Source organism: Glycine max, chromosome 12 (genome assembly GCF_000004515.6).
Source record: "Glycine max cultivar Williams 82 chromosome 12, Glycine_max_v4.0, whole genome shotgun sequence".
In the NCBI taxonomy this organism is placed as follows: Eukaryota; Viridiplantae; Streptophyta; class Magnoliopsida; order Fabales; family Fabaceae; genus Glycine; species Glycine max.
The window spans coordinates 300746-365231 of NC_038248.2; the positions used below are offsets into that span (position 1 = coordinate 300746).

Consider the following 64486-nt stretch of genomic DNA (forward strand, 5'->3'; position numbering starts at 1 on the left):
TACTACTTCTACTTTCTAATTCATATTATAATCCCAATTCTTAGAGATTAAAAGTACTTTTCTTTCTTCTTTGAAATTTGAAAATGTGTTGGAATTTGTAAAAGTATTCCATTTAAACATAGTTTTATTTTCCAGAAAAAGGTGATACTGTACTGTTCAAGAATATCATGAACAATAGTAAAAGCTTTTTCTTTTTTCCTTTTTTTATACCGAATTTAATTCAATTTTATACTTAGATTTAAACATGAAATTATTAGTTAAAATTAAAATAATTTTAACCTACTGGTTCGCGTATATAATTGTGTTAAATTTAACTGATATATCAGTCTTTTTCTTACACAAACATGTTTTTTTATTACAAAATATATATTCGCCCATGAAAAAGACTCATTTAACATGATTGTATAATGTGGTGTAAAAAAAGATGATTTGTGCAATGAAACATGTAAATAGTGGTGAATTTTGTTGATTGAGTCGTGTAGGTTAGTTATTCTAAATTTATTGAGATAAGGATCTGACTGTTCTTTTCACAATTTTTTTGTTTACTCTTTCCTTTGAATAAATAAAAAATGTGCACCACTTAGATAAATATATAATATTAATAAATGTCCTTGGGACATTATTTTTCTGTTGTGGAGAGCTCATGTGTATTTTTTTTATAGGAGATTTGTTCAAATTAAATAAAATTATTAGAAACAATAAAAATATGACTAGTATTTAACATAATTATCTTGAATTCAAAATTACTAGTTAGACTGAAGTGACTTATGTTATTTAATTTACATATTTAGTAATATCTTTAGGATATTAATTAAAAAATTATTAATATTATTTTGTAAGAAATACCTAAAAACACAATAAACATGATGACACAAATTTATTATTATTTTATATATTTTTAATTCATTAACTAATAATTTTAATACATTGAGTAATAGCTTTCTCCAAACTCAATTATAAAAAAACAAAAACGATCAAGGAGATCTATTTCAACTCGTTGAGCAGTGTGTAGTGTTTGTGAGTTATTATAAACTCTAATATTATCTTTAATTTCTATCGATAAAAAAACGACAAAAATCAAGTTTAATGAATTAAATATAAACAAATTTTAACTACAATCATCTTATTTAATGATATCATTCAAAAATATTCTTCAATTAATTGGGATTATATTTTTAGTGACTTTTTTATATCAAATTTCAACAAATGACATTTTAGAAAAAATATTTATTTTTAGATGTAATTAGTGGAATTAAATGATATTAATTAATTTTTAAAAAATAAAAAAATAATTTTTCTTATATATGAGTAAAAAAGATTTGTCTAAAATATTTTAAGTAATGAGTTATATAGCCTTAATGCGACACCAATGCTGTCTTGTCTTCGAGGAAATTATCATTAAAATCACTTTTGGAATCTTTAAAAATAAAACGAGTGTCGTGGAGGACTTACATTGGAATCATCAATCATGCTTTGCTACTTTAATTAAGCATCATTGCTTAATCCTTTGGTGGAAAAAAAAAGGCATCAATTATTGAAATTGGTGTATTATTTGACTGTATGCTAATTCATTTCCGTTTAAATTGGTCATTAATTGCAGATACAGATTAACAACTTTTTTCGTCAAGTTAAATGCAGTATAGATATTTGTTCAAATAAATGATTTAATTAAGCATTTATTTAATAAGTTTAAGTTATAAACTTAATAATAAAATTTATTAAAAAAATAAATTACAATTTTTTTAAACGTTCACATAATATCATTTCTAACTTCAAAGAATTATGGCAATGGCAATCCTCGTGGAAAAATATGTAGGCAGTTTGATTTTTTTTCTACCTATCCTTAAATCAAGCAAATAATTCCATTAATCGGTCCCACGCATGAGAACTTCCAAATTCAGCCATTGATTAAATTATATTCAAGCTGAAATGCTGATTCTCGCCATGCCGCCCCAAAAAAAAAAAGATAAGTTGAAATGTATTATTATTCCATAGAGAAGCTAGAATTCTCGAAAAATCATAATCTAATGACATCTAAAATACAAGCCAATAACTTATCCTACAGTGCTATTACCTATTAGAACTTATGTCATAAATATTCCTGCTTATCCTTAAATTGAGGAAAGATTCCACACATTGAAATACATTTGAAACTAAAAATTTAATTGTCGACACATTAAGCATGTTATGGAAGCTATATAAGCTTATCACTCGAGTTGTTCTTTATGAAAGGATAAATCTGATTTGATATTTTCAGTACTCATCTGAATATTGGCTCCCGTATATAAGCTTGATAAAGATCATCGAATCAGACATGTAATGCTCAATAATGTGAATAATTTAAATGTTCATGTAGTTTTTTTTTCTTCCTTTATTTCAGTATTGATACAACAAATGCAATGTAATAATTCTATACAGTAGACACCTACCATCCTCAGAGGAAAATTAACTGTAGCAGACACGTGAATTTGTACTTAATAAAATAGTATGTGTATATACCTGTCGATTTTGATTTTCCTTTGTCTATACTCTATACGCAAGCAACATATAGATTACCAAGTCATTTTTTCTTAATTTCTTATAATACGCACTAGTGATAAGTTTTTATAAGCATTTTTTAAGTTGTAAATTTATATTCATTTAGTAGATGCTTTCTTACTATACCATCAAACGCGTGAATTAAACAATTATAACTAATAGGATTATTTTAAGTGAAGATTACATGTGATGTAAAACAAACAAAAAATGCTTTCCGCCTTTATTGTGTATAAATTCCTATAGAGCATACGCTGTTCATGGTAAATATTTAAATCCTAAGAGGAGTTAATAGAAATATAGTGCTAAAGTGCTACTCAAATATAAACGGTGATATGTGGCTCCACAGATGTTTATGAAAGAGTAAGGATGCGTGTAATGTGAATATTTAATAATTTTAAATATTTTATTGATATTTATTATTTATCTTTTTTATTGTATCATTTATATTTCTATTTTTAAAGTCATATAGAATTTGACATTGAGTATTCAGTGGTCAATTTCCTTCCGTAAGGGTCTATTCGATTTTGAGCATCGATCATACTACCATACATACATTGACATAGATGTGCCTGAGAAACCACAAAAACCAACAAATGATGAGGTGTGGGCAGGACCCTAAGGACCTACCCTCTGCCCCTTTCTCAAATTTTTTAAGATAGCTTTATGGGGATTTGTGAGATGAGGCTTATGATGACTCCTTTTTCTTTTTTGAAAAATCACTCTTGAAAATGCTTTTGGGGATCTTTTTTTCTTAAAAGTGGGGCACGTTTTGTTCTGTACTAGACACAAAAAAGCACCCGGTTGCTCCTTAGAAACCCAACCAAAAAATGAAAAGAGAACCGGCTGCTCCTCGTTTTTACATCAGAAAATTTACATTTCCATTTGCATTTTGCAACACAGAGATGCAATTGTTGAGCTTTTTCCTTTTACCTAGCTACGAGATATTTTGTTGTTGTAGATTCTACTCGACACACAACACTAGTTTGCCATACCTGCATGTCCACTGTGTTTTACTTCATTCAGTTTTACCTAGAACCCAGTAAATTGGACTTTCTGGTGACATGGCTCCTTTGCCTGTTTTTGCATTCAAGTTAACGATGAAAAATTATTGGTTCAAGTTTACACACACCTTAATTATGATGGAATGACTTGCCTTTATAATTCACAAGCTTTTTTTTATAACAATAGAAATTACCAACAAAGAAAAGGACATGCAAAAAAGAAAAATACATTTCTCTGTACATCGTTTTTTTTTATATTCTGAAAATGAAAACTTAGAAGGCCTAGACATTTATCAACTATTTTATTTTATTTTTTCTAATTTCTTTGTCAAATTAAACGTAGAGTTAGTTTTACGTGTTTCATTATGAACTTAAAAAAAAAATTAGAATATGTTTGTTTAAATTTGAAAAAATAAATTATGTATTGAAGTATCAAACAATTTTCTATTCTTATTTTATCATAAGTCATTACATATGATTGAGTAGTAACTTTTATAATTTTTATATTATTTATCTTAAAGGTTAAGTTAAGATTGGTCTACTATGATAATTTATGTATGGTATACATAAATTTATGAAAGTGTAAAATGTTATCATGATCATTTTTTTGTCATAACATTTCTTCCACGGATTCTTCTTTCCTACATCTTTCACAATACAACAACATCTCCAACGACTGACATAGTTTTGCCGCTATCACAAATCCATCTTCATCACGACTCGTTGTTGTCATAGACTCCATGATGCTCTGACAAATGGCTGCGTTACCCTTGGATAGAACAAAAACTAAGGGGGATCATGAGTTCCAAACTCTCGATTGCGGCCTAGAATCCCAATGGTTTGGGCGACGTTTTCTTGACCTTTTTTTTGCCTTCTTTGATAAGCTTTAGCAAAGGTCCGACCCTGCCTTTTACGATGAGTGACGCGAGTGAGGTTGTGGCGACAGAGTGGTCATTGGGCAAAAGCACCAATTTAGGTTTCTTTTCCAAACTATTTACCAAAAGGGGACTGTTTTTAAACTATTTACCAATGAAGTCTGTTTTTATTTGCATTGCGCTAAAGGCAGGGACGCAATTCAATGGGGAGCTGACATGTGACATTGAGCTGTTGTGCTAAAAGCTTTGCGCAATGGGTTGCTACAGCTGCAATGGCACAACCACTTTTGGTCAGCATAGGCATAGGGTAGGCACAGGGTGTAGGGCCCAAGTGCTACACAAGCACAGTGGCGCAATTACGCACGTGAGGGTGTTGTGCCAACCCTCCTGGCACAATACTCCTTACTCTTTCCCCCGCTTATAAATTGAAAATACATGTTATTCCCTCACTTCCCTTACTTGCAGCAAACACCCCCTCTTCCAGCAGCTTCCTTCTTCCCTGTAAGTATTTTGTTGCTCCCTTCCATCCCAACTTGCTCTCTCTCTTGTAGTTTGTTCTCTCTCATAATAATTTTATTTCATATTTTTTGTTATTACTAATGACACTTATATGTATTAAAATATGTGATATTATATTTATATTTAAAATATTTTATGAGTACATTTAATGACATTAAATAACACTTACATGTTTTTAAATAATTATGATTTTGGTTTAAAATTTATTTGGAATATTAGCTTTTTACAATTTTTTGTAATATATGATATTGTGATTTTTTTAAGTTGTTATGTAACTTAATTATTATATGTGAAATTGTAAATGAAAATTTTAAATTGTTTGTGATATTTTTTGTTATTAATAAAGTTTTAAATAAATTTAATTATGTTTGTAATATGTAGTGTATTTGATATGACAAGTTCATCATCCTCCTCATCTAGTGGGAAGAAATAAAACCTACAGAAGAAATAATTTTCATTAACAATAATAATATAAAAAAATTAATAAATATATTACTGATTTTCACCCCACAGGAGAAATATCAAGAAAGCTGTAATATAGAGAGAAAAAAAATTTGGAGAGATGCGGAAATGTACCAGAAAGTGTGTCTGGATGAAAGGGGAACAAAGGTTTATATAGATATGTATTGCGCCGGTAGTAATGACGCAATATGTTGTACTTAGGTCATTTGAGCAAAAGGTTACTCCAACTGACATGTCATAATACCTTTTCAGCTGGTCACACGCTACTGAAAGCAGTCAACACTACACACGCTAACATAGCCTGTCGAAAAGTGGTTGTGTCACTACAGCTGTAGCAACCCATTGCGCAAAGTTTTTTGGCACAACAACTCAATGTCACATGTCAACTCCCCGTTGAATTGCACCCTGTCTTTGACACAATATAAATAAAAATAGATCCCCTCGATAAATAGTTTGAAAACAGTACCCTTTTGGTAAATAGTTTGAAAAAAAACCCTAAATTGGTATTTTTGTCGTGGTCAGTGAGCAACTCCATGTGAAGGATCGCACTTGCTCCCATTCGATCATTTTTTACACTTTTAGTATAATTATCTTTCTCAAATAATATAGTTGCTCTGAACTCATGGAATGGAAGAAAAAATAAATAATTTCACAAATTAAAAAAATTAATTCAAATAATTTAATTTTATTAATCTGAAATAAAAAATAAGGTTATTTATAAAATATTTTTTATGGGAACTTAATATAAATAAAAAATTTCATTGAAAATATAATTAAAATGAAATGAAGGATGATTTAAGAATGATAATATTAAATATGATAAAATTAATTAAATTTATTTATATTTAAGATCATTTTTTATTTATATATGAGTCCTTGGGAAGTACTATTAAAATAAAGAATTTGACCTTTATGTAAAGGTAATGTAAAATAGTTTTATATTATTATTCAATTTAAATTATTTTAAAAATTAGTAAAATTTTCATATGTAATAAATTATTATTAAATTATTTTACTTTATAATTTTTCTCTCTCTAAAATAAAACAAAAAATGGAAATGGAAAGAAACCTATTAGGTTATTTTTGAGTTGATCGAGGGACTGCATTAAATATGGAGGTTGACCGAAAAGTGTGAAAATTAGGAGACCATTGGTCATCAATTAACGCAATTTCCGGATTTCACTTTGGCTGGCATTTGACCCCAAACTGAAACCACATAGTCACGGAGAACGATACTATAGAGTAGGTGTAAGAAGACTCTGTGTTGTGACATGCCAGAAAGGAAAACAAACAAAAAACCGTGAAGTCCCTCCCTCAATCCACATACCTTTCTAGCAACTCAATGCCACCACATACTCATACTTAAAAAACCCAGATATATAAACACCATACCTCCATATCCAACACATTCAACAATGCCCAATTCCACAGCATCATCCGCCTCGCCACTTAACATTTCTAATACTCCAAAAATATAGTATTATTTCATTTCAACAAGGTAATGGTAAATGAGAAGGTAACCATGTCCAAATCAAAATAGCTTTGTGGAAAATCAAACACACATTTATAAAGAAGATACAGAATTAATTCGTCTTTTTTAATCACTGGTATCAACCTACGTTAGAGTGCTTCGTGTTTAACCAAGATGATGAGGCAAAGTAAAATTTATTTTTTAAACATTAGAGTCGTATAGAAAAAGAATTATGGGTTTGTCGAGGATGTTTATAAGTAAAATACTTACAAGTTTGATGCTATCTTAACTTTTATTGGACGAGAGACTTTAGTATCACAATCATAACGATTAATTATGTATGTTACACTAATTATGTATCTCTTTTACATTTAAGATTGCCCACTTTCTATTTTCTTCACTTAAATCTTAATGTTGTTGAAGGCAGCGATGAAAAGGTGGTGTTAGCGGCGCCTGATTTTTGTGTCTTTGACCTTTAAGTTTTTCATACATATTAATACGCAACTGGCTACATAGTCCATACTTTCTACCCTGTGACTTTGTTGTTATTATTACAACTATTCATTATTACACGCCTAGGCAATGAGCTTTATTCAACCTTGTCTGCTTTTTCTGTCAAAAAAGAAAAGGATGTATATAAAAATAAGAGTACATTGTATCATTTTAATATATATATTTTTTATAATTTTAATTAAAAATTTATTGCTTTTCTTATATTATATAATATTTTTATTTAACATTAAAATATCGAAATAAAATAAACACAATACTTTCTTTCTCCTTCGATTTTTTTTTGGAGAAAGTTTTCTTAAGTGAGTCTTATCTTTTTTTTCTCTTCTCAAACGGTAAAAGAATAAGAAAACATAATAAGGAGTTGCATTATCCTAGTCCTTGTGAGCTTATTTATCTCAAGTGAGTCTTATCCTAGTCATTGTGAGTTTATTCATCTTTATTGATTTTAAATGCTGTGTATTAAATATTTGCATTACTATTTGAGCAGGATATTTTATAAAGGGCACACCACATTTTCTTTTAGTATTTTTGTCTTTTTAGTAGATAGAAATTTTTGTTCTTGTATTTTTATTTGTTTACTTTACTACAAAGTTGGCTTGTCATCTCTACTTTTATTAGAGTCACGTTATTTGTGGTTCATGAATTATTATTATTATTATTATTATTATTATTATTATTATTATTCACTTTTACAGTAATTCAGATTTACACCATCAAACTTAATTCATGACACCTTGAAATGTTAAGGTTTTCTTATCAGGCAATTACTTGTGACAATTGAAATTTTAAATATTTTGATAGATAAAACAAATTAGATGCATGAAATTGCTTTTACTTCAAACAAATCATTTATATCAGTCATTAATCTTCATCTAAATAAATTTATCATATTCTTTATTGGTTATCATTAAAATCAAGTACTAGATTCTCTTAAATCTAACACAAAGTAACAAGCCATTAGCTAATTAAACACCTCATACAAATTCCTCAAAGTTGCTAAGCCATGGACTAGTAACGCAACCAATTGACAGTTCCAAATAATTATTGGAATGATAAAATGGGTTGAACGTGTTTATCAATCTCCTTAACCTGTCATTCTTAACACGTGAAAACCTATTAACTCACTACCATTGAATTGTTTGTTTTTATTTTTTATTTTCTAATTTTAGGATTTCAAAGACTTTAATTAACCTAGATTAAAAGCTCATTATTTCTTAATTTGTACTCTCATTTCTGTTTCCATCTTTTTAAAGAAGTATTATATTTATTTTCTATTTATTTATTTATTCCAAAACTTTAAGTTAATTATGAACTTGCTTCCCTACCGTAAAATGGATTGGTTTTCTCAATCCACTTTTAAAAATGAATCAATTCCTTCCAGCATTTTTTTTGTCGGATGGGAGTTGGGGGTTAAAACTAATTGACCACTTTACAATCCATATAACATTTTATCGTAATATCTTATATTTTTAAAAAATTTGTTTGATGTTTTTGTACTTCGAGAGGCCAAAAACACCATAACATAACACAGAAGAAAAATTATTCTACAAAGAGTAAATTGTAAGATGTGTGAAGTATTATATATATAACATTTGATTTATATATAGCAGTAGTAATTTATGTTAAGTTTGTATATAAGAGTATAACCATGTTGTTAGTTAATTGAATTGAATAAGTTATGTCACATTTGTTTCAAATGTTGTTAGTGAACACTTGACGGTGAAGATTAAAAGGATAGAGATTAAGAAGAGATGTTTTAAAATGAAAATTTGTTGTGATTAACGTAATTAAATAGTATTTTTGAAAAGACAGGGACAGACATGCCTTTGTTTTTTGCTCCCGAGTTTGCTTCCCTGATCCTTAGCCAAGAATTTGGTTTTTCAAGGTCCTTGAATTCGGGGCTACATAAAAGTATTTAAATTCCGTGTTGTCCCAGCCACGAAGCTGCTTAACATTATGGGCCACATTTAATTTCATTGATGGGGACAACAGCCCACTAGCTAGTAGTTATTACAGCATAAATACACTGACCATATGTTGGAAATCCAACAAAGTAGTATGTTTTTCCCCCCTTTAATTTTACTAGTGTAGGAGTATTAATACTCCACCAAAAATGGATCAAAATCTAATTCAAATAAATGATATTGATAGGTTCTGGGGAAAGAAAGGTAGACTCTGGAACCAATTTTATGAACAAAAATACAGGACTAAGAAATTTCGAATGATTTATAAAAGAACCTTGGAGAAGCATATAAATAAATAATGTATGTGAATTAGTCAATCCTAATATTGAATCACATAGTACCGGTAAAGGGGAGCTTTTCACATATTGATTTCATTCGGTAGTATTCATTATGAAATGGTACATATTACCGGTGGGGTTAAAAGAATGTGGGACCTGTCAAAACTGTGTTTGTAATTAGTATCACCCACCTAAAGTTAGAGACATGAAGAGAGAGTTACTGCGAATATTTTGGCGTGAGTTGAGGAGGAGAAGGAAGAGGAGCAATAATTAGTGTAGTATATGGGATGCATGGGAGGAACTGGTTCATCTGAAACTTCACAGGACTTTGATGGATGAATATACACGCAAAATTTAATGAATTATGGCATTTCAGTCATCTAAGCTACTTGTTTTTAAAACCAGCTTAAGATTGAGTGGTCCTCACATCAACGACCCAACCATTCCAATGCATTGCATTTCTTTTTCTTTAATAAATACTTTAGATATTTTTCTATACTATTTTCTAAAGCACAACAATAATTATCATTAACATATGATTAAATATATTACTAGTATCATGCATGTTATATAAATTATTACCAATTCAATTAAATTGTTTTATTATTAATAAATAGTTCTTATAAAAATACAATTTTAAAAAGAATGTGAAACACTTGAACTGATTATTAGGTCATATATAATGCCATAAAGCATAACTTAAGTGATTAGGAATTTGATTTACAAATCTAAGTATATAGAAGTAATCTGTTAGAAAATGTCATCTCATTAAATAGATATAAGTAAGATTGATTCTTGGCATTTTACCAGGATATTGAGTTCACAAAAAAATAATTATTATTTTTTTCTTTTTTGAGGAAGTTTTGTTTTACTTTTAAATTACTAAAACAAGCATAATTAAAAAAATTAATAAGTTAATATTTATAAAATTTTATTATTTTAAAGTGCAGAGTATACTTTAATGATAATTGTTAATTTAAAAATTAATAGTTAAATTAATTATAATAAATTACGAAATTATGAAAATTGAAGCAGCTAATTTTTAAACTAACACTTATAATTTTGCATTTAAAACTCTACATAAACTAAATTCGTTATTAACTATTATAAAACGAGAATGTTAATTTCTTAGGAAAATCCTGTCCTTTTGATATTAATGGAAAAATAGTTTATTCTAAATTAGAAGTAATATTCATCTTGCTGTACGAATGATTAATTAATTAATTTAATAATATCATAATATCATGTGTTATTTTTTAAAATGAAATCATGCACTAATTTCATGGTGCGACATAATATTCTCAATATTTTTTTTTCGATAAGGAATCTCAACAATTCTTCTAATTAAATTATCATCATGATAATAAATTAAAAAAAAGGAAAAGTTTATGATAACTCTGACAAGAAAGAGAAGAATAAATGATTAGAATATAAGTGTGAGATGAAGTCTCACATTTAATAAAAATTAAAAAGTTGAACATTGTATAAGTAAAGAAAAGATACATAATTAGAGTGTTTAAATTTTTGAATTAAGATATGGTATCGAATTCACTTATGTATTCTTCATGACATATTGGTATAAATCTACTTGTGTTTATCACTTAGATTTTCCAACAAATGATAACAAAATAAGAAAATGACAAAGTGAATCCTAAGAAATAAAACTCATGCATTTATAATTCACTTTTTACAGTTTAATAAGCTCGATTGATTCGAGAAAACTAAATGATATTCTTTCAACTAGTAACCATTTTCTAAACAAATGAATTATCCCTCCGTTCCTTTTTCCCCCCTACTATTTAAGAATTATCTACAGAGTAGTATTTATGATAACATGTGGATATCGAAAACATAAAGACGATGCAATTAGAATACAAACAACATCATCCATATCCTAAACGAGGGATACGTATATGATGAGGACCACAGGAATCTTCCTTTGCCTATCGGCCGCACGAAAGGGTTTGCATGGGATGTGAGTGTAATGTTCTGGCAATATGTCGTTTATCAATTATCCTTCCTATGGCTATACTTTGTTGCACATGTACCTACGGATACTTAAAACTCAGAGTAAATACTCACTTTGATCTTTGAAATCAGCCAACGCTATCATATACCGTAGTACTATTATGCATTGTACATCTTTAATGCAACTAATTTTACCAAAAACAAGGAGAGCGAGCAATTGAGAGCAACAACGAGTGAGAAGAATTTGAGGCCTAAGCCATTTGTCACTGCCCTGGCATGTTGGCAACATAGATTCATAAGAATCATAACAAAGGAAGCAGTATCAATGACGGTAAAGACAACTAATTCATCATATTAAGAAGGAAAATGCTGAAAGTTATGAAAATATTTTCGTAAAAAGTACACGAACCGTTGATTCTATGAGATCCCATTTTTTATTTTCTGAATTACTGCATTAGTATTTGTTTTAAACAAAATCCGTCCGTTCAATGTTACTTTGCTGCTATTCGTGCAAGTGGCTTTTCGTGCTGAATAGCATCACTCTATTAAGAAACCAGAAGTTAAAAGATCATTAAAGTAATACATGCATGCACAAAGTCAAAAGTAGGAACTGGAATTCTTGATCGCAAGACAAAATAATGTGCAAGAAATTATTAGTGCATAAAGGATAAGATGAGGCTCAGTACTTAATCATAATTTTATCTTGTGTTTGTGTATAATGGAAAAAGGAAGCCTCCAAGTTCACAAGCATACCAGCAACCCTCTGCCTTTCTCTTTTATTTTAGCATAACCAGTCTGACAAAAGGCCCATTTTTTTAGGGCCAAGCCAAAAGGTCCAGTTGAACTGGATAGAGAAGTTCAAGGTCCAGTATCTATAATAACTATAAATACCAAGGTCCAAAATAAACAACTTTTTAAAGACAAATTCCAATAACCAGGGGGAAAATTGATTTAAAGCACGATGTAGTACCTGAGAAATGTTAAAATCCAAATATCACCAAGGTAGAAAGTAAGTTTCATAGCTAAAAAAACATTTAATTACAAGGAATCAAGCCATTTAAAAAATCTCTATTACTTGGCCATATAATGCAATGTCGTGTTGTTACTAGGAATCCAATAGAAATGGTTCTTAAAAGGGTTTTCCAGAGTTCACATAGCCTTTTTGTCATCTTTCATTCCGACAGCAAGGGGGAACAGAATGAAACTGAAGCCAGAGTACAGAGTATGATTGCGGTCACTGTCACTTGTAAGTAGGGCGTCATCAGGTGTTTTATACTAGTGACATTATTTCTGCTCTGTGATTTTTTCATTCTGCAAATATTTAAACACTCCATATGCAACTGCTCCGCCAACAAACAAGAAAACTGTAGGGGTAAACGATGGATAAAGAAACTTGACAAAAAACTGGTCCCATTGTTCTGGTAGGAAGCCTGCAAGTTAGTAATTAAAAAGTCAGTCACAATATTCTAGATGTTATGAGACACAAATTTCCAACTACAAAAAATGACAGCTCCCTATATTCTTTTGTATTACATATAAATGTCGCAGAAAGAGGCTTGTGATATTGCATTTTAAATTACATATCGCGGTTCACACTTTATCAATTGACAAAAGCCTTGGGCATCTTGGTCCTGGGAATTTCACAATTTTGGGTTGCATGATCTGAGTGTTTTAGAATGAATATAGAGAGAGTGGTCAATCATGTAAAACGAGTAGTAAATAAATAAGACCGGGATTTGTAAACTTGTGGAGTGTGTGTGGATTTGATGTAGTGGGAATCTCTGGTACGTGCATTTAAGCATTGAACAGATTGAAATCTATTGGCCTTCATAATGAGACGATGCCCAGTGTACAGGTTGCATGCTTTGAAGAATTTTGGGGTGCTCTAATATGAATAATTGTGATTAATTGTGATCTTAGGGGCTGGCAAGGCCTGAGATATTGGATCAGAATTCTTGAACCTCTCTAGAAGTAGACAAGGCTTTCTTCTCATGAGCGTATCAGATTTCCCCTTATCCAATCTCAATAGATAACATGTTGCTTGAAAATGCTTAGTGGCGCTACAAATTAGCATTGAATCCATTTTCACAGCTTGAAGCAAGTACTAGTACTCACTGTTGTTTGTTTTTAAAACAAGTCTCTGGCTAAGGTTAGTAAGAAAGACTGAAAAGTAGAAAGTTTTAAATGAAAATCGTATTAAACATGCACAAGAGATAATGAGAGTGAATTAAAGGAAAAAGGAAGAGAACGAGAATGACCCAAACCCCACCTGAAGCCTTTTAGAGGGAGCAGAATCATCTGAAGCCTTTTCGGATTTGATACTGATTCTGAAGAAGCTGGGTTTCGTTTGGGTGGGAGAGCAAAAGAGGAACATTGTAACAAAGCTAGTTGTTTTCTGGAAAACGGGCATCATTGCCGGGATTACGAATAATTAATGTGCCATCGGTGTGAATTTTGAAGGGGGAAGGGTAGGTTAGGAAAAAGAGAAAAAGAAAAGGGGAATGTGAAAATAGCAATTTCCTTTGGGCTTTGGGCTCTCAGTTATCACTCGTATTTGTTAATTTCTCGTGCCTTTTTCTTTTCCCCTTACTCAACCTAAACGACGACCACTGCGTTTTCAGTTTCAGCACCCAAAAAAACCATGGTAATCTTTTCTCTTAATTCTATTTCCTTACTTTTTCTGCGTTCTTTTATTCGCTTACTCCGATTTTCTTCTCTGCGTTTTTTAAATTTAGTTTAGATCGTTGCAGGGAATAATCCACCCTTTAATCATTCACACTAGTAATTCCAAAATTCACCATCTAGTTACGTAAATTTCCTTGCGACAATCGTAATGTCATTTCGCTAGTTTAATTTTTATTAGTTTGGACTAGGATTCAGCTTTGTTATCGTGATCTATAATTTGTGAGTATCATTATGATTTTGTTAGTTAATGTACCAAGTCAGTGGTGTTTTCCGATTTGAGTAGAGGAATGGATGTTTTTGAATGACTCTGAGACAAGCTACTTGCTGTTTTCCGGTTTGACTAGGTTCTTCTGCAGCTAGATCCGTTTCTCAATGAGCTTACCAGCATGTTTGAGCGCAGCACCAAGCTTGGCTCTGTTTGGGTTACTCTTAAACGATGTGGGATAATGTTGTCTACTTTGTTAGGTTTTTTGCTTAATATGTCTCGAAACTGATTCTTGCTCGTGTGCCTCTTTTTAGCATCTTTGAAATCTAAGGTGCAGAGGAATAAATTGGCCACTGCTGGTGAAGCAATTGAGTATAGATGCCTTATACGTGCCACTGATGGGAAAAAGACAATTTCTACTTCGGTATGTATCTAATCTAAGTACATATATTTTGAGCTTGCTATTTTCAAGTTTGCTTTTAATTGATGATGCTTTGTCTTTTACTAGTATACATATATCAGAGATTATCTTCTGATTAGTTGGGAATTAAGCTCCTAGTCTGTTTCGGACATGCAATTTTTCTATTCTATTTGTGATGGTTATGAGCTCTTGATTAGAATTGGCTAATTTCAGCAAAGGGGAATAAGTGAAAAAGAGAGAATTAAAGACATGCTACTTGGGTTTAGTCATTTGAATTTTTTCTTCCCCATATTTTTTGGGTGACCTTATTACCGTTATAAGTTTGGACAAAGCTTATATGTAGTATAGTACTGTAGGTGTTATATGTGCTATTCTCTAATAAAAAAATCGAGTTACATCTTGGTAACCTGTGCAATAAAAGGTTGATGATAAAGATCAGCATTGGTTATCGAGGTGAAACTCCAATTTTTATCAAAGCATGACACTAAAGGAACCTAAGAAGTTTGTTAGCATCACAGCAGACCAACACAGGCCCAAGAGAGAACGCAAGAAACCAGCATACCTGCAGGACTTCGTATAGACACCTGCAGCACTTGCAGCTTCACGAATTCAGTTACTGACTCACGATAGCCTTGAGGAACTTTCTAGAATTCCCGAATCTGTATTAGCACCTAGTTAGTTACGATTCCGTTAGGATTCTGTTAGCTTGAAAGACTATAAATGTAATAAGAAAAGGGAAATAAAGGATATCAGAAAAAGGACTTATCTTCCAGCTTTATCTCTGCTCTTCTTCTTCTTAGCTTAGGATCGTATCAACTGGTCCGACCTGCCTCGTTCCTCTCCGCCATGCCGGAGCACCACACTCGTCAAGTCACCACCGACAAGCTGGAAGAGGCAGTCAAATCCCTCTCCCAAGACAATTCCACCTTGAACACCAAAATCGATACCATCCATGCTTCTCTTACCGCCAAAATCGAAGCTCTATTTGACCGATTTGCTTCCTTTACCATCAACTCTCCGCCACCTCCCCCGCCAACACCACTCCATGCGTCCTTTGCTCCCCACCGCCACCATATGAAATTGGAGGTACCACGCTTCGACGGCCACGATCCCCTCGGGTGGATCTTCAAAATATCGCAATTTTTTGATTATCAGGGCATACCTGATCATGAAAGGCTCACGGTCGCCTCCTTCTATATGGAAGGACCCGCGTTGTCGTGGTACCAATGGATGTGCCGAAACAGATTCTTCCCGTCATGGCCGGCTATGTTACAAGCCTTAGAATCCCGCTTCGCCCCGTGCTTTTACGACGACCCGCAGGGAGCCTTGTTCAAGCTTCAGCAAACCGGTAGCGTCAGCGAGTACCTCACGGACTTCGAGCGTTTGGCAAATCGCACATTGGGCCTTCCTCCGTCATGCCTGTTGAGCTGTTTTGTCTCAGGCTTGATCCCGGAGCTTCGCCGGGAGGTCCAAGCACTCCGACCAATGTCCCTTCGCCGGGTCGTCGTATCAAAGTTGCACTTATGTTTTCTCTTATAAGCCAAGAGCTTGGTTGGGTAGGTGAGTGGAATTTGATATCTTTGCTAAATAATGCTAACATCGGAGGGGAAAGTGAATGGAGTTTTATGATTTCAATCATTATGCAGAATATAATGCTGATACAGTATTTCATCACTTGATTTCTGGTCTGTTGGGTGGGTATGATTGCTGACATGTGACTTGGAAAAAATGGAATGTGTAGCTGTTGTATGCTAAGTGCTAACTTGGTGGGACTGGAGAGAGCAAACAAGGAATGACTCATCAATGTTTTAGGAAGTGAACTAGCAGTTTACATGACACTGATTATCAGTAAATAGTATGATGGAGGTTGGGATGTCACTAAATCCAGATTATTGTTTCAACACTGGTGCTGGCTTCGAGAATCTGGCATGGGGAATTGCTATTGGTGGAGAGAAGGTGATGTTTGGATATGGGGAGCTTTTTTTGAGTGGTCTGGGATCAAAGGCCTATTTACTGTTGGTAACGCAGTTTGATGCTGAAGTATTATGCAGAAAGGATAGGACATACTGTTGCAGGGAGTGATAGTTTATTTTACTTGTTATTAACATTTTGCAAGTTGGGTTCTGATATGGGAATTTCAGTTAGTTTTGTGATTTAGTTCTTCATTTTGATGGTAGAGTATAATTAGTTAGGATTAAGGTCTGTTGAACCATCGTGCAATGTAATTCAATATGTATGTTGATGGGAGGTACCTGTTGTACCGAGAGAAATGAAATTTATACATTGTTGGCTGATTAAAAAACACAACAAAACTATGGGTCTGTTTTCCAAACTTTATAAACAGGATATGTAGGTAAAATTGGGGTGTTTTTAAAATCCTTTACGTTTGGTAAGTAATCTTTGTATAGAAACATAAGTTCCTTATTTATGTCCTCTATTCCTTTTTTATATTATTTCTAAAATTTCATAACAGATTCACCAAGATTGACTAAACATAAACAATATTGTTAAATTGGTTCAAAAACGTGTTGTAGACATGATTTCATTAAAACCAATTCTAATTTATATGATTTTATGAAACTGGTATTAACTTAAATATTGTTTTAGATATGTCAAGCCCCTCCTATCAATCTTTCCTGTATCAGTTCTAAATTCTAATGAAGGTTGCTTGATATCTTTTATTATTGGATTGAACAGAACAGTTGGAGGTATTTTTTTATTTGGGGGTTGGGGATTTTCTCAGTTGTGAAATTAGTTTAATTGATGTGTGGAAAACTTTGCAGTTTGCTCAGGTTGTGAAATGTGTTGCCCTAATTTCTGCCAGATTTCTTACTGTTAAATCTTTATGTTGTTTGTGCTACACTTTAGTGATCAATTATTCCCGGTACTTGAATGAATCACCCTGTCTGCCCTGGCTGATTTTCCTCATGGTTTAGGTCAACATAAATAATTATTTGGCATGTGATTAAGGGAGTTCATTAATGCAAGTTTTCAGATATATCAATTAAGGACAAGTTGCATTGTAAAACAGCAGTGACTGAGTAATTGAGTATCATTTTTCATACCCTATCAGGAATACTAATTTATAGTAATTCATTATAGATCAAGGCATGAAATGAAAGGCAATAAGAGTATAACCTGGCAACTCTAGTTCATATTGCATTTAGCTGTGTCAATTTCTTCTGCATTATGATATTATATATATGCTTAGATGTGGATTAATAATTTAAGATGGGAATTATGTCTAAATGATGAATTTTTGTAGAATTTTTTGTAGTGAATGCCATCTGAGTTCTCGGAGACTTTTTTGGCTGTCTTTGCTTTCTTTTCATGTTCATATAAGTTATTAATGTGGATTAATATAATTTGGACAATTTTCATAACTTATTACTACTTCTAATGTTTTATATTACTGGGTTTTCATTGGAAAGGTTGGACCAAAGGATCATCAGCGCTTTCAAGCTTCTTATGCAACTATATTAAAGGCGCATATGACTGCTCTAAAGAAGAGAGAAAGGAAAGACAAGAAGAAGCCTGCAGAGGCAGATAAAAGAGAAGGGAGTTCAAAGAGACCAAAAAAGTCTTAAAATAATCTGCCTTTTGCGCCTGATGTTCTGCTCAAACTTCGTTTCCTACTGATTCTGTTTATGTTTCCCCCAATTTTTTTTTTCATTAGTAAAATGTGATAAATGAAGGTGAAGGGGAAAAGAAGTGAAGGGAAAATTGAAATATTCTTGGATTTTAATCTTTAGAAAAATATTCATTGAAGTGGCAATTTGAGAAAATTTTCTCAGTTCCCCAGTTGGTTATAAAATGAATCTTCAGGATATATTTCTTTTCCCCAATTTATTTATTGCATGGTTAAGCACATTCTGAGTTCATATTCTGGCAGCAAAATTCTTGCTGAACCATTGGGTTTCTTGCTTCAGGTGTATAGCTACTGCTAAAATAGAATGGCTACTCTGATTGACATAATTTTTTTTTTATATAATAGAGTTACTTTGTTTGACTGCAAGAATAGAGTTACTTGTGCAATCTATTTTCACATGTTCCCGAATAAATGTTACAGTAGCATCAGGGCTCTTGCTCTTCTTTCTTCTATCGTCTATCACCCAAGGAAGTAGTTACATTACGGCAGTGGATGACCCAACTTGACCAATTCAGTTTGGGTTAGCCCAGAAATTAAAAGAGGGGAAGAGTTTCTATGTTTTTTCAAAGGTCATGATGTCCGAGTGGTAAAGTTAAAACTCTTAACGGGGGATGCTTTCAATTGTGGGGAACAAATGAAATGTAAGTTTATACATGCAAAAAGTTGAACTTCAGAGATGTCACTTTAATGTTGGCCGGGAAGCAAATTGCTAATTCATATGATGAGAGAAAAGAAGAGAGGCTATATGTATTTTTCCGTGGCTTCTAACGTAGAGGAAGAAAATATAAACACATTAGAATAATAATTGATATATTTGTGTCAAACACGTATTGATATTAGATGCTTTCAATATTTTTATCTGTATTTTATAATTTTGTTTTTAAAATTTATATACTAATTCCAATAAAAATGTTACAATAGTTAGATAAATTATAAGTAATAATTAACAACAACAACAACAACGCAATTGATCCATGTCATAGAGATTTGACAAAGTTTTACGTTGGCTGTCGAAAGCCTAACACAACCCTCTCCTTTTATCCGGGCTTGGGACTGGCTAAGAATAACAAAGCTAACCTAGGCAGGATTTATAAGTAATAATTAACATTTTATTATATTTATAATGGGTTATGATAATTTTCAAATATTAAAAGCTGCATTTAAAATTTGTTTTATATTATTTTTATGCGGTTATTATTATAGGATCTTGTGTATTATAATTTAAAATACATGTTGGCTAGATTAATCATTATTTAATTTATCACATACTTAAACATAGATACGAACTTCTGTAGGAAAAAAAAAAAATATAGATACGAACTAGTACCCAATAACTTTGCTTTGGCCAAGAGCCAAATTTAGTTCATAATATGATGGAGATTTGGAAGCGGATCAGCATAGACACGTAATATTGAATAGACTTAGTTCGCGGGAAGCACGTTGACTTCATCTTCTTTCTTTAACGAACTAAGCCTTCCTTCCTTTCCCGCTTCGCTTTGCTGTCTCCACTTCCCGCGAAATTCTCATCACTCACACACACAGGCGATTCATCTTTTCTTCATTCAAGTCTCTCTCTCACCGCACACACGTACTCACAATGCCATGTCGTCCACCACTCCTCCGCTGAAACCCGACCAATGCGATCCCGTGCCGGGGACACCGTCATCGCCCGCCGGCAGAGGTAAGCTCCAGAAGATTCCGCCGATTCCTATTCGACGGAGTAAGGTATCATCATCATCAACAACAACACACGCAGGCAATGCCGACGAAGAGCAAGAGGAAGATTCTTCTTCCATCTTGCTCGCCTCGTCTCTTGGTCTCAATCACATTCGAACGCGTTCTTCATCCTTTCCTCTTCGCTATTCCTCCTCCCTTGGTGCACCTTCCTTCTTGACACAGGATGCTGTCACTGTTAATGACGCCAGACTTAGATCCAAATCTAATAATTCCCATCCAAGAAAAGTCCTAGGTCCGCATTCTTCACTTTTAATTAGGTTTTCTAACGTCAAAACCAAAACTCAATTATTCTTATATCTCGCTTCAGTTTTATTTTCATTTCCTAACGAAATGGTTAGTGATTATTTCGTGCTAGCTCTTTTAGGGGGAAAAGTTCATTTGGGTAAATCCAAAACGTTGAGACCTCATTCGCAACTCATTCCCGGGCTAGAGGTGAGGACGTGAGGTCATATATAGTATACTATTTACCGAATTAGTATTTTTTTTTTATGTTTAATTATTATTTCCTTTTGGTGATCAATAGTTGGAGAAATGTAGGTAGCTCAGGTTCATTGCATGTGTTTTGTACAGGGTCATCATGCAGCTTTCACCAAAGAAATGCAATCCCCACGTTTTCAGGAAATCCTGCGACTTACCAGTGGACGCAAAAAGAGAAACCCTGATATTAAAAGTTTTTCCCATGAACTCAACTCCAAAGGAGTTAGACCATTTCCAATCTGGAAACATCGTGCCTTTGGCCACATGGAGGTAACTTATTCAACTTTCCTGTCACTGTTCATTAATTTTAAAAATACCTAAAAAAATATTTCGACACTTCTTTTCCCCAAAAATCAAATATTGCAGGAAGTCATGGCGGCAATCAGATTTAAGTTTGAAAAACTAAAGGAAGAAGTTGACTCTGACTTGGGTGGTTTTGCTGGAGATTTGGTGGGCATTCTTGAAAAGAATTTAGTGGCTGATCGTGAATGGAAAGAGAGGTTGGAGGATCTGTTGGTTGTTACTCAACAATGTGCAAAGATGACTCCTACCCAGTTTTGGATCAAATGTGAATCTATTGTTCAAAACCTAGATGACAAACGTCAAGAATTACCAGTGGGGATACTCAAGCAAACTCATACACGCCTACTGTTTATTCTCACTCGTTGCACTCGCCTAGTGCAGTTCCAGAAGGAAAGCGGATATGAACAAGATCACATTCTAGGTCTTCACCAATTCAGCGATCTTGGGGTTTATCCTGAGCAAATTTTCAAGGCTGTACAGCAGAAATCCAGTATTCCATCTGCTGGACATGAGATGCCTGAGAAACAGTTAAAAATGTCACATGGTAAAGAGAAAGACAAACCAATAACAGAACAAAGTCAAGCTGACCAACACGTAAGTGTTGCAATTGACAATGAAGAGGTTGCTACAGCCAAAAGTATCGAATCAACTCCTGGAACATATAAGATGTCTTCTTGGAGAAAGCTTCCATCTGCTGGTGAGAAAAAGCGAAAAGATCAAGATGCTGTAGATTTCCCATCCAAAGGTGAACTGGATCACTTGCTAGTCAAAGACGAAAATTGTGAAAATTTGGATACTTTGTCATGTCATCCTGAACATTCACAATCATCATCAAGAGCACGAAAGGTTTCTTGGGGATTCTGGGGAGATCAGCAAAATCTAACATACGAGGATTCCATGATATGCAGGATTTGTGAGGTTGAAATACCAATTGTACATGTGGAGGAGCATTCTAGGATATGCACAATTGCTGATAGATGTGATTTGAAAGGCTTAACTGTAAATGAACGGCTTGAAAGAGTTTCTGAAACCATTGAAAGGATACTGGAATCCTGGACACCAAAAAGCACACCAAAAAGCACTGATACTTCTGGAGAAAGCTTTGAGCTTGCTGCAGTGTCAACATCAAGTGTGCATGAAGAGTTCAATGATTTATCTCTAGAGAGAAATAACCTGACTTGTAGATGCTCTGAAGACATGCTTGACTCGGGTGTGGAGCCTGACAATACTTTTGCCATGGAGGATCTGAACCTTTCATCTGGAATATCATGTGAAGCACACATCTGCTTAAAAACTGATCATGGAACAAAGTTATCTTCCGCTGGAAGCTTGACACCCAGATCACCATTGATAACACCACGAACCACACAGATAGAAATTTTATTAAGTGGGCGAAGAACACTATCTGAACTTGAAAGTTGTGACCAGGTATGCACTTACCAGTAGTTGTTATTCTTCATGTAGATTATTCACACAAAAAAAATATTACATTAGATGAAAACATATTGTCAACACGTATACAGTATAATCTATGTACTTCCGTCATATTTTCTTCAGATTTATTGTTTTGATTTTTTATATTTTTAACTAGACTGTCAAATTACAGATAAGCAAGCTAGTTGAAATAGCCCGTGCTGTTGCAAATGTGAACAACTGTGACTACAGAGCTCTGGAGTATATGCTTGATCGCTTAGAAGACCTGAAATATGCCATTCAAGACAGAAAAGTGGATGCACTTATTGTGGAGACTTTTGGACGACGAATAGAGAAACTTTTGCAGTGAGCACCTGTAACATTTCTGTCGTGCTCTAGTACAGCCACTTATTTTTTTTGTGATTTCAAAAGTTTCTGTAAGATTTTGCTAGCATCTCTATATAACCACTGTTATTGACAGTAAACTGAAAATATACTGTCTTTTCCCCTTTTTTTCTGATTTATTTTCTTGTACTGGCATAATGTTAAGCCTTACCTTGAATCTGCGACTTCATTTTGCAGGGAGAAATATCTCTCACTCTGTGGGCAGATAGAAGATGAAAAGGTGGACTCATCAACTAGTATGGCTGATGAAGAGAGTTCAGTGGAAGATGATACAGTTCGTAGCCTTCGTGCTAGCCCTATTAATGCTTGCTCCAAGGACAGAACCTCTATCGAAGACTTTGAAATAATAAAACCAATAAGTAGGGGCGCATTTGGACGAGTTTTTCTTGCCCGAAAAAGAGCAACTGGGGATTTATTTGCTATAAAGGTCAGCTTCCTTACCAAACAAAATGATTTCTTTGCAGAAAGTTAAAACGAGGTTGAGATAAATAGATTTCATGAATTCTGCTGTTAAACTATACTTAGTAACAGCATGGATACTTTAAGTTATAAAGCTGTATGAGCATTCTTTTGTCCAGCACTGCCAATTGGCTATTGATGGCTATAGAAACCACTCAAAAGTCTTGCCAAATTAACTGAGTAATTAGAATGAGTTTTAACCAGTTTTTGATATTTTGTAGGTTCTGAAAAAGGCAGATATGATCCGTAAAAATGCAGTTCAAAGTATTTTGGCAGAGCGAGATATCCTTATATCTGTTCGAAACCCTTTTGTGGTAAGCAGACTTGCAATGTCCTGTCCATTTGTGACGTTTTTGCATACTGATACACTAATCTAATCATGTAACTCTGATGAACAGGTCCGATTTTTCTACTCTTTCACATGTAGGGAAAATCTTTATCTAGTTATGGAGTATTTGAATGGTGGAGATCTTTATTCTATTCTGAGAAATCTAGGTTGCTTAGATGAAGATATGGCTCGTGTATATATTGCAGAAGTTGTAAGCATATTAGCCTCCACGTTTTGTTGATTTTTCACCTGGATATTTTGTAAGTTATCACTACAATTTTGTTTATGTTCTTTATCCCTTTTCCCCTCTTTCTTCTTGGTAACTCACAGGTTCTTGCATTGGAGTATTTGCATTCCTTAAATGTGATTCACAGAGACTTGAAGCCAGATAACTTACTGATTGGTCAAGATGGTCATATTAAGGTCAGCATTATGGATTCCAATCACCTGTCCTCTTCCTTATTCCTCCAATTGAAAAAGGACACCTCAACACAAATTTTCTCTATTCTAAATGACAACATTCCCTCTTAGTTGTTGATTTTTTTTACCCATTTACATGGAATGAAATCTCTTTATTTTCCCTTCATATTGCATTTTTACTTGAAAACAAAACTTAATAGAATCATTTTATTAAGCTCTTAATGATGTTAACAAATTAGTTTATGAATTTGGTATTTATGTATACATGACTTGGGGCTGGAATACCTGCCTTTTAAATTTTAGTTCTTCCCGAACTTTTATGTTTTAATTTCTATGAATGGCCTGGATTATTAGGATCAAGAATGGACATGGCTTAAATCTTAAAAGCTAACTCGTTTATACTAATTGTCATAAATCATCATACAATATTCCGATGAAAATATTATTTGTCTCTTCTAAATGTTTAATCCCTGCTATTACAGTTGACAGATTTTGGGCTCTCCAAGGTTGGTCTTATCAACAGCACAGATGATTTATCAGCGCCATCATTTTCCGATAATGGTTTCCTAGGAGATGATGAACCAAAATCTCGACATTCTTCAAAAAGGGAAGAACGTCAAAAACAATCAGTAGTTGGCACCCCGGATTATTTGGCACCTGAAATACTTCTTGGCATGGGACATGGTTTGCAGTTTATCCGCTGATTAAACTGTACATCTTATACGAAAAATGCTTTTACTTAATAATTTATCTGTATAAATAATTTATTTATTTTATTTTGCTTTCAGAACTCTTTTTGTATGATTTACATTCTTATACATGCTTGCTCTCCTTGTAGGTGCAACAGCAGATTGGTGGTCCGTGGGTGTCATACTTTATGAGCTTCTTGTGGGTATTCCACCATTTAATGCAGAACATCCACAGGTAGGTCCTTGTGATGACTGCATTCTCTTGGCTTCTCATTTTCTTTGGCTGTTGAAATCATATTTAAAATACTTCTAGGCTTAAAGTGGAGCAGACCATAGCTCAATTGGGTCTCTCTCATCTTTAATAGAAAGCCGTGTTTATATGGTGGAGGGTTATCCCACACATGACATCCGATTTCCCATTCCCCCTTATTTCTAATAGAACAGCCTTTTGATCAGGGTATTGCTGATGGACATCCTTATTTAGCCTTTTTGCTCAGTGCTCTTTGTATGGTTATGTTTTTGTGGATTTTAATTTCATTATATGTATCCCTTGGATTTATTGGAATTTAAAGAGGTCAATGATTTTTTTTAATTATTTGGAAATATGGACGAATATCTGAACACTTTCTCATTTGTGTTTGTTTTGCAGCAAATTTTTGATAACATAATTAACAGAGACATACAATGGCCCAAGATTCCCGAGGAGATCAGCTTTGAAGCATATGATTTGATAAATAAGTAAGCATTATCTAAGTAGATGTGCATAATAAGACTATACAATGAAACTACAAAAGTAATATGAACATTCTATTCGTATTTACCTGATCAAATCCCAACCCAGGGCATCAAAATCCTAGTGAAAAATGATTTGTAGTGAATTTTTTGGTAATAAGAAAAGGCTGGTGCTGCTGGTGTACACTCTGAAAAATTATGAACATAGTAAACATTGTGTACATTTATTGTTTTTCAGTGTTTAGCATGTTCACTGTGAAAATAGTTTGTTTGTGTGATCATTCTTTTGGCTATGCTATGCAAAGTTTCTTTAAAGCTAATCAATGTAATCAAGCTTAAAAATGGAAAATGTCCCTTGCATGAAACTTCCACATGGACCAAATGGTGTAAAACACCAATTATAAACCAAGATATGTGGCAGAAGTAATGGCTTTCAAAATTAACATAATCTGGCAGGACAAGCAAGATCAATTTGAGTGAACATGCTATTAATGAACAGGATATACAGTTTTTTCTAGTGTTCTTCACTTTTATGATACCTCCAAATGATTCTATAATTAGTTGGTAAAAGTCGTCCTCTGTTAACTTAAATATTATGATTCCTTTCATGTTGGTCATGGCTGACAGTGTGTTCTCTTTTAGATTATTGAATGAAAATCCAGTCCAAAGATTAGGTGCAACGGGAGCTACAGAAGTGAGTTATTTGCTTACTACTTACAAGTTGCAAATTATGATATTATTACATAAAAGGCAACTATAAATATATTTTTTCTGGCAGGTTAAACGCCACGCTTTCTTCAAGGATATTAATTGGGATACCCTAGCAAGGCAGAAGGTTTCATTTTAATTTTATTAGAGCTTTGATATGTTTGTGCCATATCTTTTGTTTAGTCACTTGGGTTTTACCCTGATTTTCTGCAGGCTATGTTCATTCCAATGGCTGAAGCTCTTGATACAAGTTATTTCATGAGCCGGTACATTTGGAATCCCGAGGATGAACATTGTCTTGGAGGTAGTGATTTTGATGAGATTACTGAAACATGCAGCAGTGGTTCAGGCAGCGATTTATTAGATGAAGATGTAAGAATACTTTATAGTTTCAGACACCCATGCGCTATACCTTAGCCTTTTAGGTCATTAGGTGTAATACTACTTATATCCAAGTATTGCTTGAGTTTAAGTAGATGACATGTTTCCATTTGTTTGAACATAAAATATGAATTTTCATTGCATTCATTTATGCCGAATGGAAGATTACATATGAAAGAATCAGTTAGCCTGTAAGCCCCAAGTCTGTCCATATCAATTGCTATTTGCTTCCTTTTAAATTAAATTTGTAATTTGGCGTGAAACAACAATTTTATCTTTTGTTATTTTTCTAGCATCCTTGTTTGACCATATTTTTTCTGACTACATACTTTGAACTTGTTAAGCAGGGTGATGAATGTGGTAGTTTAGCAGAGTTCAGCGGTCCACCTCTTGAAGTGCAGTACTCATTTAGTAATTTCTCATTTAAGGTAATACTTGCCATGCCTGATGTTCTCTTTCGTCCATATAATTCGTCATGTTAAGTAAACATCATTCCATTTGTTGTATCAGGAAGTAACTGATTACTTCTATAATACACTACAATTAAAATGGATGAATATTTTATAATATGTCCGCTGTTAATTTTTTGTATGTACTCATAGAGGATAGTTAAAATTTATATTTGTATCATTGATTTTTACATAACCATCAACATGTGAATACAGAATTCCATGGAAATGATAATATGATATGTTAATTAATGCACTTTTATTTTATAATGTGTTTTGGAGTCGGTCCACTTATCCTAAATTGGTCTGCTTATTGTGTGAAGAAAATGCCTCTTCTGTCTTTTTTCATTCCGCCTTTCCTTTATAGTTAGTTACTTATCTTCAATTTTTATTGCTAGAAACTTAAGGTTTTTCTTATTAAAAAAGAAATATAAGGCTTTACCAGTGGATATTTGTTTAGATTGTAAGGGAAAAGGAGGTTGTTCGTCATTTGCTTTCTTGAGTTCAAGTTTGCTGGGAGATCGGGGGAAGTGAAAAGGCTCATGAATTGGCTAAAGGTTAAGAGCATTGAAGCCTGGCCCAAAGAAGACATATAATTTAATACAAAAAAGAAAAAGAAAAAAAGAGAACACATAAAATCCTTCCCTTAAAGTTAAACATTGAGGTTCTATAGCAATCGCATTGGCTAGATTCTCGCGTCACATTACTTTTGGCCAAATACCATATAAAGATAATTTTGTACTTTTCCATGTGGATTAAAGAAAATTCTTTTATTGCTTGTTTTCTTACAGAACTTGTCTCAGCTAGCTTCTATCAATTATGATCTGGTGATTAAGAGCTCCAAGGAATCAACTCAATGACTCCAACCCATCTATTTCAAGATATTGCTAAAGAGGGTTATAAGTTTCTCCAAGCGATTATATATATATATCACCAAAGACAAGGCTCTAAATAGGTGGATTTCCAGAGTAAAAAAGTATTGGCATGTTCAATACTAACTCTACTGTCGTGTGTTCTTTACCACTGTATTGAAATAATTTTAGATGCAATGTGATGTGGTTCGATAGTTGTTTTTTGTTACCTTTCAGTTTAGAATGGCAATTATTTATTTAATTTGATAAATAGAAATAAGAGCATATTGGAGCATGTCTTTGTGCTTCTAACAAGGGGAGTTAATGAATAATGTTGGTCTATAGTGCGCACACATGCTGATGCTGTAGATTGACGAAGAAGCAGTTGGCCAACCGCGATAATCTCTACATATTAATATAATCTTTCTCGTCACCTGAGAGAAATAGAAAATGTGGAGTCGCGCAAGAACCCTTTTCCTTCGCGTCCTGGTAATCTTCTATTCTCCTTTCTCCCTCTCTCTCCATCTCTGACTTTGGATATTGTTTCTTCTCCACTCCAGGAACCTCCTAATCACAACAACGCTTCGCTTTCCCAAACATTTACCCCTGGATTCTCCTTCCACACGCTCTCGCACTTCCAGGTAATCATCTTCCCATACTACTTCTAGGGTTCTAAGTTCGTCAAGCTTTTAGGTTCTATTATTCGATATTCCAAGTAACCGCTGTTTCTTTACTCTCTCTCTTCTGCGTCAGCCACTTGTATTACTTTCTGATTCGTCTCTTCTTTCACTCTGCTCTTTTGCTATTTACAACCACGCGTTTTTTCATATATTCCATACTTTAAGTTGCTGTGTCGGATCACTTATCATCTTTCTTCATTTCTTTCATTCTTCTCAACTGATTTGCTGTTTATATAACCCGACTACCAGAGAGCTTGCAGTCTTTTCATATTGTTCTCTCTTGTTCCCTTTAATGCAGGAAAAGGATGGCATTTGCCCCAAACCGCTTATAACTTTTGTTTTAGGTAATAATCATGCATTTATTCACAATATTGCTGTCAGAACTGAGATTCTGAGAAAATAGTGTTCGTAACTGAACACTAATTTTGTGAATGACTCCAATTGCGAGTTCCATGCTGCTCTCTTTCTGCATATCTGGTGTTTCTGTGCTTACCATTAACACTAAATATATGGATGGCTTGTCTTATATTTAACATTGGCTTGTCTTTTAAGGAATGACAACACCCAGATATAGTAGTTAAGCTTATGTATGTTGAATTTTACTATCTCAAATCAAGGATATTGAAAATTATAATCATGGATGGTTAATAATGGAGTTGAGGCATTTGGGATTTGCCTTTTTAATGATGCTATTCACGACTTTTTATTTTTAGGGGTTTGCCTTAAATAAATGATAATTAATATTGTTCTTTCACTCTCAGGAGGCCCTGGTAGTGGAAAAGGTACACAATGTGCAAAAATTGTTGAAACCTTTGGATTTAAGCATCTGAGTGCTGGAGATCTTTTGAGAAGGGAGATGGTTTCTGATAGTGAATATGGGTGAAGTTGTCTTATCCTAATTTTGTGTTTGTTTTGTTGCTACATCTTTGGGATTTTAACAATAAAAATACCAAAACAGCTCAATGATTATGAATACAATTAGAGAAGGAAAAATTGTTCCATCAGGAGTGACTGTCAAATTGATTCTAAGAGAGATGAAATCTAGTGACAATCATAAGTTTCTTATTGATGGCTTCCCTAGAAGCCAGGAGAACCGTATAGCTTTTGAACAAATTGTAAGTTTGGCTTTTAACCTCGTTTCTCTTAAATTTGGGTTGAAGTTATGTCCCCTCCTTTGGGCTCTTTTTTCTAATGATAAATTGATATAGTATTGAGTTATTTCTGCGCCAGTACCTGTTTTTCTATGTATTTAATTTACTATGAATTTGCCTCATCCTCTGTATTGAATATCTTTGCAAATGACAATATCTATGGATGAACAAAGTAAATTGTCATGGCAGACAACTGTTTTTGAGCAAATAAATAGTTTCATGTAAATTCTTTCTTGTATTCTTCAACTAAATAAACACACTCATAATTATGCAGATTGGAGCAGAACCAGATATGGTACTTTTTTTTGATTGTCCTGAAGAAGAAATGGTGAAACGTGTGCTGAGCCGTAATCAGGTTCTCATTAAATTCCTGGAGATTTAACTTCAGAAGCTGATTAGAAACTTCTGTCTGATATATGCTACACATTTTATTGCAGGGTCGAATTGATGACAACATAGATACAATCAAGAACCGTCTTAAAGTATTTGAGTCATTAAATCTTCCTGTGATTGACTATTATGCTAAGAAAGGGAAACTTTACAGGGTAACTCTATATAGTTTCGTTAAGTTTTTTTGTGGGTTTGACTTGAATGATGATTGGTCTTGGAATTCACTTGTGTGCTTGTTATACTCTATATATAGATGTGATGTATAGGCAATGAAAATTAAACTTGTGTGCTTGTTATACTTCATATATAGATGTGATGTATATGCAATGAAAATTATTTGAAAAAAAAAACCAGCTTCTGGTCAAAAGTATTTTATGCCTCTTTCTTGCTTAACACTGATTTTGGTTTCGCCTTTACATAGTATGCTACTTGAATTATATCTTAATTATATGACAACCTAATCTCTGCAGATCAATGCAGTGGGAACAGTAGATGAAATATTTGAGCATGTTCGGCCAGTTTTTGAGGCATGTGAGGTATATATATTTATTTCATGTTATTTCTCTAACATTAGTTACAAATGCTTAGGACGCATGATGCTCCGCACTCAGTTGCCTCTTCATGCTCATGCTTACTAAGAGTTATTGGTAATTGGATTTGACGCCATTTGCTAGGTTCACAAGTACACACAGCCATCAGCATGTTAATGATGATATGCTTTATTAACCATAGTTTTATTTGTTTCAGTTTTAACTTTTAAGTAGGTGTTAAAAGGAGAAATCCAAAACACCATATTTGTTGGGTAGATGTACTTCTGAATTTCATATCCACCTTGGCTTCCCTCTCTTTATCTGGATTAAAATATTATATTTTGTTATTTAATAGCTCTTATGACTTGCATCATTCTATGCAGCACGAGGCTAGATGAAAGCTGTTTGAATTGGATGAGAGCACTGTAAAGTTGGCTAAAGTTTGGATTTAGTGGGGACCCAACATAGCTACCAGTTGATTACAGAATCTGATCCAAATTCATGGCTGATTTGCTTTGGAATTTGGTAGTTCTCTAAAACTCATCCACTGAAGTATTTCAAATTGATATTACACATGCCCACCATTCACAGGAGACGGCTCTTGTTGCCTTTTTTCCTTTCCTTATGCCGTCGAAAGAATGGCCTATAGGTGGAGCTAAGCTGTCTCTAGCAACATAGGAACTGCCTATAATGCGCAGAATATAGGATAAAAAGTATATGTTGTGTAACATTTTTTTTTAAATAAATTGAATTCTATATGTTAGTCCAACCTCTATCTAGAGGTGTTGGGGGCTCCTGACCTTAGCATCGCAGATACTGTGAACTAGTTGGTCTCTCGCAGTAATGGGAGAGTTGGAAAGCCTTTTAGACCCCATGGAAAGCCTTCTCTAAACAAACTTGCTAGTAAGCACCAAGCACACAAAAACGAATGTTAGACAGGGTATAGAGAAGAACCTCCATAGGATGAAGTTGACTGAAGATTAATATATTGAAATTTACGCATACATGAATAACTGAAGGATTCTAAGGTTACCGCTGCAATTTCATCGGGTTTCTTGGCGTAAGAAGCGCGACTTCCGTCAGTAACAACTAAACTTTGTCTCATTGTTATGCAGGCTGCAGCCTGCAGGTTGTTACATAAATTAATTGCGTGATTGAGTTGTCCAAAAATATTAATTTTATCATTTTTGATAGTATCCCGAACTATGTATGTTTAGAATGATACTTTGAATAAGATTATCATTTGATTATGATACTTTGAGTAGTATTAAAATTACACATAACTTTATCATTTTTTCTCTATCCCTAAAGTTATAGTTTATTTTTTTGAAAGGCCTTAAAGTTATAGTAAATAGTAATAGTAGAGTTTAGCGTCCTTTTGAATTTGACTCAGTATTTTTCGTGACATTCTGACATTGGTCGAGCGGAAATATGTAACTATAACATGCTATAAGGAAAATAATATGTTTTCGCAATAGTAACGGAAAATATGTAATTATTTTTTAGTAAATCATCACCCTTTTAATCTCTAAAATTCTAACTGTTAATTTAATTTCTGATTTTATAAAATTCTACTTTAATTCTATAAAATATCTTTCTTTTTTGGAAAATGGTAATGTAAAATAAAATAAAAAATGACTAAAATTGTAATGTAAAGTCAAATGTTAAAATAACCAACGCTTACAAAGTTAAGAGACAAACAAAAATTTAGTTGTAATTTTTCTATTATGATCATAAGTTCCATTTTAATAAATTATAATGATCATTCATTAATATAATTATATGTCAATATCTCTTTATAAATATCGTGTATTTTTAAAGAAATTTAAGGAATTTCTCGTAGTATTCACGTATTATATTATTGAAATGCAGATCTATTCCTCTTATCCAATAATATCTTCGATGTTGAAGTAACTGTGAAGAAGCGTTTATAAAATAAGATTATGATATCCGAATGCCCAATTTCCCGTGTAAGAAATTAGAATGATAGGCACGCTGGTAAGGTTCCCTCCAAATCCAAATCTCATGAGCTTGTGCTCCCAGAAGAAGACTAAGAAAAAAAAAACAGCAACGAAAGTAAAACTTGGAAACAGAGACGGTTGGAAAGCCAAGAAAGAAGAAACGCTCTTTCCTTCCCAAAACCCAAATCAACCCCATTCCTTATCCATCACCGACCTCATCCCAAAACTAAATTGGAAGCACTTGAACAAGTCATCAAAGACCTTGAAGCCTCTGTTGAAAAGGGCATCAAAATTGACCCTGAAATCTATGCCTCTCTGTTAGAAACCTGCTACCGCTCCCACGCCGTTCGTCACGGTATCCGAGTTCATCGCCTCATCCCAACATCCCTGTTGCATAAAAATTTCGGCATTTCCTCCAAGCTTCTTAGGTTGTATGCTTCGTGTGGGTATCTCGATGATGCCCACGACCTGTTTGATCAAATGGCTAAGAGGGATACGTCTGCATTTCCCTGGAATTCACTCATCTCAGGATATGCCCAAGTGGGCCACTACGATGATGCCATTGCACTCTACTTCCAAATGGTGGAAGAGGGTGTTGACCCTGACTTGTTCACCTTCCCGCGGATTCTCAAAGTTTGTGCCAGAATTGGGTCCGTTCAAGTGGGGGAAGAGGGGCATCGCCATGCTGTTCGTGCTGGCTTTGCCACTGATGGTTTTGTCCTCAATGCACGTGTTGAAAGATCTTTGATAAGATGCCTCATAGAGACCCCGCCTCATAGAGACCCCGTTCCGTGGAATTCAATGCTCACAGCTTATGTTCATCATGGTCTTGAGGTTGAGGCAATGAAAATTTTCCGCCAAATGATTTTGTAAGGGTGTGAAGCTGATTCTGTTAGCATATCCACCATTCTTACAGGGGGGTCATCACTAGGTCTTGGGGTCCAAATTCATAGATGGGTAATCCGGCGAGGACATGAACGGAACTTGTCCATTGGTAATTCGTTGATCATGATGTACTCCAATAATGGTAGGTTAGAAAAGGCACGTTGAATATTCAATCTAATGCCAGAGAGGGATGTTGTTTCGTGGAATTCTATAATATCTGCCCATTGCAAACGCCGAGAAGCCCTTTCATTTTTCAAGCAAATGGAGGAATCTGGTGTTGATCCTGATAAAATAACGTTTGTTGCAATATTATCAGCTTGAGCCTACTTAGGTTTGGTGAAGGATGGAGAGAGATTGTTTTCTCTAATGTGTGGAAAATATAAAATAAAACCAATTATGGAACATTATGGTTGTATGGTTAACCTTTATGGAAGAGCAGGACTGATTAAAAAGGCTTATAGCATCATAGTCGATGGAATGGGCTCTGAGGCTGCTGGTCCAACTCTGTGGGGAGCTTTATTATATGCCTGCTTTATGCACGGTGATGCTACTATAGGGGAGATTGCTGCAAACAGGCTTTTTGATTTAGAGCCAGACAATGAACATAATTTTGTACTTCTTATGAGGATTTATGAAAATGCAGGCAGATTAGAAGACATGGAGAGAGTTAGAATGATGCTGGTTGACAGAGGATTGGATTATTAGAAAGCTGTACATCCAAAGACTTGTCACCACAAGTACAACCCATTTGTTTTCTCTTGATTCATTCAGTTTCCATTTTGTCCCACAAAATGTGATTACGATGAACATTCTTTGTTGTACAGCATCAGCACATAGCTTCCTTGATCAAATTCTAACTTGGCATTGTCTTCCTTCCTCTCTGCCGTCAAATACCAGAAAATATATTATTTTTTCACATGTAGTCTATCTTCATATCTCACATAATTACTGGGTTGAGTACCTTGCTGACTAGAACAAGAGATTAAAAAAGAGTTATTCCATTCATAGCAGTTGATTTTGCCATGCCTTTCTGGATTGTATTGTGTGGAGCTAATGATTTCTAGCACAACAAATAGGAAATTCTTTGACATTTTCTGTTTTGAAGCAAGGAATTTCGTAAGACATGCTTAAACGTAACATTGTACAAAAGTCTGTTGATCAACTAACACTCCATCCAATAAATCGATCATTGCAGCAACCTGCACATGCTGCAGCCAAGGACGTGTAAAATAATGATAATTGTTGAATGTGGTATATGATTAGAGACGTGCATACTGATATTTTATCAGGTTCTGCACCATCTTTCTTGAGATGAAAATGGAGATCCTAAATTTATGGCTCAATTGTATTATAGTCAATTGAAAGTTGTCAAAGAAAAAATATAACTGAATGGTACCTGTGGCCGCAGGGTTTCAGATTCCTTGCTACCCTCAACTCTTCCGTGCGCCAAATAAGAAATCCTGCCATCATTTAAGCAACTTATTTATTGTTCTCTATGTATAACTATCCTCATCATTCACAAATAATCTCTTTTTTTTATCATGCTTTGATTTGAAGCCAAGTACCTTCAGCATTTTTTTAATAGTAAGACTTAAGAAAGTATACAAACAGCGCAGCACAAAACGGTTGGAGTATTGTGGGGACATACGAAACATAGATTTTGTCAACGCGGGTTATGCACTTTTGGCTGCCATTAGAGTCAAATAAACAGAGATTTTTCTGATTTTTTTATGCGTAAGGCTGAAGATATTGAACTTCCAAGAAGAGTGCGCAATGCCATTTAATTGGTCTGTTTTCGTTGCAAATTGTCCAATGAGTAATTCCACTATAGGTTCATAAATCATAACTAATTCCTTAAATAAACCGTGAAAGATGGGATATGGCACATGCCACGTGCTGATTCCGTAGTACTGTCTAAATACGCGTGATTTCGTATCCATGAAGAAAATCAACATCGCTTCGCGTCTACTGTAACATCAAAGATTAAACAAAACAAAAGGATCAGCACTCAGCACATGATTAAGAAACTCCCACTCTAAGCTACGAGGGTGCATGTATGGAAAATAGAAATATATAACTGCCGGGCACCCGAAACAAGAAAAGAGAAAAACATCACCAAAATGACAATGATGGGAAAGACATTGTTAACATTGTTATTACTGTCCTCAGTTTTCTCAATTGCCTCATCAAGAAGAAGACATTCCAACAACAGCAACATAGATTGGTGGTGCAACCAAACCCCATACCCCGAGACATGCAAATACTACGTGAAACACAGCCACTACCATTACAAACTCAAACACAAATCCGAATTCCGAACAATTCTAGTTCACTTGGCCTTGGAGAGAGCAGTGATCATGCGAAGGAAAGCACGCGAGTTGGGGCGAAACGGTGTCACCAAGAAGCAGAAGTCAGTGTTCCGTGATTGTTTGAAGCTCTATGACAACACCGTTTTCCATCTAAACCGTACCCTTGAAGGCCTTCACGTGAAGAGAAGCTGTTCACCCTTTGATGCACAAACGTGGCTCAGCACGGCTCGCACAAACATTGAAACATGTCAAAACGGGGCCTTAGAACTTGGCGTTCGAGATTCCATGGTTCCCACTGAGAGATGCAATTTGACTGAGATTATAAGCAATGGCTTATTCGTGAATTGGGCTTTCCTGAAGTACAAAGAGGCTCATTACACAGCAGATGCAGAAGATGGTTTTCCAAGATGGTTTTCGATGCATGAGAGGAAGCTGTTGCAGTCTTCTTCTTCAATAAGGGCACATCTAGTGGTGGCCAAAGATGGTTCGGGGCATTTCAGGAGTATCCAAGCTGCTATCAATGCCGCGGCAAGAAGAAGGTTCAAGAGCAGGTTCATTATACATGTTAAGAGAGGAGTTTATAGAGAGAATATTGAGGTTGACAAGACCAATGACAACGTTATGTTGGTCGGTGATGGCATGAGAAATACCATAATAACAAGTGGCAGGAGCGTTCGAGCTGGTTATACCACCTATAGCTCCGCAACAGCAGGTCACTATTATTTCATCTCTTATTTCATTGATTCAGTTTATTTGTTGACTGGTCATCTTACTTGCTCTTCATTAAGTCTGAATTTGAGGCTTGGCTTATATTGGAATATTTATGGATTCTTCTTCAAGTCTAGGCAAATCTTATTTTATTTTGGTATCCTTTTGCAGCATACTTTTTGTACTTCATTTAATTTTTATTTATTTATTTATGGAATGAAAAAAGTTGAATCTAAATCACTTGGCTTAGTCCTGATATATACTATGTAATGAATAAGAATGTGTTGAATACTTGAACTTGAATATAAAGGAAAATAATGCCTATAAATAAATGTGTTCGTGCATGGAGTCACTGATGCGTGTAACTATTTGTATATAGTATTTCACAGACTTGGCATAATGGCATTGGGAAATGCTTGCGATTTAAGCATAGATAGTACAATAATTTTCTATAGATTGATTGTGCTTTTAAAATTTTCCAATATATGAATGTCATTCGTGTCTTATTCGGATTGGAGGTGTCATTCCATATTTCCTTACTTACCAATATTACCACCTTTTACAATAAAAGAAACAGAATGAATTAATAATAAAATTGCAGGAATTGATGGTCTTCACTTCATTGCACGAGACATTACCTTCAGAAACACGGCAGGTCCTCTGAAGGGTCAGGCAGTGGCACTTCGATCAGCCTCTGACCTCTCCGTGTTCTATCGCTGTGCCATTGAGGGCTACCAAGACACCCTCATGGTCCATGCACAACGACAATTTTACAGAGGATGTTACATATATGGAACCGTTGACTTCATATTTGGCAATGCTGCTGTCGTTTTCCAAAACTGTGTGATTCTTGTAAGAAGACCCTTAAATGGGCAAGCAAACATGATCACGGCCCAAGGTCGAGATGACCCATTTCAGAACACGGGGTTTTCAATTCACAATTCTCAGATCAGGGCTGCACCAGACCTCAGGCCCGTTGTTGGCAAGTTCAACACGTTCTTGGGCCGCCCTTGGCAACGATACTCAAGAGTTGTGGTCATGAAATCGTTCTTGGATAGCTTGGTGAGCCCAAGGGGTTGGTCTCCATGGGGGGACTCTAATTTTGCATTGAATACTCTGTATTATGGAGAGTACCGGAACTTTGGGCCCGGTTCATCCACAAGAAACCGGGTACGATGGCCCGGTTTTCATAGAATAAGTAGCCCAGCTGAGGCATCACGATTCACCGTTGCTAACATCCTTGCTGGCCGCACATGGTTGCCTGCCACTGGTGTGCCATTCACTTCTGGCCTTTGATTGTTGTCTTATGCTCTGCTTACTTACTAATTTGATGATATTCAATTCGTCGGAATTAAGTCATGTTGTAGTTTGTTTCTACAAGCAACACAGCATTCTTTTGTACATTCCAAGACAAAAATAATAAATTATGAATAAATAATATGTGCTGCACTACAATGACTTGCCAAAAGTCTTTTATCCTACCATTTAATCACAATTTATTATTATTGTAATTATTTTAAAAGTTATATTAAATATGATTTCTGATTGATTGAAAATGTAAAAAATGTTTGTACTGACAATAGGCATCTATTAAATTCAAACCATTAGCCTACCCTTTTACTCATTGTTTATAAAAAATGTACATTTGCTCAAACTCTAAAGCGCCATTCACACAAAACACGAACATTTAGTGGAAACACATAACTTATTGTTGGTAAACGCATGGATGTTTGAGGTTATCATATGATCTTAAATGATAACATAATGGAATAAAGGTAGTTTTCATCTTGTGAATAACTTAAAATGGGCATTAAATGGAAAAATGTTCCTTATCAGCCTCAGAAGGATGATCATGTGCGCCTAATGTGTCTCAGGTTGGTCTTTGGGGATAAATTCACAAGCTTTGCAATGCTAGTTAGGGGTGTCACTAACAAAGATTCTGACATCGAGTTCTGCTATAAGGGTTGAAGCCATACATGTTCTCCATTCCTAGGTGACCTTCATAGGTCTTTTTATGATTTTGAGAAGGGATAGAGATTATCTATTATTCGGAGGGGAGATTAAGGCTACCTCGAGGTCATAGAAGGATTTCTTATTCTCAGCTTGATTAGTTTTTCTATAAAAGAAAATAGTATTATTTTTATTTTCTATGTAGCCATTTTTATCTTCTTCATAGCCTCTTCTTAGGCCCAGCTTATATCATCTGATGTATCTCTTTCCTTTTCTTCTCTATCACCATTTACAAGTAGTTTTTTTCTCTTTTTATGAGACGTGTCACACTTAAACTTTTGACTTTATCTATTTATAAAAGGTAACAGTGGTATGTGAGTGTCAAGATAAATATTTGATCTTTTCATAGTTTTGTAGTTAATTAAACCTTTGTAAAAGGTGCTTTAAACCTGAATCAGCTCAATTCTGGGAGAAATCCCGACTAGTAGTATATTAGTGATCCATGATGAGTAAGCGGAAGTCATGTTGACAAATATAATAAGATAATTGAAAATGACTAATTACTTACGATTGTTCTCGTGATCTAGCTAGATATACATGTGACAGAGATGGGCATGGTTGAAGGCTAATGTCACAATGACTAAGCTTGGTCCATCTTGAAGCTTGAAAGAAAACTAACTTAACCATAAACCAGTGAGGTAAATAGAAAACAGGTGATAAAAAGAACTATGCTAATAAAAGAGGAGTTGGATGAGGGAGGGGAGTTGATGTCTTATGTCTTATCATATGTCACGTGAGCAATATATTTGAGAACTATTTTTGGGGCTCTATTACTTCGGTAAACAGATAAAAATGTATTTAATAGAAACAAAATTCCGACAAGTTATCCATATTTTTCTTTTTGGGTTTGCTTTAAGTAACGAAAAGGTTCACAAGGTTGAAGTCTTTTGATTTAAGCATTTGAGTGCTGAGGCTGCCACTTAAATTGTGTGGGGTGGGGGGCATTATTGTATGCCTACTTTTTGCACGGAGATGTAACCATAGAGGAGATTGCTGCAAACAAGCATTTTAATTTAGAGCCAGGCAATGAACATAATTTTGTACTTGTTATGGGGATTTACGAAAATGCAGACAGATTAGAGGACATGGAGAGAGTTGGATTGGATTATTAGACAGCTATACATCCAAAGACTTGTCACCACAAATACAATCCATTTGTGTTCTTTCTTGAGTCACAAGATATGCTTGATGCATGATCCATTCAGTTTTCATTTTGTCCCACAAATGTGTTCACAATAAGTCATAAGGATTCTTTGATGTACAGCATCAACTTGCTTGATCAAATTCCAACTTTGCATTGTCATCCTTCATCTCTAGTACGGAATACAAGAAAATACACGCTTAAACGTAACATCGAACAGAAGTCTGCTGATCAACTAACACTTCGTCCAATAAATTGATTCTTTGCCGCAACCTGCACATGCTGCAGCCAGGCAAGTGTAAAATGGTAATATTTGTTAGAATGAGGGGCTCGAGACATGCATAAAATAACATAAATAATATTACTCAACTCTAAAAAAATACAATTTCTTGAGATGAAAATAGAGATCCTAAATTTATGGTGCAACTTGTCTTATAGTTAATGGGAAATTGTCAAAGAAAACATATAAGTAAAGTTCGAAAAGGCCGGTGCCTTGGCCATAGAGTTTCAGATACCCTGCTAGCTGCTACTCCCTACTCCTTCGCTTGCTAAAGAAACAATCCCGCTAGCAACTTTTTTTCTTAACGTGCAACTAATTATGATCATTAACCATTACTTCAATTCTTTTTAGTGATCCGTTGTTTTGAAACCAGGTCTCTTTTTTGCGCTTAAGAAAGTAGGGCAGCACAAAATGTTTGGAGTAATGTGGGAACTTCAGAAAATATTCCAAATTCATATCCTGGTAATAACTTCTTAGTATAGCAAAATCAGAAAAAAAGAAGAGATATGATTAACAAGTAGCATGAAGGGCGCAATCACTCTGCCATGCTAATCTCTTGTTAATAAAACATGCCCATCCAAAGGCTCATTTAGATTTTTTTTTTTTTTTGTGACAAGTGATAACTGCTAAATAATTGTGAATTTATAGGAGTTAAATAGTCAAATTTTGGCTTAAAATTAATTATTTAGCAGTTATTTGTAATTAAAAGTGAGAAAATTAATTTAAATTGAATTTCTGGTTGCAGATACGAAAAATAAGGTTGCATTTAGCAAAAGTGGCACAGAAAGGAAGAAAAAAGAAGAAATTCTGAAGCAGGCCCAATCCAATAGGGGCGCTCAGCGCGCATCAAGCGCTAAGCGCGCAACTAACTGGAGGCGCTGGGCGTGGCGGAAACCGTTACGCGCGCTAAGCCCAGCTAGGCGCCCAGCGCCCGATCCAACAGACGTACAGGCGCTCAGCGCCCGATCCAACAGAAGCACAGGCCCAGCGTGCATGGCGCGCCTAGCGCGCGATCTGAACGCGCTAAGCGCGAGGTGTGGCGCTGAGCGCGACTACGAAGGCCCGTAAGCCCACTCCAGCCACTATAAATAGAGAGGCAGTCCCAAGGAAATTTCATCCCATCTCAGAGCATCACTCTCAGTACTTCAAGCCTGAGTTTTCTTCCCTCTCTACATTCTTTGTTTTGTTAGTCTAGCCTTTCTTTCATCCCCAGTTGTAAGCCCTCAATGGCCATGAGTGGCTAAACCCCTAGCTAGGGCCTGACAGGCCTAAAAAGTCAACGATGTACAATGAGCTTCAGGAGTTATCAATGCAAAGGAATTTATTCCAGGTTTTTTTTTTGTTCTATTTCTTTTCTTTTATTCTTGCATTCATTCTTAGATCTCTTTTTGGGTTTTAATCGCTCGGGAGAGGGTAATTCTCAATAATATTTAAGATTCAATGCATGCATCAGTTTTAGGGGTTAATCGCTTGGGAAAGGGTAACACCTAATAGAACATTTAAAGAAAAGAGTCATTGGGTTAGCATTGCTAGGCATAGAATGATAACTCACTGCCCATGCATCTAAGCAACATCTAGAACTTAATCTTAATGCATTTTAATTATTGAATCTTCACAAAGGCATTTGGGAGATAGGTAGTTAAAATAGGCTTGCCAACGTGAGGCATCAGGGGCAAGTAGTCAACAGATGTGGGTAGAACTAACACCATTTCATTGATAATGAATATCTTACTTACATGCATCGTAGGCCAATTGGGTTTGTCTGGTCTTGGCATTTCTATCAATTGTTTTCCCTTTTACTTATTTGTTTTAGTAATAGCACTCTTTACTATTCCTACTTTCATTTCTACTTTACTCCCCCTTACAAATTGAGAGGTATTGAAAAAGTGCAATAAAATCCCTGTGGACACGATACTCGGACTTCCGAGCTTTACTACTTGTCACGATTTGGTGCACTTGCCAAAGTCTTAACAACAAGGCTCATTTATTATATAACTACATCAGAAAGGGATACAGTTTCTGCAATTTAAGGTGAAGTGGCCTTTGTCAACGCTGAACGATATAAAACGATTGCAATTGCATTAAGACATGCATTTTATAATTAATCCATAAAATAAACATAAGAGGATTCCATATATGGGGACTTGGAAACTAGTTCAACAAACCAACCACCAAAAAAAAAAAAAAAATTGGTTCCCATAATTTTCTCTCATTTTCAATTTGATCGCTTTACTAAAATAAGTTTTCAACCAGTACTCACACTTTCTTTGAACAGTTGACCTGGCTAACAAAAGGTAACATGGCTTCTTCTTTTTTTCCAAGTCAATAGCCTTGTTGGCTTGCAAGTGGCTTCTCTCATTCAGCTTTTATCTCACACACTGTCACACATGGAATGGTTGCAGGTTGGTAATTTAACTCTTTAGTATGATATATAATATCTGAAACAATCTCATCAATTGTCTGAGGATACGAGGGCTGCTTTCAGTTTTGGCACAACATGAAGTGATATCCTTTCAATCTTAAAACTCAATTGATAATAAATGTATTAGGAAAAGTACATTGGTTCGATGAATTGCATATATTGTTAAAATTATTATAAGTTGCCTTCATTTTGATTTGGAGGCTACTCTCATGAAGCTAAAAGTTGGTGCTTGATATAAGCGCATCCTCTATAGCAATGGATGTGACTATAATTGATTCTTCAATTAGTTCATCCATGCAAATTTGAAGGCAGATTGTACACCAGCAAGCGCTTCAAGTTCCCCGCATACAATAATTGACATAGCAATGTTTGTATCAACCATGAATGAAAAAGCATGTGTTAATTTTACGTAGATATATAGATGGATGAAACAAAAAAGGTTTTGAGAGAATGTTAGAAAGGAAGGAAGAAGAAGACGATTCGAATGTTAGAAAAAAATCAAGTCAGCTTGCGATTAAATATGATTAAAAAAATAAGACTCAAATAAATAAATAAAAAACTTTAAAGTGTAAGACTTCAATTAAAAATTAATGTAAATTATAATGTCGAAGTTATATTTTAACATGTACATAAGGCTCTTGTGAATAATGACTTGAAGTCAAGGCGTAATAAATTAATTAAATGGCAGACTAAATTAAATATCCAAGGCACATTATTCAATGGTAATCCCATACTTTGCCCATAATTTTAGGGCTAGCGAGAAATGGCCTATAAGATTTTGGCCAACTATTACATCAAGGGTCGTCAGAGTAGATAATCCAAGGCTTAAGCAATGACAAAGAAACTTTTAGTTTCATCATTAACTAATCCAACGTTCAGCATATTCTCATTCAAAAAAGTTAACATTTGTTTGAAAGGAAGAACTTCATATTTCGGACTAATATTCCTTCATATACAATGTTATCGGTTAAATTGTTCTGTTAATTATACTTTCCTTAATTTGTTTCACGTACATTCTTGGATCCCTTGTGAGGTTCTCTGGTTTTCATACAAGAAGGATCAAGTATCATCCATTTTAAATTTTCGTTTTTTTTTTCCAATTGTATTAATTTGAGATTCTTAATTTAGAGGCTTCTATTATATATAGCTCTATTTACTCTAGTTTGGACGAACATTTATTCATTGATGCATATTCATTAATTGATATCAAAATAATCAGGAACATGCTTTTCATTTAAAAACTGGTCAAGATTCAAGAGAAGACACAACACCATTCTAAAGTACAACACATGCGGAATTCAAAGTGGAGCCTCTCTTGTTGTTTGAATAAAAGTATTTAATTATTTTTTTTAAAGTCTGGAGATACTAAAAAGTAAAAAAAAAATATTTATTAGTAATTCAAATTAAAGTATTTCTTTTTTATTCGTAAATTAAAGTATTTCGTAATCTTAGTTTACATTTTATACAATTTCCGTTATATTTTTACACCAATATATATTTTCCTTTTTTATACAATTTCTTACTTTAAAAAAATCATATAAACTAATTTTATTTTACTCAAGAGCAACAATTAATAAACTTAATACATTCTAAGTTCAACTAATAAATAATAGTCTAATTGCACTAAGCCTCTTTTTTTTATTAGTTAACCATAAATATTTATATATCACATTAGATCAAGAAAGATCACAGTAGTAACAATTAATCTAACTCCATTATCGAGTAATTGAACTTGAGATATTTAGTTAAACGTTTTGGTAATACACTAAATTATTTTTACGTTTGTTTCCGGTACTTGATCGTGAACTTGATGTTTCTTTATTATGAAATAAGTTTCTCCAAAACAAGAAAATTTCAGTTCCATCTAACGACCACTGTGAATGAAATAACAATCAAATCTACAGTCCACGGATAATATAGAACGATAATGTCTATAATAAGAAAAATATTTTTGTTAATAGACAAAAAACTATATCAATGAAAACAGATTAATCAAAAACAAAACCATTATTATATATATGAAATATTTTTAAGGGTATGTATTTATATAAAAATAAAAAGTTTGTGTATAATCTTTAATTTAAAAGATACTAGTATTTGTTAGGGGGAATTGGAAATTGCCCCCTTGAATATATGCCCTTTGAATACACTGCATAACATAAGAATCACAGTCTAAAGGCACAGTGCACGTACCACAAGTAGATCATATACACCCTGCATAACATAAGAATCACAGTCTAAAAGCTGGCCACAATTTCAAATAACCTTATGGTAGCTCTTTTAATATAAACAATCTAATTTATATCTAAGCAACTTAACTAATTTTCTTAATTTTCAAAGGATATTTTTATTAATAAGTTATTTAACTCATAAATATTTTATTTTTCTTTTTTATATTGAATATAAAATTAACTAACTCATGAACAATAGTTACTTATATAAATATTTTTTAAAAAATTTTAAGAAATTCAAAATTATGTTACACATCAAAATAATATTTTTTTTGGTTAAGCAACTTCCATTTAAAATGTTCTTAGTGATTTATGGAACAAACAGCGTAAACCCAAGAAGAAAAAGATTGTGTTCACAGTCGTCATAATATAAAGAGAAAACATACATTATATTGAACGAACATTGTTATTTATTAGTAAAGCCTATTGACGAGGGCCAAGGCATTGATAGTGAACCAAGAAAGGTTATAAACGGTGGTTTTGATCTTCTTCTGCAGTGAAGGGCGCACTTGTATTTCGTCAAACTCATCGGTGCATGTACCCTCATCTGTTATGGCAGCACTCATCCATGTCTTTATGTTGTCCCATTGGAATTGGTCATGAGCAGAAGATGTGCCATTCAAATTTGCAAGCTCATCAGAAGATTGTGAAAGCAGATCCAACGTCTCATCAATGTTCTCTCGGCAATCAGCAATCACCGAAGCTTCACCATGTGTTAGCTTCCCCTTCGATTTGGAAAGCTTCGTCAGTGTGCTGTATGCAATCTTGGCTGCTTTTAGAGCCACGTAAATAGACACTTTGGTGAGTGTTACGCGGTTTCTTTTTATTTTTGATGCATAAGGGGACAGAGACTTGTAGCAAACCTTTGGGAAAGTGGTTGAATTGCACTTGTCTTTTATGAACTTTTTGTAGGCTTTGAGGGAATCAGTTGTGGATGTGGATGCAGATGCAGATGCTGCTAATTGGAGAAAGGTTAAGATGAGTAGAAGGGATACAACTATTCTAAAGAGATTTTGGGAAGATCTTGAACTTCCAATCACACCGTGCTGCAATGCCATTTGTGTCTTTCTATTGCATTGGTACAAGTGTCCAATGGCCCTTTTATAAGCAAAGCAAATGATCTGATAAGTATTTGCATTACGTTATAAGCGATATACCGTGACTTTATTTTAATTTTAAGAAAATAACCTTAAAATAATTATTTTTTATGTGTTTTTTAAGAAATAAATAGAATTTGTTTTTTAAAATAAATAAAAATTTATTTTTTAAAACATAAATAATTTAGATAAATATATTAAAAAACTAAAAATTACTTATTTTGTTAAAATAAATATTTATTTCAAAAAATAAATTTAAATAATAATAATAATAATAATAATGTGTGAAAGAAATTGGAGAGAGGAATAAAAAAATATGCTGAGTATGCATTGGACAATTCCACTCTGTTCATTGGCAAATTAAACTAAACCGTAGAAGATGGGATGGCACATGCCACGTGCTGATTTCGTATACGTAGTACTGTCTAAATAAATACACATGACTTCTTGCTGATAAATTAAAAAGGATCGCGTGCATTTACTATAATATCAAAGGCTAAGGAAAAAATGGGTCAGCACATGATTCTACAATTGACTTTTGAAACATAAATAATAAATTAAAGGTCTTTGCTCCTTTTTTTTCGTTATTCACATTTTTTTCTGTCAATTTAATGAATTTACAGATACATGAATTTGATTTTATTGTACTAGAATTTTGGTAATATGAAAAAATTGACTTCGAAACTTTTTTGAAAGTTATTTTTTTATACATCTTGAAAATTAGTTTCTAAAATTCATATGAAAAGTAGTGATAGACATCTCTACCACTTTGTACATTGCACATTACATACCGGTAGCTTGTCACGAAGAAGGAATAGTTTTGAATTTTTGAATTTCTTTATGCACGTTATAGCCTCTCACAATTTAGGTTTTTGCTTCCATAATTATCCACAGGGCCTACAATGTAAGGGTAATCCCCGAGGTCCGGTAGCCCAATGACTCATGTAGCATTTGGGGCTCTCCTAGTCCAAAATTCACAAGAGGCCTCACAATTCAAGTTTTTGCCTCCATAATTATCCAGAGGAAATTGATATTGATTCCTTCAAAATTATTTTTATTCCTACCATCAATATATAAATATCAAAATATTTGTTGCCTTCTTTTCTTCACTAAAATTAAATCATGATTCCGTTATTCTATAGAAATTATTACACAACACAGAAATTGCACCGACAAAGCCAAACACATAGACCCCCTAACTGCTAGCTATATATCCCACCAGCAGTACTAACAATTAAGCCCCACGGCTGCAGAGAGCAAGAAAAACAGCACCTTATAGAATATAAGCCATGACCGAACACAATTGGAACCCAAAATATAGTGCTACAGTCTTGTCCCTAAAGAAAAATAGTGCTTTTTTTTAATAGTATGAAGAAGATATTTTTCGCTATCAATTTAGTTAGTTCCTATTGTTTGCAACACATTCCACAAAATAATTCTTAAGGACATATGACATTTTCGATTTTTAATAGTGTAATTTGTTTTTCTTCAACGTGACTTGACTATCAACGGATTTCCTCAGGAGATATGATTATGAGTACGATTTGACCCTCGAGATATAAGCTAGTGGCTCATAATAAGTTAACATTTATTACAAATAACAAACCAAATAAAATTAGTAGTTTACTCGTAGTTTCCCTTCAATCAATATGTGAGGTATTTTTGAAAAAAAAAATGTTTGTTTGAAATAGGAGTTAAGACCTGGATTGAGGATGTAGTTTTAGTTCAAGTTACATGGCCACAATCTTTATTAGTTTTAATAAGATAAACAGACTCAGTTAAAAAATGAATAGACACATCTTGGCTCTAAAGTTACATATAACACTACTAGGTGTCTATTCATTTTTTATATATATATTAGTTTTAAAAAAATATATTTATTTCATTTATATCTGGTGTGTTTTGTCAGATTTTTCGTAACAAATAGTTTTTCTCAATTTGCTATACATGCGTGTATTACGCACCTACTCTGCATTATTAATATATACTCCTATAAGACAGCAGATTCAAAATGTTTATATGGCCATATCAACTTCACTTTATATGAATGATACACGTAATATATTCACCCAAAGAAAAAAGAAAGAAAGAGAAAATAGACAATATAAGTGTCTAATTCACATCACTAAAATCTGTCCACCCGCTAGTAGGCCCGAGACATTAACACTAGCCAGCGGTGACAACAATCTCAACTAATTGATAATTACATATTTACAACATTTCACACCAACACGCGTACGTTGCTACCTATCTCCAGGAGTTGAAGATCACGTAATTAAATTGAGACAAGAAGAGTATAATCCATGTTGTGTATGTAACAGTACAAGAGAAGAGTGGTGGAGTTTGAAGTTAATTAAGAATTGGCTAGCTTATTTATCAAAGCCAAGGCATTGCTAGTCAATTGAGCTACCTGAATAACGAGTCTTCTGACGGTGCTTTTAATATCAGTGGCAGCAGTGATCTCTTGGAAGCCATCGTTGCAGGTGGTTTCATCCGTCAAAGCGGCACTCACCCATGTTTGTACATCACTCATTATCATCTCAAAATTGGAAGCTCTTAGATCACTCATCTCTGCAATAGACCTTCTCAGTTCATCCACAGTGTCACTCAGCTGCTCCACACAGTCCTGCATCGCTGCAACCTCTCTTGGCTTCAGCCCCTGCTTCTTTGCCAGCGTTGACATCATTGCCGATGTCGATTTCACTGACGCAAGAGTCACATTCAGGGCTGCGCCTGTCAGAACCACACGATTTGTTTGGATCAAGTCTGCATGCTTCACTAAGGAGCTGTAGCAGAGTCTTGGATATGTTGTGGAGCTGCAAGATGTTCTTATGAACAGTGTGTTGGCTTCTTTGTATGGTCTTTCACCCCCTCTCTTGGCACAGCCACAGTGTGCGGTCAAACTAGAAGCTATAATTATTACAAGGGATGTCATAAGATGCTTAGGAGAAATGGCTTCCATTGTTTTCCTAACTCTCTCTATATATGGATTAATTTGGTGGTTGGTTGGTTTGGGTGAGGAAAGAAATAGGATGGAAGGTGACCTATATATAGGACTCAAATTTTCTACCTTGTGCAATTTTACTATTAATACTCTGTATATTATCATAATTAAAATGATGTAGTAACCCGTTTGGATGATATTTTAGGGAAAGGAATAATTTTGGGTTTTGGAAACGTGGTCCAAACTAACAAGTTCGGTTTTTATGATGAGTCTCATACAACAAGTACCTGACTTTTCTATTCATCGCTCCAATAATTGGGACCAGTGGGGTTCTCGGTTCCCCTTAATTTAAAGATTAACTATGACTGCCATGCAAGTGGTGTCACTTTCTCAGCCTAAATTGAGTGCAACATTACATTTCATATTCAACTTGAGTGTGTGATAATCTGATTCATTATCATCAATATTTGCTGTTGCAAATAATCTTTTTATGTATTACACTCTCATGTTATTCAATAAAAGGCTAAAATAATTCTTGCTCACTAACTATATAAATAATCATAGCAAGGGATAGATTCGTGAACAGCAGAAGATATTGCGGCAAATTAAATAAAAGGCTCAAATTTATCCAGTACAATGTGAATTGACGCAGCGGACGACATTAGCCTGAAATTCATCTCTCTTTTAAATTCAAGGCTGAAATTAATTTAGTACAATTTGAGTTGACGCGGGCTAAACCATTTTCTTTTTCAGATTATGTTTTGGAAGTTGGAAGGTCACATTTTTAATTAATGCGCTTCAAATGTTCGTGAGATGAAATGGCAGTTGAGAAAGAAACGAAGAAGCCCTTAACGAGAATAAACATGACAATTTACGTCCAATTACTTTGGTCAAGGTAATTAGGAAATAGACTCTCTTAGTATATGCTGGTAATTTGATGCATGGTTATCTACGACTACAAATTATATATAATAGAAACTTATTATTATAATAAATGTAACAAGAGAAAGTGTTTGAGAGGGAAACTTACTCTGCCGACAAAATTGAGTTAGTATGAGTGTGGAGTGGATCGAAGAAGCCAGTAGCCAAGATAAACGGTCTCGCAAATTACAATGGCTGCCCAGGCAACCGAAATTTGACCAAAATCAATTTGGCAATTTGCAATTTTTGTTAGCAGACAACAACAATGGTAATATTTTCGGAAGTACATTTCCAATAATGAGAGAGAGGGAATAACATATATATAGAATTAATTATCCAACAAAAATAAGTTTGTAATCAATGAAAACATGTTTTCAGTGAAGATATTTTTAAGTTTAAATTAATTTTCTAATCTTCTAATTTATTATTTAGATTTAATTTAATTCTTTAATTTTTAAAATTGATTCAAGTTGATCATTTAGTTTTTTTTTTTAATTTGATCCTCTAATTTTTAAAATTGATTTATTTATTTTAAAATGTACATATTGTAGTGATTTAAAATTACTTAATAATAGTTTTGAACTGTTAGATAGTGTGATTTCTTATTATTTAAATTGAAAGACTAGATTAAATTGATTTAAAAAAATTAGAGAACTAAACAAACTAATTTAATCTACTTTTAACTTATTATGAAAAAAAAGTATATTTATTTTAATATTTTATACATATATTATTAATTTTTGCTGTATAGATAAATTATTATTTAAAATTTAAGATAATACATTCAATATTTTTTAATAAGTATTTATTATTCAATATTCATAAAAGATAAAATTAATAAAAATCAATTAACATATATTTATTATTATTTTTTAATATTTTAGTTTTGATAGAACCCGCCAATTCAACCAAAAATGGGATTGATTATCCGTTTCAACCCATATATAAAGTGTGAGACGGGACATGTTAACTCATTTTTGGCCAGACGAATCTAACCGTATTGTTTCCCGATCAATAATGCAAACTATGGGTGGACACAATTTTTTTATTAGTCAAAAAGAGACAATACTAGTTAGTAGCACCAATGATTTCAATAGGTTGGCAGCCTAGTTGCTACTTCACAAGCAACACTGCAGGCCAAAGAAATATATTATTAAAGGAAGAGGTTAAACATAAACCAAATCCATGTGAAAGCAAACAATTTAAACCTATAGTTTAAAAGACTTGTTGTAGCAATAAAAGCGGGAAGGGAGTTCTACTAATATATGTACAAGTATTGTCCTCTCTAAATATGTGTTCAGTGACAAATCTCATATTCTTTGTGAAAGCTATACAATTAAACCACCTATTTCTTAAGCTCCAAGGGACCAAGTCACAATTCTTGAAAGCTTGAACCACACTAAAGCCGAGTCGCATTCCAAGCAAAATTTACTTCAACTTTTTTTTTTGTTTTGTTATTTCTATCACCAAAATTCAGCGAAAACAGAATTTTTAATACCCAAATTTCTGAAAAAATATATTTTTTCACTCAAATCCTATTTTACATGTACAAAGAGTGATAAAATAGAAAAAAATACAAATATTATAAATGATATGATGTGATAGAAAGAAAAAAAATAATAAAAAAATACTAATTGTTGAAAAGATGTTTTAAAAAAATGAATGTCATTGCTTCAAATTTTCAGTGAAGCATCCAAGGAAATAGTAGTTTATAAAATTCCCACCACATCTCGCAACCCCCGAGTTTCCTATTGCTGATCCACCAGTGTTACATTTTGTCCACCCCTTTGTAATGATATACCCCTTTCCTTGGGTGGGCACAAATTGGGTTGGTGGGTTTAGGGATATTGAAATCCAAATCAATCAATTTTAATTTCAATAAAAATTTTCTTATAAAATTAAAATCATCCGTTTGAGGCAGTCATTTCTCCGCCTAAGTTTCCTAATTTTAAGAAATTTATCCCCTTTGTATATTTGCATTTGTCAAGAATGAATTTACCTAATTATTATTCTTCGAATTTATTAAATAGATAATATTAAGTCCTTAAAATAATAACGAAGATTTATATTTTGTTTTAAATGGTAAAAAAGTGTATCTTTCTCTACGTCCTTGGGTGTAAGCAGAAAACTCGTAAGCAAAATTATTTTTATAATAAAAAAACCTTTTTTTGTTATTTTTTATTTGAATAGCATTTTAATTTTTATATACGTATAAACAGTGTATTTTCCTTTAATGTTTAGTTTTTAATATACGTATAAACAATATATTTTCCTCTATTATTTTTTTGGGTAGTATTTTGTTAGTTACTATATTTTGTTAGTCCTTAAAATAATTATTCGGAACATTTAACATTTTCAATTTTTAATATGGTGCAATTTTGTTTTTCTTGAACATGCAATGATTTGACTATCAGCGGATTTCTTGTTCTTTGATGAGTTAATTAGTGGTTTATCATCATTTGCAATCTTCAAAGAGATATGATTATCAATGTGATTTGACCGTCGAGATATTCTTAATTAGTGAATTAAGATGTTCTTAGTTAATTAGTGGCTCGAGTATGCTCTTGTTGGAGGTGTTGGATATTCTTAAAAGAAGTTGGTAGTTTCGGTTTCCCATATTCGTAACAGTTTAGTTGATTTTCTTGCTAGTCATGGGGTTTGCAATGCAACCTTTTTGCATTTGGATTGGAATTTATTTCCCTTCCTCTCCTCTATGTTATCTCCTATTAAAGGATAGAGATAGAAGAATGGTGTTTGAAGTCAGTTTGTATGACAGTGGAGGCCTGAAGGGATCAATTATGGTTTGTTTTGAATCCTTCGTTCCCTTTCAACTAAATAATTACAGCTAGAGCATATCATATGGGATAGGATCCAAGAAGCCACTAGGTAGTTCGTTTACAGAGGCTGCTCACGCAACATTTTAGCCATTCAATTTGGCAATTTGCAAGTGTGCCACATCATCACTTTCGCTAGCTAGCCACCCGACATAAAATCTAGGCCGTGAAATTTTATTTTGTTTTTTTCTCTCTTTTTTCCCACTAAACTAAGTATGTGTTAGTAACGAGTGCAAGAATAGGATGAAAAGTGAGGGTGCCAATCAAATGAGTGGAAAGTAGGACTTTCATGTGTTTGGTAGGCGAGAAATCATCAATGAAACTTGTTTAAAAATGAACGGCCTAACGCATTTCAATTTCACTCCAAAAATGAGGTAAAATGCGGTGAAAGTCTACAAGAACCTCTTGACTTCGATTGATTTCCAAAATTGCGCTTATCTCATGTTTGGTGCATGTATAATCAAATATGTGTCTGCATGCATAATTGATTTAATTTATTGATAACAAAATGGAATATGTGACCAAAATTGAATATGGTGTTAGGAAATCGAATTGGAGTTAGCAAAATGTTGTTGGCAAAATCTAACGTGTTGACATATTTGATTGTGTATTTTTTTTTTATAACAGAAGTCCAGCATATAATCTGTGAAAGTAAAATAAAACTCATATATGAGTAAAAATTAGAATCGTAAAAATACTTAATTTTTTTTTATTATCAACTACACCACTTTTAATTTAAAACTTTCATGTATTTTTTTTAACTCTATTTCACTTTAAACAAACAACTTTACTTTCCATTTTCTTTATACTCTCTTTTATTTATCTTCATTCCAGACACTTTTATTTCTTTTCTAAAGGAAATCCTAATTCCCAAGGATGAAATTGAGAATTAGGAGAACAGAAAGAGATGATGCCTGCGAGGGAAGAGCACAATCAGTTGATTTTAAACTGTTGAAGAGAGAGATAAACAGTCAATCTGTACGGAGCGGGCATTCTGGACACTGTCATGTTTGCATTAGATTATTTTTTAAGATTATATATAAAGTGATTCTTCGCAGAAAGAAAATAAAAAGCTATATATTAACATTATTATTAATTTTTTTTACCAAATTATTAATTATTATTAAAACGTTCTACTTAGTAGTAGTAATTTAGATGATGATTAAACATTGTAATTTAATGAAACAAATAACTTTTTTCTAGATCAAATATTCTTTACCAGAAATAATAGTTTGAGTTTAGTATGATGATTATGGATGATAAAAATTTTCTTTTAAGTAAAATAAATAGCTTTTTTATTGTAAATAAAAAAACAGAATTTATAACTGCTTAGTTTTTAGTTAATTTTTATTTCTCTATTTTATAATTTCTTGCAGATGATTAATTTGGAGATTTTAAATTTATTTTATTCCTACCAAATAAAGACACATATCAAATATTAACAACTTCCACACCGCTCAATTTTATAAGGTATGTTTTATTTATACTCTCGTGCATTACTTTCAATGTATTTTTTTTACAAGTGCTTTCACGCAATGTGTGTGTGTCTATATATATATATCACTTAATATTTTTTACTGCATCATTGATGAATTTTTAATAAAAATTTCATTATTTATTTTTTAATTTTATCCTTATTAATTTTTAAAATATCATTATCCTTATTATTGGAGTGAGCAAATTTGTTTCAATTATCGGAGGAGATGAAGCAATTGCAAGATTACAAACAGCTGAAATAGAAAACTCAAAAGGCAATTAATTAGAAGGCTAGAAAACAATGAATAAAAAACAATAATGCTTAACGAAAAAAAACGATAATGCCCTCAACTGCCAAAGTGATAAGAAAGAAAATAAGCCTTTATCAAAGGAGAAAGCTAACGTCATGATTAGGAAAAAAAAAAAAACAAAAACACTAACATCAGAAATAAAGGTGACCCAACCAACGAAATGAAGAGCGTTTATAATAAGGTTGAATGGTTGGTCACCATTTATGTATATTGTATTTTAAATAATAATGCTCAGATTACAATTACGTAAAGAGTTTAATGCTGTAAAATAATTTACAAATTATTATTTGAATTATTTTAAAATAATTATTTTAAAAAGAAAAGTCAATAAACTAATATATTTTGATAAGTTATGATTGGAAGACTCTATGAGTGAATATGGACGCTATAGTTTTTGTATGCACATGATTTTACTGTTCTAACAATCCAGGAAATGATGATCCATTGCTTGAGTGGTTATATTTGTTTGTTTAATAATTTTTATGGATATTGAATTTGATCAATCTAATAGAAAATTTATTAAATGAATAATAATTTTGCATACAATTTAAAAGTAATTATTGATAGTAATTGGTAAGGCTAAGAGTAAAACTAACTAATAGTAGGCTTGTTGAAGTAAGCCAAAAGACCAACAAAAGGAGCATTGACGTATGTTGTTGGCTCTGATTGACCAGCATTATAGCGCGAATCCTGAAAAGAATCATCTTCCGCAGGTCCTCCAACCACAGCCCCTGTTAGGATGTTAGGATTGGGTTTTTCTGATTTGAAATATTGGTCTCCCTCACGACACTGGATATGTTGTGGGTGCATATCCACAGATGGTAAAGTTGAACCTCGGTGGTGTATCTTCTCAGGGTACTTGCCCCCATACCCTACCATGTATGACATTCCTAGTGGGTTCTTTCCCAATATGTAATCCACCTACAAATTTGCAAGATCCATATCATTCAAAAAATTAATTAATGCACATGCTTATACTTTTACCCTTCAATCAGGATTTATTTATGATCAATTGCCCTGCTGCAATGCAATTGCATGCATACCTGACTTTTTGCAAGATTTATGAGCCTAGCTGGGTCGGCAACTTCATTCCCACATGTTACTGTTTTCTTCGCAGATTGCATGTAACGTGCATAAACAATTAAAAGAAATGACAGAGCTGTTGTGTGTTGTAGGTTACATCCTCCAGGTTTGAATAGAAGTCCACCTAATCACCACTCAGTTTTTATTGGACTGAATCAGTCAGAAAGTATATGAAGTGAGTACATGCTGCATTTAATTTATTTTAACCAAATATAATATTTAATTTCCTATTCTTAGCACGTATGTTATTACTTATTGAAATTATAAGCATTGTTAAGCCTTTAATTGAAAAAATTTCCCGAATATATTTAAAGAAAAACTCCAAGTCATATAAACTAATACACCTTTAGAGTACGAGACAGATTTGGTGGGCGAACTCGGCAACAACGAGCATATAAATTTATCTGCATTAGGAATGAAAAGATCTCTACTGGATGCATCAGCCATCGCCCACTGCCAAGATTGGAAGGATTAAATGAGATATGAAAAAACTATTAAGTTACCAATTTTTAGATATACCAGAATTAATGATTGTTTTAAATCAAAATGTAAAAAATAAAAGTGTGGTTGAAAGATTAGTAACCTGCGAAACAAGCACATTTATGCCAGCATGCTTGCAGTCCCATCCAAATTCATCAAGATTGCCAATGGATTGGATGTTTGCTTTCACAAAATCCCGATAATTGGGCCTATTACTGGCTTTATACAACCATGCTGCTCCCCAAATCAACTCATCCTGATCAATTTTGTGCATTAATAATAATAATAATTTGGATCTCACTGCAAAAATTATGAGCTTGAAAATTCTAGTACCATGTAGCCACTAATATCACAGTAGAAGGGGCATGCTCCCGCACCGACGCTGTTATTATAAGATCCACGATATTTATTTGCAAAGTCAAATACCTAAACATAACATAGGGAGATAAACATTATTAGCTAGCAGCAGAACATTTGATATAATTAATAGCGTAGGTACCTGCATAGCCTTAATGAGAAGCAAGTTGGAATAGTGAGGATCAGTTTTCCTAAAAGCCATGGAAGATGCTGCAAGTGCGGCAGCAATCTCAGCAGAGAGTTCTGAACCTGGCCTTTTCTGAGAAACAAAGTAGGAGGTTCGAGGAGTGTCCATATCTTCTGGCCTCTCCCAACAACCGTGATCGGCAATGGGATTGCCAACTTGTGCCACAACTATATTAGGATATTTTGTGGCTTTGAGAAAATAATCACTTCCCCACCGGATTGCTTCCAATGCATTTTGCAACTCTGAACCCATCAGATCTCCAAATTCTAAGACACTCCAACCTAGCATGCTCATTGTGAATGCCATGGGAAAATTGAATTTCACATTGTCGCCAGCGTCATAGTATCCACCTACCATATCCATCTGAAATTTCGAATAATTTAATAAAACATACTATTTAACAGGTGGGATGAGAATAGAAATTTAATATTTATATCAAAAATTGAAAAGCTAAAAGATCAATCAATCTCTGGAATTAATTCACAAAATTTAAGAATTGTCCTTAAAATTATTCTACTCCTTTACTATTTTCACCCAACTATTTTTAATCTAATTAATTAATATGTACTAATCATCGTCAATCCTCACCAGAGAAAAAATAATTTGATTTCATTAATTTATAATATTTATTATTGAATTTAATGCCCATATTAAATAGTAAAATAATTTTATAATGTCATCTGACCATAACTTACAATTAATACGATTTAGTATAAAATAGTTAATTATTATAAAAATTAATAAATTTATTATATATGATAAGTAATTTTTTATTGAATAACCTATATTATATTTTCAAAGCATAAACTATTATATCTTTATTATTTATCAACTATAAAAATTATATAATAGTTAGTATTTTAGCCCTTGCATTGCATGAGCTAAATATTTATTTTATAAGTACAATTAAATTTATGATAAAAATATATATTTTTAAATGCATAAATTATATTATAATTAAAATATGTAATTAATAAATATATTTATACTTATAAATTATATTTTATATTTATGATAAATAATTTATATTATGATATATAAATATTTTTAATTATTGATAATTTCTTTTAAAAAATATTGAAATTAAGATTTTTTTTAAAAAATAAAATTGAATATATTAAAAATGATAGATTAAAAAAATATTAATTGAAATAATTAAGATATTAAAAGTATAAGAAAATACTATGTTTGAATTTAAATATATAATTGAAATAGTTTAGTTTTGATACTCAGTTACAACTTGTTAGATGATTTAGTTGATATTAAAAAATATATGAAAAAATTCACTACATCATGATAACATAGTATTCAACTGAGAGTAAATATAAGGAAGAGTTGAGCAATGAGAAAGCATAACATATTGTAATTTTATAAAAGAAATGCAATAAAAAATTTAAAAAATCATATAAAAATAAATTAACAAATTATACAGAAAAAAGTCTTACATATAACAAACAAAATAATGTTATTTTAACCATATCATTTTTTTAAAGGATCTTTTATGAAATTTTAAAAAAATAACTTTAGATATTGAAAATATAAACACGCATACAGAGTTTAATTACATGAATATCTGAGCCATCATGAAGTGCAGAGTCTTTCCGCCATTTGATGCGTTGAGAAGGTGGTAACTTGCCAGACCTCTGACCTTCAAAAAACAAGATGCTCTTTGCTAATGCTTCTGCGTAGTTAATTGAAGCTGCCATTGTCATTGTGACAATCACCATCATTGACATTGTTACGAACAATAACACTTTTGACGACGACATAGCAATTAGCTATACGTTGTTTGCTCTCGTATTTTACGTAGTTATGTACCTTTCCAATTACAGGTGTATGCTACTGTGCAGTATAAGCCTTCATTCACCTCTCGAACACTATAAATAAGCATACGTTCCTATTATGATATCCTGAAATCTGATCACAATATTTCCATTAACACGTTATAAATAGAAATATAAGAACAACAAGAGAAATAAAAGATACTATAACATATACGATATGTTAAACAAAAGAAATAAAAATTATAAAGTAGTATTAATTAAATGAATAGTTGTAATATTAAAAATATGAATTTAACACTTATGTATTCATGTAAAATAGTTTTCATCCAATAATAAATCACTTTAAAATTATATTGATAATTATTTTAAAAGTGATCAAATTTACTGTTCAAAAGTAATTATATAATTGTGTAAAAAAAGTTTACATTATGAGTGTAACATTTGTTCTCTTAAAATATTCATGTATTTATTATAAAGGAAAAAAATATACATCTAACAATAACAAAAATTAATTAAATTAATAAGAAATAAATTCATAAACTTGAGTTTGATTCTCCCCTAAAGACCTTGTTGGTGGTAAATTGGGAGCATATATGTAACAACCTTGATTAACACCTACAATGATAGTGATGAGGATTTGAGATCTGATTCAATTAAACTTTTTGATATATATATATATATATATATATATATATATATATATATATATATATATAATTATTTAAACAATTTATTACATTGGATTGCCTTTGTTTAAGAGAAAATTTTTATTATAGAAATTATTAGATTATCATTTGGAAGACATGGAAATATTCTACAAAAACTAAAATATCATTAATTAAATAACGACGTACGTATCCACTGAACCATGGATTAAAAAATATATAATGTTTCAAGTTCTGTCTCTAGTATATATAGTATAGTTTAATTTGTGTAAATAATTTATACCGCGGGTTAGAAAAAAAATATAATTATATATTTAAAATTATTTTTTTAAAAATTAACAAATTTAATTATAAAAAAACAAAAAATTTCTCATTCATAAAATTTATAATTATATGTCTATGTAAAAAAAATTACATTATATACTATTTTTTCTGTATAATATATATATATATATATATATATATATATATATATATATATATATATACACATATATCCTTTTAGCAATCCTCCGTGTAATTATTAAGGACATCTTTAGATAAAATTTTCTGTATTTGTAGAAGTTTTTTCATATTAACTTCTCTAAAAGTTAATTTTAACTTATCCATAAATTAATTTTTAACTTATAGAAAAATGTATTTCATTTTTTTCTTTTTCTTTTTCTTTTTTTTTATATTTCTAAAGAAATTTATCTAAACAGATTCTAATAGGAGAAAATATTAATTGTATGATTTAATTATATCTTTCTAAACTTGTGTATTTTTATTTAATATTTTTCACATGAGGATGGTCGAGTGGATAAATATGGGGTCTCCCATATTAGTGCACGAGGTAAATGTAATTATATCGATCTCTATAAGACATTTTTATCCCAACGGCTTCCCTTATCTCAAATTGCCCCAAATTTTTATCATAAAAAATAAAGAATATCAAGGAAATCAATAAGGTCTAACACTTGCAGCGGAATAAAGGCATCTATTATACATATAAAATATACTATAACAATAATCAATAAAGAAATTTGAATTATATATATGGACGTGTGTTTTTGAAGTAATAATTTTTTTTTAATTGTGGGAAGATCCACCTGTATTCATAGCAAGACTACCCATGTTATTAATTATTTGATGAATGAAATTTTAAAAAGATTTGGATTTAGACTTTTTAGAATAGAGATTTGATTTAAAATAATTTTATATCTTTTTATTTTAATTTTTTTTAATTTAAGAGAAAATACTTTTCAAATAATCACATTATTACTTATGATGATTAATCACATGATTTTTAGTTCACTATAACAATAAAATCTGATTCTTATCTTATCTGTGTGAGCAACTTTTCACATTTAAGCAAAAAATCTGATCCTTATCTTATCTGTGTGAGCAACTTTTCACATTTAAGCAAAGATAATTTTTATATTTATACTAATTGTATTTATATTATTGGTGTTAACAAAAATATAATAATATTTCACTAAAATATAATTAAATTAAATTTTTTAACTTAATTATTAAAAAAATTATTTTCTTATGCAAGCTCTTGTTTGCATGTAACCTATATGGATTTAATATTAAATTAATAATAATTTAATGACAATTAATTAATTTATTATTTAAGTTCAACGTCTAACAGCACTTTTTAATAATGGGATAACATGAAATAATATCAATTGATAATATAATATTTTCTTTCATTTATCTATTATAACTCTAGATTTACTCTAGAGTATGTTATCACAATTTATGCATCTTTTTTAATTAATTAAATTATACTTCCTTGATTATTATTGAGGAAGAAATTTTGTTTTTCATAAAAATATATCTAGTAACCAACCGTGTTTACAACACATTTATTTTATATTTATGTAAAAAAATATAAAGTTATTATATAAATATTAATCAACGAAATTATCGAAGTTTTTTGGAGTTTTATTAAGAGAGTGCCATGGGTCAAGGTGAGGGTTCTCTTTTCTTTTAGATAATGAATAGAAATATATTATCGATTATATCAATTATAAAATATAAAATAAGATTTTGTCATATATACAGATGTTACATAAAATCAAAGTCCGAAAGTTTCTACTCTAGGATGGATGTGAATTGAAGTATGCCAAAACACCCACAAGGGGTGCATTGATGTATGTTGTAGGTTCAGAGTGTACAAAATCTGCTCGAGAATCTGCGTATGAATCCTTCATATCTGGTCCTCCCACAACAGCTCCGACAAGCAAGTTGGGGTTTGCATTTTGGTTGTCAAAATAAAATGATCCTCCTTTGCAACCAATGTGGCCGCGGTGCTCATCCACGGATGGCAATGACGACGCACGATGATGTATTCTTTCAGGATATTTTGCTCCGTATCCTACCATGTATGACATATTCGCTGGATTGCTTCCTAGTATGTAATCCACCTGCATGTACGTACATACACAAAAATATGTATTACAGCAGATTCCCAAATATTTTTTATTCTTACAAGTATCATTGATTCATTTAATAACTTTTTTTTCTATATCTTAGAATATATTCTCCGCTAGATTAAAATTTCTTTTACGTAGATTATATTCACAAAATTTTAAATTAATCCAAATATTTTGATAATCTAAAATTTGCATACCTGGCCTCTTGCTATTTGTTTGAGTCGCTTTGGAGAAGCAAAAACTTTACCCCCACAGTCAATCTCTTTATTTGTCTGTTTCAAATAGCCAGCATAAACCAGAAACAGAAATGAGATTGCTGTTGCATGCTGCAAGTTACTCCCTCCAGGCTTGAATAGAAGCCCACCTAATTTCTCAAAAAAGTTTGGATCAAATCATCAACAGGCAACAAAACAAAATATGAGAATTTGGAAAAGGTTCAGAATCCAGTAATGCAAACTTGCTAATCATAAGATCGAAAGTATGTATACTTTAATGTTGATTATACACTTTTGGATTATGGGTAATAAATTTACCTGAAGAGTATGAGACCAATACTGAAGGTGATTCAGGTAGCACAGAACAGACAAACTTGTCAGCATTGTTGAGGATGAAAGGCTTAGAATTAGAGCTACTATTAATTAGAAGCTGCCAGTGATCACAATTGGAAAAAAAAATCATCAGCCAGATCATAAACGTTATATATGATGACGTAAATATATACAAATAAAGAAAATATCTGCAAAAAGGAATAATATATAGTTAATGTTGAAAGAAGAAAATTACGGTTAAATATATATATATATATATATACACACACACACCTTAGACACGAGCACGTTGATGCCAGCATCCTTTGAGTCCCATCCAAATTCAGCAAAGTTTTTCAGATTATGAACGTTTTTGTCAATGTAATCTGCGTAGTAAGGGCGTTTAGTAGCCTTGAACAACCATGCTGCTCCCCACACCAATTCGTCCTATCATTGATAAATTACTTTTAGAAATTCCTTTCTAATATCACTGGGGTCGTCATCCTAAATATAAAATTTGACAATGTTTGTAAAACTAGAATCCACTTCAATCTTTGCACCATTTTTTATTCTCAGCCAAATTAAGAATGAAACACTAGCTAGCTAGGCCTACCTGGTAGCCACTAAAATCACAATAGAATGGGCATACCCACGGTCCGAGGCTGTCATTGTATGATCCTCTGTACTTATCTGCAAAATCAAAAACCTAATTCCAAAGAAAAGTAGATAACTAAATATTGAACCAAACTGTATGTGTAAGAAGAAAATGAAGATGTATACGGAGCATATATATATATATATATAAACGTACCTTTATAGCCCTTTGGAGAAGTCTTGTAGAGTAACCTAAATGATACTTCCTATATACAATTGAGGAGGCTGCAAGTGCAGCTGCTATCTCTGCTGAAACTTCAGAGCCAGGGAAGTCTCTGCTAACGGCAAAGGCTGTTCTGGGGGTGTCCATGTCTTCAGGTCTCTCCCAGCAATTGTGATCAGCATATGGGTCACCGACTTGTGCAAACACAAAACCGGGGATGCTTGTGGCTTTGAGGAAATACTCTGTGGCCCAACGAATAGCGTCTAACGCATGTTTAAGGTCTGGACCCATGAATTTTCCGAACTCTATCACACTCCAGGCAAGCATGGTTGTTGAAAATGCCATTGGAAAGTTGAATTTCACGTTGTCGCCAGCATCGTAGTAACCACCAACCAAGTCAACCTATAGTATTTCGTGTTCATTGGGAAATCATGTTCCTAATCCATTCATTTATATAAAATAAAACGGAGCTTTGAAAGAGAAAAGCATTACCATACTACATATTTATTTCAAAAACCTATAGTACTATTTAAATGAGCCCCAACCCCTTGTCTTATGATGACTTATGAGACAGCAAAGAGCCATTACTTCGAAATGCGCATCAAGTTTTATAATTTGATTTTGATTATATATAAAGAAAAATGAAGTAAATATGCATCTCATTATTTGTTATTAATTATAATAATTCCCTAGGCTATACATTTTATCCTTAAAAATAGCCAAGTACATGTGAAGACCCTTCGAGTACTTTAAAAAGAAGTTGGGTTTATTTAAATCTTTTTGTATTTGTTTTCATATATGACTTAAATATTTATTTTTTTTTCTAATATAATTAGATCTAACTTAAATTATATAGTTTTTGTTAATTTTAATCTTTATAAATTTAAAAAATTATTTCTCTACCACATAATTAAGAATGATGTGTAATATATAAAAATCATATATAATATATATTTACTTTGATAACTATTTAAGTGACATATGACATATCTAAATAATTTATAAAGATTAAAATTACTAAAATAAAATTTAACCAAGAGTACGTATTGTAAACTAGAATTATATTTTACTCTTCTTGTATTAGGGTGATAGCAACTATTGATATATATATTAGAGTGAAGTTTGATGTCTTTTCTGCATTAAAAACAAGCACAAGCATTCCAGTACAATATCAAGACCATGAATTCCCAATTTGGGTAAATCTAGCCAGTCAAAATTTTAAACCAAGGCAGCCATGAAAATTTAGACTAGGAGCAGAAGAAGACAAGTTGATAATTACTTTATTACGAAGGAAAGGTAAGACAGTAGTATCAGCAGGGACTATATAGACATCTTGAAGCGCAGAATCCTTCCTCCAAGTCATTCTCTGTGTTGGTGGCAATTTCCCAGACCTCTGTCCTTCAAAGAACAATATGCTCTTTGACAAAGCTTCTCCATAGTTATGCTCCAAACCCGTTACACTCAATATGGTACCTGCTGCCAATATAAACAGCAACCTTTGCGGGAAACCCATATCCTCAATCTCTCTCCACCAAATCAACCCTAATTAAGCTTCTCTTTCTACACCGATCGAGTACTTAAGTTGCTTGGAATAGGAGATCGAGGGTTATATATATACTTACATATAATGTGCGTTAAAAGCGTATATTCATGAAAAGGATAAGGAAGGAATGAGGCGTACGGGTTATGTTTATCTTAAAAAGCTAAGCAAAGCATTTAATTTGCGCAAGAAAAGGGAACTAACAAAGAATATATATAGAAAATTCAGGAAAAGAGAAAGAATGTTGATGATACATAAATGGAAGAATGGCGGAGCGTGTGTATGAAGTGGGTGAATCATGAATGTTAGTCCGAAAGTATTTGAATGCTTCTCATTCTATACTTATTTCTAATGGCGACTTTCTTTACTTAAATACTCTCTTACTTTGGCTTCACTTCATTTTTGACCTTCAAAACATACATTTGATTAAACGCCCCATGAGAA

At 32.9% G+C, this 64486-nt stretch overlaps 8 protein-coding genes and 1 pseudogene across 10 annotated transcripts; 5 read left to right on the plus strand and 4 right to left on the minus strand.

Moving 5' to 3' along the window:
* Nucleotides 1-14181: 14181 nt before the first annotated feature.
* Nucleotides 14182-18875, plus strand: LOC100526909 (signal recognition particle 14). Of its 2 annotated transcripts, none has more exons than NM_001248909.2 (4): nt 14182-14233; nt 14619-14712; nt 14794-14903; nt 18332-18790. In NM_001248909.2, exons 1-4 carry the CDS (start codon nt 14231-14233, stop codon nt 18485-18487), a joined length of 363 nt encoding a protein of 120 aa, NP_001235838.1. In that variant the 5' UTR covers nt 14182-14230; the 3' UTR covers nt 18488-18790. The 2 variants fall into 2 exon arrangements, with proteins under 2 accessions (NP_001235838.1, XP_040862999.1); XM_041007065.1 differs by lacking the exon at nt 14182-14233 and adding an exon at nt 14291-14493 and having other exon boundaries at nt 18332-18875.
* Nucleotides 18876-19968: 1093 nt separating this feature from the next.
* LOC100806311 (probable serine/threonine protein kinase IRE) lies at nt 19969-29567 on the plus strand. 2 transcript variants are annotated; one of them, XM_014764367.3, is made up of 18 exons: nt 19969-20518; nt 20651-20718; nt 20857-21033; nt 21130-22494; nt 22673-22845; nt 23062-23311; nt 23565-23657; nt 23742-23882; nt 24002-24094; nt 24574-24775; nt 24930-25015; nt 25430-25518; nt 26155-26206; nt 26291-26347; nt 26434-26592; nt 26949-27029; nt 27842-28542; nt 29343-29567. In XM_014764367.3, exons 1-17 carry the CDS (start codon nt 20152-20154, stop codon nt 27908-27910), a joined length of 3522 nt encoding a protein of 1173 aa, XP_014619853.1. In that variant the 5' UTR covers nt 19969-20151; the 3' UTR covers nt 27911-28542; nt 29343-29567. The 2 variants fall into 2 exon arrangements, with proteins under 2 accessions (XP_014619853.1, XP_040863219.1); XM_041007285.1 differs by lacking the exons at nt 26155-26206; nt 26291-26347; nt 26434-26592; ... (1 more) ...; nt 27842-28542; nt 29343-29567 and having other exon boundaries at nt 24574-24802; nt 25430-25484.
* On the plus strand, nt 28248-31902 carry LOC100806842 (UMP-CMP kinase). The gene is made up of 9 exons (XM_003540522.4): nt 28248-28390; nt 28462-28542; nt 28880-28925; nt 29343-29460; nt 29540-29696; nt 30007-30087; nt 30170-30277; nt 30593-30658; nt 31036-31902. Exons 1-9 carry the CDS (start codon nt 28352-28354, stop codon nt 31048-31050), a joined length of 711 nt encoding a protein of 236 aa, XP_003540570.1. The 5' UTR covers nt 28248-28351; the 3' UTR covers nt 31051-31902.
* A 733-nt stretch (nt 31903-32635) lies between these two features.
* On the plus strand, nt 32636-34820 carry LOC100807369 (pentatricopeptide repeat-containing protein At4g25270, chloroplastic-like; annotated as a pseudogene).
* A 699-nt stretch (nt 34821-35519) lies between these two features.
* LOC100807908 (probable pectinesterase/pectinesterase inhibitor 33) lies at nt 35520-37970 on the plus strand. Its single transcript, XM_003540523.5, has 2 exons — nt 35520-36519; nt 37117-37970. The coding sequence occupies exons 1-2, from the start codon at nt 35619-35621 to the stop codon at nt 37809-37811; spliced, it is 1596 nt and encodes a 531-aa protein (XP_003540571.1). The 5' UTR covers nt 35520-35618; the 3' UTR covers nt 37812-37970.
* Nucleotides 37971-44934: 6964 nt separating this feature from the next.
* Nucleotides 44935-45677, minus strand: LOC100527377 (plant invertase/pectin methylesterase inhibitor domain-containing protein). The gene has a single exon (NM_001248288.3). It carries the CDS (start codon nt 45655-45657, stop codon nt 45013-45015), a length of 645 nt encoding a protein of 214 aa, NP_001235217.2. The 5' UTR covers nt 45658-45677; the 3' UTR covers nt 44935-45012.
* A 2024-nt stretch (nt 45678-47701) lies between these two features.
* On the minus strand, nt 47702-48832 carry LOC100802601 (21 kDa protein). The gene has a single exon (XM_003541022.5). It carries the CDS (start codon nt 48803-48805, stop codon nt 48050-48052), a length of 756 nt encoding a protein of 251 aa, XP_003541070.4. The 5' UTR covers nt 48806-48832; the 3' UTR covers nt 47702-48049.
* Nucleotides 48833-54643: 5811 nt separating this feature from the next.
* Nucleotides 54644-56653, minus strand: LOC100808442 (endoglucanase 8). Its single transcript, XM_014764799.2, has 6 exons — nt 56245-56653; nt 56079-56171; nt 55849-56001; nt 55610-55718; nt 55226-55389; nt 54644-55103 (listed from the first exon to the last, which is right to left on the minus strand). Exons 1-6 carry the CDS (start codon nt 56650-56652, stop codon nt 54774-54776), a joined length of 1257 nt encoding a protein of 418 aa, XP_014620285.1. The 5' UTR covers nt 56653; the 3' UTR covers nt 54644-54773.
* Nucleotides 56654-60724: 4071 nt separating this feature from the next.
* On the minus strand, nt 60725-64439 carry LOC100808980 (endoglucanase 8). Its single transcript, XM_006591894.4, has 7 exons — nt 63782-64439; nt 62497-62904; nt 62299-62391; nt 61980-62132; nt 61692-61803; nt 61356-61522; nt 60725-61149 (listed from the first exon to the last, which is right to left on the minus strand). The coding sequence occupies exons 1-7, from the start codon at nt 64013-64015 to the stop codon at nt 60823-60825; spliced, it is 1494 nt and encodes a 497-aa protein (XP_006591957.1). The 5' UTR covers nt 64016-64439; the 3' UTR covers nt 60725-60822.
* Between the last annotated feature and the right edge of the window lie 47 nt (nt 64440-64486).

Bases quoted from the DNA above. Each gene is read 5' to 3' on its own strand.
- LOC100526909 (NM_001248909.2), top strand. The intron at 14,713-14,793 runs GTGGGATAATGT...GCCTCTTTTTAG, and splicing joins TTGGGTTACTCTTAAACGAT to CATCTTTGAAATCTAAGGTG. The intron at 14,904-18,331 runs GTATGTATCTAA...TTCATTGGAAAG, and splicing joins AAAAGACAATTTCTACTTCG to GTTGGACCAAAGGATCATCA.
- LOC100527377 (NM_001248288.3), bottom strand. From the start codon at position 45,657: ATGGCATTGCAGCACGGTGTGATTGGAAGTTCAAGATCTTCCCAAAAT.
- LOC100802601 (XM_003541022.5), bottom strand. From the start codon at position 48,805: ATGATAATATACAGAGTATTAATAGTAAAATTGCACAAGGTAGAAAAT.
- LOC100807908 (XM_003540523.5), top strand. From the start codon at position 35,619: ATGACAATGATGGGAAAGACATTGTTAACATTGTTATTACTGTCCTCA. The intron at 36,520-37,116 runs GTCACTATTATT...ATAAAATTGCAG, and splicing joins CTATAGCTCCGCAACAGCAG to GAATTGATGGTCTTCACTTC.
- LOC100808980 (XM_006591894.4), bottom strand. From the start codon at position 64,015: ATGGGTTTCCCGCAAAGGTTGCTGTTTATATTGGCAGCAGGTACCATA. The intron at 62,133-62,298 runs GTAGGCCTAGCT...TATCAATGATAG, and splicing joins GTGATTTTAGTGGCTACCAG to GACGAATTGGTGTGGGGAGC. The intron at 61,150-61,355 runs GTATGCAAATTT...ACGTACATGCAG, and splicing joins AACAAATAGCAAGAGGCCAG to GTGGATTACATACTAGGAAG.
- LOC100806842 (XM_003540522.4), top strand. From the start codon at position 28,352: ATGTGGAGTCGCGCAAGAACCCTTTTCCTTCGCGTCCTG. The intron at 29,697-30,006 runs GTAAGTTTGGCT...ATAATTATGCAG, and splicing joins GTATAGCTTTTGAACAAATT to ATTGGAGCAGAACCAGATAT. The intron at 30,278-30,592 runs GTAACTCTATAT...TAATCTCTGCAG, and splicing joins AGAAAGGGAAACTTTACAGG to ATCAATGCAGTGGGAACAGT.
- LOC100808442 (XM_014764799.2), bottom strand. From the start codon at position 56,652: ATGGATATGGTAGGTGGATACTATGACGCTGGCGACAATGTGAAATTC. The intron at 56,002-56,078 runs GTACTAGAATTT...AAAATTGATCAG, and splicing joins GTGATATTAGTGGCTACATG to GATGAGTTGATTTGGGGAGC. The intron at 55,104-55,225 runs GTATGCATGCAA...GCAAATTTGTAG, and splicing joins TAAATCTTGCAAAAAGTCAG to GTGGATTACATATTGGGAAA.
- LOC100806311 (XM_014764367.3), top strand. From the start codon at position 20,152: ATGTCGTCCACCACTCCTCCGCTGAAACCCGACCAATGCGATCCCGTG. The intron at 23,658-23,741 runs GTAAGCAGACTT...TCTGATGAACAG, and splicing joins CTGTTCGAAACCCTTTTGTG to GTCCGATTTTTCTACTCTTT. The intron at 26,348-26,433 runs GTTTCATTTTAA...GATTTTCTGCAG, and splicing joins ATACCCTAGCAAGGCAGAAG to GCTATGTTCATTCCAATGGC.